The sequence below is a fragment of the Vulpes lagopus genome, chromosome 4 (assembly GCF_018345385.1).
Source record: "Vulpes lagopus strain Blue_001 chromosome 4, ASM1834538v1, whole genome shotgun sequence".
Lineage (NCBI taxonomy): Eukaryota > Metazoa > Chordata > Mammalia > Carnivora > Canidae > Vulpes > Vulpes lagopus.
Genome location: NC_054827.1, coordinates 132,589,373 through 132,661,461, shown reverse-complemented (window position 1 = coordinate 132,661,461; position 72,089 = coordinate 132,589,373). Strand labels below are relative to the sequence as shown.

At 40.6% G+C, this 72,089-nt stretch overlaps 1 protein-coding gene and 1 long non-coding RNA gene across 2 annotated transcripts; both read left to right on the top strand.

The window, feature by feature from the left end:
- Positions 1 to 19,727: 19,727 nt before the first annotated feature.
- LOC121489965 lies at positions 19,728 to 61,419 on the top strand. Its single transcript, XR_005987466.1, has 3 exons — positions 19,728 to 22,969; positions 26,064 to 26,149; positions 61,295 to 61,419. It is a non-coding gene; the product is annotated as an uncharacterized LOC121489965 (long non-coding RNA).
- A 480-nt stretch (positions 61,420 to 61,899) lies between these two features.
- Positions 61,900 to 64,085, top strand: RHOH (ras homolog family member H). Its single transcript, XM_041753460.1, has one exon. The coding sequence runs from the start codon at positions 62,098 to 62,100 to the stop codon at positions 62,671 to 62,673; it is 576 nt and encodes a 191-aa protein (XP_041609394.1). The 5' UTR covers positions 61,900 to 62,097; the 3' UTR covers positions 62,674 to 64,085.
- The last annotated feature ends 8,004 nt before the right edge of the window (positions 64,086 to 72,089 follow it).

Genomic DNA, 72,089 nt, shown 5'->3' with positions numbered 1-72,089 from the left:
CAGCCAGTGAGTTCACTAATACCCTAGAGTCACCTAGGGTCAGAGATCGGAGCCGTCTGAAACTGTGGTTGACGGTCTTCCTTTTAATCTTTTATAGATGGATTCTCTCGAATGGTGGCAGTAATTCAGGCTGGAGTATAATAATATATATTTGAGGATCTTATTACAACTTTACCACTAGAGGTCAGAAATTAGTCCATGAATACTTTACAAATTCACCAAGGGAGTGCCGGTAGTTAATGCTTTATGTATTTTTCATTTGGTTCATACTTCTGATGAGGTTCAGAGTACTAATCAGACACCTTTGAGATTTAAAGGAAACTTCTGCATCTTTTTATACCAAATTTTAATAACTGGATTACTTGGAGTCTTTAATCCGTCATCAATCATTAAACTTAAATTTAAATTAATTTAATTTAATTTTGCCTATTTACTGAATACACGTACCACACCAACATAAGTGTTCATTGTGGCAATATATTTAAAGGTTACAAATAAAACAGAAAATGAACTAGGTAGACTTCTAGTAAGTATACATGCATGAGCTCAGCAGATCTCACCCATTTTTGTTTTCTGTTGGAAATTTATATTTTTTCCAGCTGTATCTTTTTGGCCAGATGCTACCAAATGAGATAATTTCTTGTTTAATAGCTATATCAAGTTACGCATTAACTTAAATGATTGGGTTAATGTGTCATGAGCCATTTAAGACAGTGCAACTATATAAAGTATCCTCATTTTGTTCAATGACGTCTTTTCTACGTTGGTTCCTATTTGGTGTGTTGAAAAGTGATTGAAACAAGGGAATAAGTATTATAAAATATATATTTTACATGCTTACAGTTGAGAGATTTAAGTATTTTTGGAATTTGAGAATTCAGTTTTAATATTTCAATAAAGCAGATTGGCATATTTTATTTAGCGGTGCCAGCTTACTGATTTTATCAGTTATGTTGGCATTTGGGAAAGGCATTTAAATATTATGTTTAGCCTATCTTGCTGGGTTGTATATTTAAAGGACTGGGCTTCAACTTTGCTCCACCTGTCTTCTGCGCTTGGCAAAGCCATCCAAAGTGAAGTGCCAGGACATGCTATCATAAACATTGTTTGCTGTGGGGCTATCCCTGCTGCCGGGAACTAGACAGGAAAACAGGAGCCAAGCTCTAGGAGAAGGCTGCCAATCCCCTTGGAAAGATGAGAGTGCCATTTTGTACCTAACCTATCGCTGCTATGATTGGTGTCTCTACTACCTCGCTCCCAGGGATAATGCTTGGTGACAGTCCCTATGCAGTATGGCCCAGAGAAGCAGTTCAGGACTGTCTGATGACATTTAAGTTTACCTTTGGATTATCTGTTAGATGTGAGTGGGTATTAAGTGTTGGATCATATCCCCTCAAAATTCATATGTTAAAGACATAATCCCCAGTACCTCAGAATGTGATCTTATTTGGAGATAGGGTCTTTACGGAGGTAATCTGGTTAAAATTGGATCAAATGGGTGGGCTCTAACCCAATACACTGGTGTCCTTATCAAAAAGGCAAATTTGGACACAAGGATGGATATGCAGAGAGGGTAGACAATATGCAGAGACACGGGATGAAGATGGCTATCCACAAGAAGAGAGGGGCCTGGAACAGATCCCTCCCTCACAGCCTGTGGAAGGAACCAAACCTGTAGACATCTGATCTCAAGGCTTCCAGCCTCCAGAACTGAGACAATAAATTTCCGCTGTTTCCGCTGTTTAAACCACCCAGTCTATGGTACTTTCTTATAGCAGCCCTAACAAACCAATACAGTGGGCTTGAATCAATTCAACTCAGCTGTGTGTGTATAAGTCTGGGAGTGTCATTTCATGTACCCTTCCCCACAGCATGTATTTATCATATAACATCCCAATGTCCAGCACGTGGCCCAACCACAGTAGTAGTAATGTTTGTTGACTAAATGAGTGAATGATTATATTGACTCTATGATGTTCCAAAGCTAAGAACTTCTTTGTCTTTTTGCAAAAGCACCATCCAGTATTCCCTGTAGGTATCTACGAGAATATGTCCAGGTAACACTACCCCGATGCTGCCCATTTGCTCCCCTAATCTCCCCCTACCCCAGCACAAAGGAGGGACTTGACCTCTATCTAGTTCTACTTTCACCATCAGTAGAGGCTTCTCTTACAATCAGGCCACCTCCCCTCATCTCAGAGGGGCTGGTTTAGGAAAACTGTCTGTTTTCTCACCTCAGTAAATTGCTCAGATCCTGGATAGAAGCAAATTTACACCCAAAGTTGCAAAAGGCAATTGGCTGTACTATTCCCCTCTACTTTCTGGAAGGTACCCCACAATGACAAGGAGCCTTGTTTTTTATATAGTTGTATGAGGACTCAAATGTGACTTTTACCATGCTAGGTACTGTGGGGATACAGCCCCTGCCCTCAACCATTTCTGGAACAGCAGGAAAGACAACAGCATGCATGGTTGCTATGTTATGAGGCAGCATTTATGATAAATACTACATTAGAGGTATGGGGAAAAGGCTATCAGGAGACAGAAAGCAGCTTTATTTTGACTGGGACAGCCAGGAAAAGCTTCATGGAAGAGGAAGAACCTATGCAGGGTTTTGACAGAGGGAGTTGGAGGGAAACATGTTCTCTGAAAGTAGACCATGTATTTAAAGGCTCCAAATGGTGGTCAAGATATTCCCAACACCTTCCCTTATAAAGTGAGCCTGCAAGCTGGCTGATAATCAGTGAGCATACACCAGTGTGAGTGGACCTGTTAACCACAGTCATCCTGTGCTCTCATTGCAAGGAGTCTGGGACAGACTCTCATTAAATATTTTGAATATCACCAGTACTGATAAACTAATACTTCCTTGTCTCTGAGTTATCACTTTCTCCTTCCCTTCCCATCTTCCTTTTCGTATTTCTTTTTCTTTTTTCAGAACTGATCATAAGAAATAGAAGGTACAGATTTGAAGTTTTTACCTATAAACACTTCTTGATTTATGTGTGCATATAAAAGCAATAATGTTGGTGAGCAAAACACTGAAGGCACAAAAAAAGTGTATAAAAAGAAAAATTTAAAACTCTACATTGGGCAGCCTGGGTGGCTCAGCGGTTTAGCACTGCCTTCAGCTCAGGGCGTGATCCTGGAGGCCTGGGATCAAGTCCCACGTTGGGCTCCCTACATGGAGCCTGCTTCTCCCTCTGCCTGTGTCTCTGCCTCTCTCTCTGTGTGTCTCTCATGAATAAATAAAATTTTTTTAAAAAAATGAGTGTTTAAAAAAATAAAACTCTCCATTAATCTCATTCAAAACAAAAAATCTGCCAGCATTTTGGTGACTTTCCCCTCTTATCTTTTTGTTGCATCTATACATGAAACATTTAAATAGTTGAGATCATATTTTATACATATTTTTGTATCCTGAATTTTGCAATGAAAGTTAAACCATGCACTTTTTCTCATGTTATTAAAAGTATTAGTTGTCATAGTTATAAACATACTTCATAATGTGAATTACTATAATGTAATTTATTATCTTATTGTTGAACATTCATGCTGATCAATTTTCATCACTAATAATGTGGTGAACATCTGTCCTCATTTCTAATTATTTCCAAACTAGATTCCTAGATTCCTTTTCATCTTTTGTTATTTCCCCCTCTTCCTCTTTGATTGGATCATTGTTTATGATTCTAGGAGTGGAGAGTGTATAATTTTAACAAAAAAACCTCCCAAGATGATTTCGATAGACATACCCCTGTCTCCCCCAACTTTGGTTAAGAACTGCAGGATTAAGGCAATGAAGTCACTCTGTGGTGACTGGGAGAAAATATGAGGACAGGAACCATAATAAGGACTCATAATTGTGACATATCTTTTTTTCACTGAATTAACTTTCAATTATTTAAGCTCCCAGTGCTTGCATCTAAAATTCACAGTCAAAGCGGGTGTTACCAGTAGCCAGCCTTATTCTTCTGCCTTCTGGAATTCTCCAGTTTCCAATCTGAAAGGAGGAGAAGGCCTGGGCCAGTGCTTGGCTGAAGCTCAACTTTGAAAACAGAATTTGCATGGTATTTTGGACATGGGCTGATTGTGAAAGGAAAGAGTTAACTGGGTTCTTTGTGGGATTAGAGGTCATCTGCTATCAGCAGAAGGAAGAAGGGAGGGAAAGAGGTTGCTTTGCTTTGATTTTTAAGACTTCTTGCTCAACAAGAGCACAAACACAGTGTGAAGATATCCAATTTTTTAATATCAGACAAATTATCTCATTGTCTGTGATCAGAGCCCCCCCCATTTGTAGGGCGCAGGACTTTGGCTCTTTTGGTGGCTGCTCCCAGTTCTAATCTTCTACCATTTTCTCCACACTCACCTTTACTCCGTTTCACCATTTTCTCACACAGGTCTTTTTTGAGAGCACAGCTCTACTTTTATAAATCATTTGTAGTGTAGATGTTTACTGAGGTCACTCTGTCCTTTGAAATTCAAATAAAATTGCCATAACCAAAGGCTTTTATTACGAAACAAGAGTAACTGAGAAAAAAAGACTGAAGATTTCACTTGAGCAACCAGAAAAGAAACAACAGATTAAATCAAAGAAAGTAACAGGGGGATGAATTGCTTGCTCAGGAATGAGTACAATTCAAAAGCAGTCTTGAGGCGCTTGCGCAGCTCAGTCAGTTAAGTGATTGACTCTTTTATTTGTTTGTTTTTAAAGATTTTATTTATTTATTCATTAGAGACACAGAAAGAGAAGTAGAGACATAGGCAGAGGGAGAAGCAGATTCCCTGTGAGGAGCCTGATCCAGGACTCAATCCCAGGACCCAGAGACCACGATCTGAGCCAGAGGCAGACTCTGCTCAACCACTGAGCTACCCTGGTGCCCCATGACTGACTCTTGATTTCAGCTCAGGCCATGGTCTCAGGGACATGAGATGGAGCCCCATGCAGGGCTCTGTGCTGGGGGTGGAGTCTGCTTAAGATTCTCTTTCTCCCTCTTCCCCTCCCCATTGTCCTTGTAGCTGTGCATGCATAGGTGTGCTCTCTCTCTCTCCAGAAAAAAAAAAAAAAAAAAAAAAAAAAGCAGTCTTTACCTTTATGTTGCCTGTCTGTATCAATACAAATGAAATAGCTAAAATCAGAAATAAATAAGCAAATAAAAATATAGTAAAATCAAAAGCTATTCCTTATGATATATAAATACTATAGAGAAGATCCTTGCTGACTCATTAAGAAAAAGAAAAATAAATCATTCAGCTTTAGGCACAAAACAGGTACTCACAGATAGGGAAGAGATTCAAGAATTAAAAGATGAACTAGCAGTGTGTGGGCAGCATGTGCCTTTCTGGAAATTCCAGTGATTATTAACACAACACAGAATCATGGTTAAAATAAAAAATGAGCCATCTTGGCCTTCCAGCCGCAGTGCTACCAAGGACAATGATCAGGCTCTCTAAACACAAGGTAGTGCCTGAGACTTGCTAAATGAATAGGTTACATGTGTAGGAAGTGAGCTTGCCTTGAATGTGAAGGGCTCATTGGCCTCAGATAGGATGGGACAGGTTTATGCAACTGCTGTTTGAGAGCCCCTCCAGGGCAACACTCACAGGTAGAACATAATTCCTACTGTCTGTCCTTCTATTTCCTTATAGCTGGTTGAGTTTTGTGGCTGGTACTTCTGCTTGATTTGCTGTGTGGCGCCTTGCCCTTCTTATTTGCTGTCTTCAGTTTTCTGTCTACAGTTGCTGAGTTTCATTTTTCTGATAGAGGCAGGTGGCAGAAAGGTTAAGACCATTATAAGAATTGGATGCATTTCCTGGAGTGTTTATTTGTGGGCTGTTTCAGATATTAAAACAGTTTGGAAAACTACTGTCATTAAGACATGGCAAAATATTATTAGCTAATGTTTATGGAAACTTTCTGTGTTGCAAAGAGTGTTCTGAGCAGCGAGTAGATACTGACTCATTTAAGCCTCACAAGAGTCTTATGAGGAAACCAAGGCATTTAGAAGTTAGATAAATTTTCCCGAGGTTGTATAGTGTCATTAAGATTTGAACTCAGGCAGTTTGGTGCTAGAGACTGTACTCTTAATTATTACGTTATTGCCATGTAATTTTGATAGAATGATAAGTAATAAAGGAAAAAAATCTCGTTTACATTTTGGAGTGGCAAAATCTTTCTAGGTCACTTCTTATTTTATTTTTTAAAGATTTTATTTATTTATTCATGAGAGACACAGAGAGAGAGGGGGAGACATAGGCAAAGAGAGAAGCAGGCTCCTCCCAGGGAGCCCAATGCAGGACTCAATCCCAGGACCCCAGGATCATGACCTGAGCCAAAGGCAGATGCTCAACCACTGAGCTATCCAGGTGCCCCTTCTTCTTCTTCCTTTTTTTTTCCTTGCCCCTTCTAAGTCATTTCTAAAATTAAGATCTTGGGCATGGCAAAAGACACCACAGACAAAATTAAAAGACAAATGACAGACCAAGAGATACTTTTGTTAAATGTATATTGACCAATTATTGATATCTGTAACACAAAACAGTTTTTTTCTAAGTAAGTCTAAAAAACTAATTTAATAGAAAAAAATCAGGCACAAGATAGAAATATGCATTTCAGAGAAAAAATGTAAATGACCAGTAAATATGTGAAAAGATGTTAAATCACACTAATTAATTAGCATGAGACCACTTTACAGGTGACAAATAGTAAAATGTTTTATAACATCTAGTGTGGTGAGAGTACAGACAAACAGGCTCTCCTGTACATCACTGGTAGTCTTCTCTGGAATGTAATTTGGTAATAGCTACTCTAATAAGAAATATATCTACTCTGAAACCTTAAAAAGTCTCTTTCTGTCATTTATTCCAGGAATATTTCATTGCTAATGCACAATTACATTCAGGTGTGCAAAATACATTATTTTGTACAAGTATAGCGCTGTTTGCAATAACAAAAAAGGAAATTTACATCAATATGGACTAGTTAAATTCATTATGGAGTTTCCATATGATGGAATATTATGCTATTCTTAAAGGATGAGGTTAATATATTCGGAAAGATTCCCGGGCATATTGATTTGTTAAAACAAAACAAAAGTAAGTTGTAAAAGGGTATGTCTAGCATGACTATTTCTGGTATAAAGAAAAATGATATTCAAAACATACATATAAATAGCTTTAAAACATGCTAATATATGTACAATATTGGTTCTAAAAAATGGTTGCATTTTGGAAATACAGCATTTCTACCCACTTTTCTGGGGATTTAGGGAAGCTTTTGCTTATTATAAGCTCTGTTTTCAGCTTCCTCTGAATGTACAGCCTTTGGTGTTGCACTTATGCTGTTGTTTTATCTGCCTTGACCCCCCCCCCTTTTTTTTTTAAGATTTTATTTATTTATTCATGAGAGACAGAGAGAGAGAGAGAGAGGGAGAGACACAGGGAGAGGGTAGAAGCAGGCTCCATGCAGGGAGCCCAATGTGGGACTTGATCCTGGAACTCTGGAATTATCCCCTGAGCCAAAGGCGTCAGACACTCAACCACTGAGCCACCCAGGCATCCCTTTTTTTTCTTTAATTTTTCAAAAAAACTTGCTCATGCCAGGCTATTGTGTATATTAGATTTTTACTGAGAATATGGGAACATCAGGGAATTACATTGTAGCAGAGTATAGGAGGTGACTTAATATTTCATATTAGTCATTGTTATTCTTAAAACCTCTTTGGTCAAATCTTAGCTCCCATCTCCTCTCCAAATAGTCATTGGTGGTCCTGGCTTCTTACCACATTCCTAGCCCTCTCTCTTCTTCAGCCTTTCTGTTTTCCTTTGCATGCCTGCCCCAAACTCCTAACTTTCTGTTCATTTCTTCTGGATAGCAATTGAGTGATTCTGTTGTCATCCCTCTTCTAAAAGCATTTTGCTACTAGCTTATCTCATAAATTAATACCTCAGTTAGCATTTGGTTTAACTGTGTATGACCGAAAAGCCCAAAACAATAGTGGGATGTGCAAAATAGTTATCCATCTGTCTGTTCTGTGCAGATGAAACCCAGAGATAGGTGCTCCAGGGCTGGTGTGGCAGCCACACGATCATCAGGGACCCAGCTTCCTTCTGTCTAGTTTCTCTAAGCTCAACTCATGGCTTTCATCTCATGGTCCAAGTTGGTGTTCAAACTTGAGCATCTAAGAAGGAAAGGACAAAGATGAGAGAGTACCTCTTCCCACTAAGGACGTTCCTGGAGGTTGCCTGAAGGTTGCCCACACTGCTGTAGCCAGAACAAAGCCATTTGACCACATCTAGCTGAAAGGAAGGCTGGAATATACAGCCTTTATTCTGGGCTGGATAAATTATTTTCTATTACTGAGGAAAGGGATTTTGGAGAATGACCATCCATCTTGGCACAACTAGCAAGGCTTATCTTGTACACAAGGAAAGGCTTTTCAGGCAGAGGCAAGAACACAGAGGAAGCAGGAGTATTCGCTGTGGCTGGAACTGGACATGGGGTGGGAGGTGGGGCTAGAAGGGTAGGCAGGAGCCAGGTTAGGAAGGGCTTTCACAGAAAAACTAAGAAGTTTGAGTCTGCTAAAAGGGAGCCAACCATAGTCTTGTATTTGGTATTAATTCTTCCAGAGACTTATATTGACCATCTATACGAGTTGCTTTATTTAATTTTTTAAAAAAGATTATTAATTAATTAATTAATTTATTTATTTATGAGAGACAGAGAGAGAGAAAGAGAGAGAGAGGCAGAGACACAGGCAGAGGGAGAAACAGGCTCCATGCACAGAACCTGACACGGGACTCGATCCTGGGACTCTAGGATCACGCCCTGGGCTGAAGGCAGACGCTTTAACCGCTGAGCCACCCAAGGATCCCCTATTTAATATTTTTTAATGTAAAAATTATAACCCATGAAGTCCAATATTTAGAAAATAGAAGAATGGATAAAAACAATTTATTGTCAATCCTATTCCCCCTTCCCTCCCCCCACGAAGACAATTCCTGTTAATGCTTTGGGCTTGTTTTCTCACAGTCTTTGAAAACATTGTTGTAATCATAATGCATGTATAATCCCAAGTTGTTTTTCCTTTTCCTTTTATTTTCACTTACTCTTACACTGTGAGCATCTTCTCGTGTGGTCACACTGTCTCCCTAAATATTATTTTTAAATGACTGTATAATATCCCTGTAAAATAATCTAACCATCTCTTTTTATTTTTCAGCTTTATTGAGATATAGTTGACATATAAGATTGTGTATCCCTAACCTATTTCTGTATGACACTCCACACTGTTGGCCATTTAGATTGGGTATTGGCTAACATTTTTTTTATATTCTGTAAGATGTTGATAGTTTCAACTTCAAATTTTTGTTATGTGTTACTACATCATTAAAAGACATTCAAAGGCAAGTTTTAGAATAACAAACTGTGTCTTAGATAATGCAGGCAGATGATATTCACACATAATAAAAATGAAGAGGTGGTGAGTGGATCGACAGTGTACTGGTTCTGTGCCTCTTTAGTTTTCTTGGCTTTCCCTCTTGTCCTAAGATGGCTGCTGAAGCTCTCAGAGCAATGACAATACCAAAGCATGAAAGAAAGGCAGGTGCTTTCTGATTATGTCTCCCTGATCTCACTGGTGAGGAACATCGTTCCCAGGAACACTCAAAAAGATTTTTTTGAATATTTTATTGAGTAGGACTGGGTCACATGGCTACCCAGAGCTACAAGGGAACTGGGAAGCCAGGAACCAGAAGATTCTCTTTCACAGTTGGACATCACGGTTCATCCCCTGATTTGGGGCACTCTGCCCATCCTGAAATACAGGTTCTTTTAGCACGGAAAAGGAAATGGCTATTGGGTAAGTAGTCATCCAAATTAACAGCTAACATTGGGACATATTACAGAGACAAAGAAAACCATAGAAATGTTTTTTTAGGTCACATTCTCAAAACTAGCCCTGTATTGCTAAATGGGCTCTAATAGAGGGCGAAGTCCTCAAAACACGGTGCTATGATTTCTCATTACTTTTTTTTTTTTACATTGAAACCACAACTGCCTTTCTTTAAAATAAAAAATTTACAGCAAACCAAGAAACTGAAGTGAAACAAATTACATTATAGTATCACTAAAGAGAATAAACTGTATGTTTATAGTACTTTATTAACAACAGCTTACGGTTTTTTTTGGTTATAGAATTAATCCTAACTGTTAAAAATTTATAGAGTACAAAAGATGAAAGGAAAATAAGTGAAAAAATTATCTTCAATTTCACCAATTACTATTATTATTTGATCTAATTATTTTTGATTTTGTTAGACACATGAATACATTTTTTTCATATAAAATTAAGATTTTAGGGACATCTGGGTGGCTCAGTGGTTGAGCAATGCCTTGGCTCAGGGCGTGATCCTGGAGACCTGGGATCGAGTCCCACATCGGCTCCTTGCATGGAGCCTGCTTCTCCCTCAGCCTGTGTCTCTGCCTCTCTCTCTCTCTGTGTCTCTACTAAATAAATAAATAAAATCTTTTTAAAAAAATAAATAAAATTAGAATTTTTTTGTACAGATACTTCAGTTTTGTATTTTTAGTATTAATCTATGATTTTAAGGTAACAGATTTTCTTTTTTTTTTTTTTTAAGATTTTATTTATTTATTCATGAGAGATAGACAGAGAGAGAGAGAGAGGAAAGGAGGGGAGAGACACAGGCAGAGGGATAAGTAGGATCACGCCCTGGGCTGAAGGCGGTGCTAAACTGCTGAGCCTCCCGGCTGCCTGCCCCGCAACAGATTTTCTTGACTTTTTTGCATTTCTCTCTCCAATGTGTACCTTTTACTGTGTTAATGAATCAGTTGGGAAAAATACTTTGTTTTCTTGTAGGGAAATGCTGTAGAAGTTAGTTGATCTAGAGAGTCCTCTCACTCACTGGCTCTGTGGCCTTGTATAGAAGTTGCTTAACCTTTCTGAACTTCACTTTTCTTATTTATAAAATGAAGATTGCTGAGAATAATAATAATACTGGGTTTTGCTATTTTATAACAATCTTATGAGGATCAAATATGATAATATACATAAAAATATTTTGTAAATAGTAAATTAATCTGAAAGACAAAAATTCAAAGTTAAAAGGAAATTAGTAACTTAATGTTTTCCTTCCTTTTTTTTTTTTTTAAGATTTTATTTATTTATTCATGAGAGACACAGAGAGAGGCAGAGACACAGGCGGTGGGAGAAGCAGGCTCCATGCAAGGAACCCAATGTAGGACTCAATCCCGGGATTCCAGGATCATTCCCTGGGCAGAAGGCAGACACTCAACCCCTGAGCTACCCAGGCGTCCCTAATGTTTTCCTTCCAAAGCATTAGAAAAAACTTTTTAAAAAACTGCATTATTTTATATTTAGAAGATTAATTGAAAAGACAAGAATTACAGAGAACAAAAACAATCTTATTTCATACTTCAAATAATAAACATAGGAAAAAAAATACCATAGAAAGGTTTGCTCAAAATTATAAAAACCTTTTTTTTTTTTTTTTAAGATTTTATTTATTTATGCATGAGAGACACAGAGAGAGAGAGAGAGAGAGGCAGAGACACAGGCAGAGGGAGAAGCAGGCTCCATGCAGGGAGCCCAACGTGGGACTCGATCCCAGATCTCCAGAATCACGCCCTGGATTGAAGGCAGTGCTAAACCACTGAGCCATCAGGGCTGCCCATAAAAACCATTTTTAATGTTTTTTTTAGAAGATTTTATTTATTTATATGATATAGAGAGAGCACTAGCAGGGGTTGGGGCAGAGGGAGAGGGAAAAGCAGTCTCCCCACTGAGTATAGGGTCCCCCATGGGGCTCCATTCCAGAACCCTGAGATCACGACTTGAGCTGAAATCAGATGCTCAACTGACTGAGCCACCCGCTGCCCCCCCTCACCTTTTTTACTTTTATAATGATGTTTGATTCTTCTTCTTTTTTTGATTCTTCTTATAATAAAATCAATAAATATTCTTATGATAAAAAAATTTAAAAATATGTAGATAGGTTTTTAAAAAAGGAAAAAAGAAAACCCCTTACAATCCAATCATCCAGAAGAAAGTAGGTTAACATTTTGATGTAAACAATTTTGTTTTGAGGGCACCTGGGTGGCTTGGTTGGGCAACTGACTCTTGATTTTGGCTCCGGTGGTGATCTCAGGATCAGAAGACTGAGCCCAGAGTTGGGCTTTGCGCTTGGCAGGGAGTCTGCTTCTGTCCCTCTCTCTCTGCCCCTCCTTCCCATTTCTCTCTAAAACGAATAAATAAATCTTTTTTTTTAATTTGCTTTTGATAAGCATCTGAAAACTTAAAATCTTTACTTTGAAAATGTTTTAATAGAAGTTTTGCTTTTAAAAGGCTTACATGGTTAAAAAATAAAAATAAGTATTTATGATTAATCTTGAAATTTTATGTATAATTTTCAGTATCATTTAAACAGAAAGTGCTCATTAAGGAGAATTCACAGAAATAATTCCCTTTTCTCCTAAATGATTAAAAAACTGCACAGCTATAATGATTTAGGTAATAATACTAATAATTAGAACAAAGCAGATTTAGTTTGAAACCAAATGTTGCAATCGTTGACTGCACTTGTCACAAACATGTTTACCTTTAATAAAGCATAAAGCATTTCCCACTACCTCTTTCTTTTTGAGCTCAGGCACTGCATAAGTTTCCCGGAAACCTCACTTTTTTATTTCTGAGTAGTCCTTTATCTTTCCCTTGAGAAGATAAAGCTCCTAGATAGCTTAGGATATCTTTCTCAGCCATGATTTGCATTTTAAAGGAAATTTAAGACAGAACTTCTAAGAGGTTTAGTGCAAAAACCTCTGGAATCCCTTGTTTTTGGAGACCGCAAGGAAGTGGAATTTGCATCTGGTTGGAATCATCTAAATATGACCCTGTAGAATGAGTGATGAGGAAGATGACTTCGCAAGGTTCAGCTGTGGTTCAGTAATTGTCCTCTGAGAATCAACTGCTATAAAATCACTGGGTATTATGCAAAACACATTTCGGCTGAAGCAGTGACAAGGGTCTTTGGAGAAAACTTAGGTAGACTTGCCCAATGCAGACAAAAACAACAGCAACGATTTTTCTACATAAATGATAAATGCTTATTATAGAAAATTTGGGATATATAGAAAGGAAAAAGGAAAACATAAAAATCACTTGTGTCTTGTTATCCAGAGGTTGAGTCTAATTAACACTTGCATATGTGTATATAATAAGTTGAATTCAAATTCAAATTTTGTATTGTGCTCTTTTCATTGAACATCATATTGTGAGTACCTTCCCATTTCATTATATATATTTTTATTTATACTGACCTGAAATTGCTTCCTTCTTTAGACTGAGCCACTAGAAGCAAAGGAATTAAAGTAGTACCTTCCAGAAGAAAGTTGTTGAGTCTACTGCACACATCTGTCTCTCTTTCACTGTACCTATGACTATTTTTCCAGATAAGCAATGCTTACTGGCATCAAGTCTCAGCTGGATGACACGATGTTTTGTTTTTTTTTAATCTATGGACCTAATTGCACTTTTTAGATAAGTACAAACTTTCACGAAGATGTTTCGAGCTAGTTCTCTCTGTGAATATTGCATCAGTAATAAAGTGAATGGAATTCACAGTTTTTGCTTAGTTGGCTCAACGTTTATCATTTGAGCAGTGGGTATTTCTAAGACAAGAAGTTAATCAGTAAGGAAGAAGGAATACGTTAATCTGAATCTGGTCTCCCAAAGCTTGGGCCAAATAATTCCAGATTTGCTAACAGATCAAATATAGAATTTTTTACTGAAGTAAACACCAGCTTAAGGAATATGCTACTTTCTGGAGAGGTTAAAGAGGTCCCCAGTTGATCTTTTCAACCATTTTTAAAAAAGGATTCTTTATTCATTTCAGAGAGAGGGAGAGAAAGAGCATGAGAAGGGGGGAGGGGCAAAGAGAGAGGGAGAAGTAGACTCCCCACTGAGCAGGGAGCCCACCCTGGGACTCAATCCTAGGACCCTGGGATCATGACCTGAGCCAAAGGCAGATGTTTAACTGACTGAACCACCCAGGTGTCCATTTTTAGTGAGAGAATGGTATCTTAAAAAAAAAAACATGGGACTACATTCATTCAAAGCTAAAAATCTACATACAAACTGGGTCTTTGTGCAACTGCTATATGTAATTAAAACACCACTGGTCATCTTATTTTCAGCTCATAACAAACATATCCTGAATTCCTTGTGTTCATTACTTGTTCCTGTAAGATTCATTTTATTCATTGAAGAGAACCACCTGTTCAAATTATGAACTAACAAGCCCTATCAATTCTAGTTCGTGTGATTTTCAGAAGACAGAACCAAGTCTCTTTTATATATCAGTGCGTATCTGTAACCACTTCCAGAACTTTGTTCAGGAGTGCAGGTGAAGACATTTTTACACTTGTCCTTCACGTTGTCAGCACCACTATTTAGTAGCAGCTGAAATTTCTCTGGCCTGTTTGTAGAATGGTGACAGCTAATAAAAATAGCATCGAAAAATGAATGTGTCCAAACCTCATGCCTATACACAAAAAGCAGGAAATGAGAGGCATTCTTGGAAAAGACAAAAGAAGCAAAGAACCATTCTTTAAAAGCACAAGGAACATTGAGAGGGCAAAGGAAAATACTTCTGGTTTTTTTTGGATGAGAATAATGACAACTCTTGAAAAATCAATCTTTTTCAATAAGCCATGTAGAATCCAGGCAAACGGGCTGGCTACCAGCCTGGGGTAGCCATCTGATGTGAGAGACCTGACTAAGAACTAATATTTAAGTGATATAGATGTATCCTGTCATTACGGGTACTGAAGATACTGGCAAAATTCAACTGGCTATCATCGCAAAAGTGGTTTATGGAACCAGGTCATGCCATTTATTGCCTGGGCAATCTTGAACCAGATACTTAAGCTTTCTCTGCCTCCATTTCCTCCTCTGCAAATGGAGATAACCATGGTACCTACCTCATACTTGTTAGGATGATTAAGTAAAAAAAAAAAAAAAAAAAGCACATAAAGCATTTCACTGGAACATGTTAAATGCTCAGTAAATGGTAGGCCAAGTGTGACTGTTGTTCTTAAATTATTGTCATGAGTGGGTTAAAAGGAGCATGGGAGCAGAGAATAGTAAGCTGAAGGCCAATGCAGCTTTGTGGCACTGTCATGAAAAGTTCCCATCACCCTGAAACTTTCCACTAGGTATTTAGCTTTGGTCATATATCTTTCTAGATGTCAACAGTCCATCATGAAATGACTTGCAAGGATTCAGAGCAGAGTCAGAAAGGGCAGAAAGCTGAGAGAAGTAAGCACAGTGGAGGGCCGAGGCCAAGAGGTGAGCACCCACAAGATCCCCACTTCTAGTTGGGATGGACCTCCTCCCAAAGATGTGTAGTCGGCTCCTCCACCCCACTGCAGGCACACGAGGAAGCAGGGCTTCCAGCAACGAGCAGAAGGCAAATGCTCATTAAACCTGGGTATGGATGCTGATGTTAAGGACCATTGAACATTAAAATCACTATTGGGTATTTTAAAAAACAGACTTTACCTCCTTCCTCTTCTCTGTGAGGACTTTCCTGAATTTCGTATTTGGATATGCACCTCGTCCAAGCGTTCTATCCCTCTTTTCTGCTTTATTTTTCTTCCTAATAATTAGCACAGTGGAACATAGTCAATTACTAATTTATCATGTTCATTGACAGTCTCTCCAGTAGATGCAAATTCATGAAAGCAGGCTCTTTTATTTTTGTGGTTGTTCTTGTTCACTGCTGTCTCCTCAGGGCCTAGGATAGTGCTTGATAAATAGTGGAGCAAGTGTTCAATAAATATTTGTTGAATGAGAAAAGAAGGGACAAATTTCACTTAAGGAGTTTGTAGTACATGAACAGAGGACCTCAGAATGTCTGTCTGAAGATTCTGGGATTTTCTCATTATGCATAAGCATAAAGTACTGTTAAGAACTTGATTTTAAAACTTCTAGATCTTTAGGGTGCCTGGCTCAGTTGATAGAGCATGTGACTCTTGATCTCAGGGTGGTGAGCCCCTGGTGGGAGTTTGAGCCCCTGGTGGGAGTAGATTACATGTAAAAAATTCTAGATTCCTTTAAACTGTTGAGACAATAAACACATGACGTGAGAATCCTATGCATGATATGTAAGCTTGTATGACTTTATTCAACCAGAATTTGGGCACTGGTAAAGCTTCTCAAATGATGAAATTTAACACTTGTTATTCAAGGAGGAGATGGGGTGGAGGAGAAACACTCCAGAAGGCGAAAGTGCAAAACAGGTGTGGCTAATAATAGCCAGCATGTAATGAGCGTCTACTAAATTTCAAGGACTCAACAGCTTTTTAATAAAATCCTTCTAAGATAGATATTATTATACCTACTTTCCAGACGGGAAGATCAGGGCTTTATCCTTGCAATTAAATGGAGATGGGATTTGAATCTTGCTTTGTCTGAATTCAAATGTATACTTTCTCTGACATTTCAGGTTGCCCCGGGGTGCAGGTTTTAACTTGTTCCTTCCAGAACTGTGCGGGAGATCTGTTATTTTGAAGAGATGGCAAGTTAGCACTCATCGGTCTCTGCCTTATAACTGAAACATTTGCTCTGAGCATTTGCTCAGAGCAACCCCCGCTCTGAGCAGGTGTGCTGAGTTGCAGTTACCCTGTGATGTTTGTGCCCAAACTGAAGATCCCTATCAAGGCAACGAGTAAAATATGAATGTGAGAAGAAGTGGTGATGGCCTTCTTCTTCCTCTTTTTAAAACAAATCAGAATTTCGACATCAGAGTGAATGTTGTGCCCTTTGCATGGGTCCCCTGGGAGTTTAATGCACTTGACCCAAAGATGCTGCTCTTACATCATGTTTCAAGCTCGTCTTCTGGATTTTCTCTGAGCCCGAGGCACATTACTTTACATTTCTTCAATGATAGCAAGCCTTTGTCCTTTTCGGGTGGATGTGATTTGGGGAGACAGCCCTTTGGAGCTTCATCCAGTGAATAAGGTGGGTGACCAAGCCAGATTATATTTGGAGTTAAAAACACTTGTGAGCAGCGTGGAGTGATTCTGGTTTTCTTTTTGTAATTTACTAACCCGTGTCAGAAGGATATTGTACAAAGGTTCTCAGAGTGCTTTGACTCATGCCTGCAGTGTTGGGAAAGTGCCTCAACTGCCAAGCAACTGCTTGGAAGGGTAATGGTCATCTGACTACATCAGGCCTATGCTGACAGGTAAAGAAAGAAAAGTACCATAACTTTACAGCCACAGCTTGAATGACTACTTTGGGTGCTATCATCTTCTGCAACAAGAGCCTGCATCATTCTGAGTTATGGCTCTGCAATAAAAAGAACCAGGATGTAAATGTTTGCTAGATCCACATAGTTATACAGAGCAAACAAACTCGGTTAAAAATTGGCAGCTCAATCCCAAAAACCTTATATGCGTTAAACAAAAGCAGCGTGTTACATTACAACAGTCAAAGAGAAGATAAATGATGAGAACAGCGGGGGAAATGATGGTTCTGGCAATAAGAGGGGAGCTAGAAGATGCTTGAGATGATATTCTTATCTGGGGAGGGCGGCTGTTGTTTATAAGGAGTTAAGATGGGTGAAGGAGAAATTGTTCATGTGATTTCCAAGCTGGTGGCATTTTAAGATATCTTAATATTTAGAATTTTAAAGGGCATTTTACAGGAATGTATTTTGCTTCCATGTCTTTACATCAGAATTAAGCTCTTTCTCTTACAAAGGGCTAACATTTTACAATCCCCTTCGTGAAATCTCTCAATCAGAAGGAACGTGTGTTTTGGCTTAATACAGTTATCACACAATGGGGAGCTGGGTAAGAATAATCACAATATGACTAATGCCCTAGGTTTCAAAGCATTCAGATGAGGTTTTAATACATATTTTCCATCTCCAGAATCCAGTGCAATATTTTATCTTATTAGGTAGCATATCACAGGTGAGGGTCTGTGTAAACATTAAAAGCTACCCACTAAATCTAAATCATCTCAGTTAATAAGTTAATAGTAAGAAGAAGGGGGAGGCATCTTACTAATCCAGGGTAGAAATAGTTTAGTAAATGATTGGTGTTGCAAGGTTTCTGAGATTTTACTATTTGCTATGATTATCACTGTCATTAAGGGTTCTTTTTGGAATAAATGGCAAAGCGCCTTGGCAATGGGCAAGAATACCACTTAGCATGAGTCCAGGGTACGCAGATGGTTGTCTTATTATGTACATAAAAATCCTCAGTAAAAGAGGTCCTTGTTCTTAGGACACCGTTAAGGAGAAAACAGACTCTGCTTCTACCAAATCAGAGGGCGTTTCAAATGAAGGTATTTTGAGAAAGCAGATCCTGATCTTTACCGGATTGTGTTTGCCTGGGAATCTCAGACGAGGGGCACCCAGAAGACATAAAATGGGCTTGTGGCCCTCGGGGGCTCTGGCTGCCTCTCCCTCCCCACCGTGGCCCAGCTCCCTCCGTGGGGAGACAGCCGGGTGAAGCATCAGGACAGCTGGATGGGGTAAATCTCTGTTCCGTGTTTCATAGGCCAGAGTTTCTTCAACCAGCTGAGGACTCCTTGGCCATAAGACATATTTGAAAATGTTTACCACTTAGAGCTACTGCAAGGTTTCGATGAGAGAATATGTCTTCGTTCAGCAAATGGTTCTTGCATGACTGACGAGTCCATGCTTGAGATACACCAGGAAGCAAGGCCAGGCCCCTTGAGGGCCTTGGAAGTGGACTTTACAAGGCTTGTTTGGTGGGGGCTCTGGCAGTGGCAGCTTGGGTGGTGTAGCAGCTCATGGGAAGTAGGGTCCCACACTATGGCTTATAACAAGGGACAGTTCTCTACTAGGAACCCCATGTCCCTGGCTTACTTCCTGCCCACCACTCTGAATTCCCTAGGATCTCCCCTCACCTCGGTCCCAAGGCTGGATTATGTAGCATCAGAACAGACACCCCGAGAGGTTTGTGTGTGTGTGTGTGTCTGTGTGTGTGTGTCTGTGAGCATGTGGTATGTACACGTATTTTAAGTCATTTGCTTCCACCCCTCAATACTACCCTTGTCTATTAACAAAATGAGGGGGAGAAATCGAGAAAGAGAGAGAGAGAGAGATACGGAAACACAGAGAGAGATTGGGAGAGAACCAAAAAGAGAGATTTCCAGAAAGGGAAGAAACTTAGATTCCTCTCCCAACCCGCTCTCACCCCCAGCAAGAAAACCCCCTCTGGGATTAAACTGTATGTGGAGATGAGAGGTGTGGAAGAGGCTAAAGGAGAAACTTTGTCACATCAGGAGCAGGAGGAAGCACAAAGTCTACACAAGGACACCAGAAATGACAATTACCGTACACACAGGGAGCCAGGCCATCAGAGGAAGAGAGGTCAGGCAGGGAGCCCTGAGTCAAAGGGGAGTCTCGCAACCAGACACAGCAATGCCCTTCCCAGCACCATCCAGGAGGCAGTGGGAATGCTTGGACCGTCGGACACACCCCACCTAGCCTGACCCTGGGAGTTCGCGCGTTCCCTTTCGTGGAGAAAATGTATAAGGCCCGAGGCCTCTGCTTGTGGCACCTCTTGCTTTTTTTTTTTTTTTTTAAGATTTCATTTATGTATTTATTCATGAGACACACACACAGAGAGAGAGAGAGAGAGAGAGAGAGAGAGGCAGAGACATAGGCAGAAGCAGGCTCCATGCAGAGAGCCCGACATGGGACTTGATCCACCGTCTCCAGGATCATGCCCTGGGCTGAAGGCGGCACCAACCCTCTGAGCCACCGGGACTACCTGGCACCTCTGGCTTTGTGTCTCAAAGGGCAGAGTCTTGTCTCACCTTCTACAACAGGTGGAGAAGGGACTGTCCATGCAGGTGGCTGTCCCTGCCTGACTCCCTTGCTGTCTCAAGGGACGAGGGCACAGAAAACCCCTGGGTCTCTTGCTGGAAGTGTGACCAATTTTGAACTCTTTGCCACCCCCAGTCTTGTAGAAGGTTGAATGAAAAAACTCTTCTAGCCCCCATTTTCTAAAGAAAGTCTGAAATTGATCTTCATCTCTGCATTAAATTGGCGCCTCACCAGCGTGAGGGCCCGTGCACCCTGTATTAACCACCGCCTTCCCGCACACCCTCCCCTACTTGGCCCTGGGATTGCATTTCGTCAACTCTTTCGGGAGATGAAATCAGCCTACATGGAGAAACAGCGTAAGGGACCACCCTACAAAACTTGTTGCTGGCGGGGTTTAGTGTAAGGACAGTGTTTCATTTCAGCCTGGACGTCCTCTCTATGAGGATCTAGAGGCCAAATTTCCCTCTAGTCTCAGCATCCTGAGCAGCACAGTCATTTTATTGACGGAGAACTCGATTTTTTATGTGGTAGAATTTGACATTTTGTATGGTTGCTTGAAAGCTTAGAACCACATGGCATTTATTTTCTGCACCAACCTCACCTCTGGTTTTAGAATTTTTGTCTTCATTTCTCTTGGCGTCATCTTTTCATTTCTCATTTTTTTATTGGTTTTATTTTGCCAAGGTGTATGTATCTTTACAAGCTGCCCTAAATCTTTTGATGAACAAAACCAGAGGTGACTAAAGGATCCACAACCCCTATGTTCCACTTACCTAATGATATCATGACGGTGATCTGGCTTTCCACGGAGTTATAATAAGGCACTTGTCAGAGAGCTCAAGGATCTCGCCTGGCAAATTGAGTTCTTACTGCATGTTGGCAAATTAACACTAGGGTTCACGTAATAACCTCTTATGGGCTTAGTGAGTGTGTGTCCCTCTCTGAGAATGCTCACCTTGCACCATTTAGGCCGGCCACTGCCGCACTCTAGACATATTAGTCCTCCTCAACTCCCTGGAACATGGCAAACTCTTTCCTATCTCAAGGACTCTGCACATACAATTGCCTCTGCTTGGAAGCTCCTTCCTCCCACTCTCTCCAGGCCTCTCCTTCTCATTATTAGAGTAGTAGCGGCATGTTAGACTGATGGGGGCCAGGGGTGGGCGGCAGGAGGCATATTGACACCCAGGCTCCAACCCAGACAATTAAACTAGAATCTCTAGGGGTGGAGTCTAGGCACTGCTATTTTTTAAAAACTTCCCAGATGATTCTAATTTTTAGCTGGGGCCGAGAATCATGGTTGCAGGTCTCGGCTTAAATTTAAGTTAGCTTCTCAAAGAGGCCCTCCTGGACCGCTTGTAGGACATAGAGATTGTCTTGCTGTTTAGCTTAGCTTCTTCTCTGCTTCCTTTGTAGTAATCATTACAATTTGTAATTATTGCATTTATTTGAATGGTTTAGTTTGTCTAGCCTCCACCCCCACTCCCTGCCTTCTGCCCCACCCCCAGTAGTCCCCCCTCCAACTAGGACATAGGTGCTGTGAGGACAGCAAATATATCTGTTTTGGTCTCTGTGCTTTTTCTTCAGTGTACAGTGTCAGACGCATAACAGTTTCCTGAATTTACAATGACGAGGATAATCCTCAAATGATGCTACTGGTCTGCGGGGTCTCCTGGAAGTCAGTGAGGCTCCTCGGAATATTACAAGAGAATCTATGTCAATGCTCAGGGGCTATTTTAACTGGTAAACGGTTGCATACACTTTCCATTGACCTGACTCCTGTGTCCCAGGATTTTTCCAGTGAGATCTATAAATAAATCCTGATTCAGAGCACCTCCTTTGTGTGCATGTCCTTCTCCTTCCCTTGATCTTAACCATTCTGAGTGAGAGATGCCACCTTGCTGATCTCTGTGTTCTCACCTACTTTAGCACCCGGCACCGAATCCTACACACAGTACTGGCTCTACAGGTAGCTGTTGACTTGAATGGAGTTTGCTTTATCTTCACGGCACATAGATATTTTGACTAAGATTTTCACTAAGATTTCAAGGATTTGAGGCATGGGGCATTGTGAGCATATCATGAAAGTTAAATTTGTTGGTCTAGGCAACTTCACCATAATCTACATGCAGATGGTCTCTACACACCTGGATTGCACAAAAGAAAAAAAAAGTAAATTTGTGTTTGGAGGCAAATAATGAAACTGTGAGGAGTCTGAAAACAACTCAGTCATCTACCTCATAACACAGGTGCTGGTCCAAAAAAGGGTGAATTCCTGGTGGTGCTGCTTGAGCTCTCACTCTGGCTGAGTCAATTCTTTCTAAATTATTGTTTGATAGTTATTAATAAATCAAAGAAAAACAAACCATCCTCCTACTGTTTTCCCTCCATAGTTGGTATGGTCCCCAAGTTGATGTGTATGTTCTAAGGTGCTTTTTTTCCCTAAGTTGAAATTAACTAAGACCAGTTAGAGAGGTGGACACTTTTTTTTCCCCTTTTTTCTGCTTTCTTTCACTTCCTTAAGGAATCATCTGGATTTTTCATTCTTCCTTTCCTCAGTTTTACATTGGTGATTTGTTGGTGGGAAATGGAGGGGCCTCTTATTTCGGCAAGTTTTCATATTGTCATGGAGAGAAATGCACGTGCGAGTGCACAGACACTCACACACACACACACACACACACACACACACACACACACGGGTAAACCCACACAAATGAAATCCCCTCTTCAGAGAAGCCAGCTACAGGAAATTGACTTATGCACAGGAACTTGCTAATCTCGCTCGTCACATTCTGATGGTTTCTGCCACCTCAGTCACCGAGCACACTAGACTCAACCATCTTGGGTTGAATTCTCTTCCAGCTCACCTCTTATTTTTAGTTCTTCTAAAGTGTAACAGTTATATTCTTGGGGAGGAAGAAAAAGTTGATCCCAGAAGGAAATCATAACAGTAAAAGGGCTTGGACAGCTTTTGCGTTTACTTTACCTGCACTGAACAAATTGACATCCGGAGTCAGTCATTTTCGTGTCAGGAAACATCTTCGGCATTCTACAACAGGTAAGGCTTTGGCTTCTTTAAAAATACTTTCTTCTTTAAAAATATTTTGCTCCTTTAAAAATTTTCCTTCTTTAAAAATAAAGCTCTCCAGTGTATTTAGTTTTTACTCTGGGCTAAACACAGTAATTATCTTGTGCTACCTGTTGTAAAGTATGAAACCATATTAAGGAGGGAAGGGGACTTGCTCTGGTATCCAACTCTCCCCCCACCCCCGCCATGCTAACAAGATGCATATAGTTTTTTCAATGTTACAAGTTATAATAGTTGGCTTTTGTTTTTTCAGATATTCTCCTAGAGAATCCAAATGCTTGTGACTGACTGTAACTGAATTCAAATATTTGGGTAGTTTAAATATCACCCTATGCTTGAGAAGTAAATGTAAAGATCCTTTCAGTTATACAAATAAGAGTTTTAAAATTTTCTAAATCAGAAAAGAAACCAACCAAAATCCTGATGATGAGGATTTGGATCTGGGATTCCTAGTTCGTCTGTTTCACCTATGGACAATACTCAAATCCTCTTTCTACGAGTGGTATATGATGCATAAGGATTTATTTTTAAGTTAAATTAAGTTTTTGAGGGGATTTGATTCGGAGACATGCAGTGAGGTATCATCCATAGCCTGGGTTATATAGCTAAATAAAGCTAGAGAAACCACTAGTTTTAGGAGCTTTTCCTAAGTTAAAGTTGCCATTGAAATATTCAAACAAGCAACAAATAGTCAATAATCACTTATTGATTCCAAGCTACTGCTGTGGAGGATATAAAAGAAATATGAGGAATTCTCTACCCGAAGGAACTTAGAGTCTAGTAACTGTGGTGAGAAGTAAAATTTAGGAAGCAGTGCAAGATGAGAACTGAGTGAATACTGGGATGATGTGGGCTAAAGTTATAGGAGTTCCAAGAAGAGGATTTGAGGGTAAGCTAGAGTGGGCCTGGAAGACCTGGTCTTGGAAGGACATGAGATTTGAGCAGGTGGAGAAAGGGGAGATTAATTCAACAGGAGGACTGTATGGGTAAAGGCACAAAGGTGATATCGACGGGATGAGCAGTCCCGTTGAGGAGACTGCCCCCAAAAGAAGAAAGTTTATTTTTACACATTTTCAGGAAATAAGCTTGGAAAATTCAGATGTAGATGGGTTACAGAGGACTCTGAGAGGCTGCTGAGCAGAACAGATGTCTTTCAATAGCGTTCTGGTCTTTTTATGCCATCAGGTTCCTCTCCAGCTTTCACAGCTCGCACAGAATTTCAGGTGACAGGGAGCCCAGAGATCCTTGCCGCTTCATGTTGGGGCTACTTTATTCATCTCCACGTGTGTGATCTTCCACTTGCCTTCCCCCCACTGTCTTCCCTTACTACACCATTTATATGGAGAAAAGTTCGTGTGGCTGGGGGCTCCTGTGACCTCCATTTCTGGTTATTACATGTCAATCACCCAGTATTAAAGTGGCCTTCCTCTTGGGAGGATGAGTTGGTTGACAGAGCGAGTTTCTAGTCTTCAAAAGCCAGTCCAAAAATTCCACGAAATATGTGTTGTTTCCTTTGCATATCTGAATGAGATGTTATAGATTAGCTGGTACTTTTTAACCTGAACTGTGAAAACTTTGCATCCATCTAATAACAAAAATACAGTCTAGTGAACCAGAACCCAGACTTTGGAGCCAGATTACTTTGTGTTGAATCCGGTACTGTTGCTTCTGAGCTGTAGGAACCTCAGACACACATTCTTCAATCCTCAGATTAAAAGCAAGTATTTATAAAGTAGCTCTAATAACTGAAAATACCTATGTCAGAGTTGTTGTAAGGATAAAATTGAGATAAAAAATATGTAAAGCATTTAGCCTAGTGCCAGGTATAAAATAAACTGTCAAGAAATGCAGCTATTGTAATTGTTATTAAGGACTTGGTGGGGATACGAGAGTGAAGATGATATGGTCCCTGGTTGGGAACAAGATATCTGTAAAGGGACTCTTTTAATGCCAGTGTTCCTTTCAAAGGAAAATGGGGCTAATGGATGAAAGCTGGAAATTAATGTTTTTTGACCCCTAAGTATGGAATAAGCACATGGCTGGCTATTTTATAGTAATAATGTATATGAAAAAAGGAAAACAAGATGAGAAACTGATTTTTTAAGCCTTTCCATGTCTGGTTGTTGGACTTATAAAACAACTCTCTTAGTCACTGCTGTGTTAATTGTGAACATCTGGGCCTAAGATTGCTCCCTGAATGCTTTGGGTGGAATTTTATAGGCGTTTTTGGCATTAGGGGCAGAGGGTGGCTCTTCTTTGTCCAAATTTAATAATTTAAAATTAAATTATTTAATTTTATGGTATTTTAATTTTTGTGCTAGCAAGGCATAGCCAAAAATCTATTTCTATTCATTGACTATTTTGACAAAGAGTGCCCAAAGTGCTTATATGGGTTCTAGATGCTTGGGTTTTGGGTGACCCAGGATTGAAAAGCATCCTGCTTTCCTGTTTCACTCTCCAGACTAGAGATTTTTTTGGGATAGTAAGCATCCCATTAAAAAAATGCAAATATGGTCAATATGTTCATTATACAAGGGTTTCTAAATTATATGTACAGATTACCTTGGTCAAATAGTAATATTGTTTCCCTTCTAGAGCCCTACTAGTAACAGAAGGGAGGAAAGTTTGGGGCTTTGTGTATGCGAAGGAGTGAGCCCAGGTCTGGATGGGGTGCCAAAGTGGAGCATGATAGAAGGCAGCATGATGGTAGAGGGTGCTGGGCAGTACAACCAAGGAGGGTGTCCAAGAGGCAGGTGGATAGGTGCCAGAAACAAAGTCTCCTCCTATGTGGCTCTTTAGTCATTTAACTCAAGCAGCTGCTTGAAACTTCGAGCAACCTCTTGGTGCTTTGCATACGAACATGTACTATTCCCTGGATATGAACAGTTGTTCAGAGATGATTTGTTTTATTTGGTTCTGGACTGGAATCATAGGTCCGAAAGCTGGCTGGACATCAAAACCACTTGGGGGAGTTTTTAAAAACTAGTAATTCTCATGTATCGCATCACAGCCCTGGGATTTGGTCCAAGAATCCGTGATAATCAGTACAAACCCTTTCCCCCAGGTGACTTGGAGGCAGTTGTTCTATACGTGAGCATTTGAAAGTCATTTATCCAGAACTCTTTTATCAAGATGCCAAGCACCAAGATGGTAAGTTTAGTAAGTCCTGAAGTGAGGCAAAATGATCTCTTTGTTGTGATTAATATCAACATACAAAAGTATTTTCCTTTTTTTTTTTTTTTAAGATTTCATTTATTTACTCATGAGAGACACAGAGAGAGGGAGAGACATAGGCAGAGGGAGAAGCAGGCTTCCTGCAGGGAGCCTAATGCAGGACTCGATCCCAGGATCCCAGGATTACGCCCTGAACCAAAGGCAGATGTTCAACCACTGAGCCACCCAGGTGCCTCTTTGTTTTGAATTTATTTCTTAGGAGAATCCTAAGGGTGAGATGACTGAGTTAAAGGTGTGAGCATATTTAGAGTTTTCATTACCATATTTACATTTTAACACTCAAGCGGTAGGGCGCCACTTAAAAACTTCTGTTATATACATGTAGAGGCTGTTCACTATTACTCAGGGAAACCCAAAGAAAAGAATTTGCTCTCAAGCGAGAAAGTGCCAAATCACCCATTTCTCTTTTCCAGTAAAACAGAATACTAATGAATTACTTTTGGAAGAAAATTTCAAAACATTATAGAACACTCAATTGCTTCTTAGAGCGTAAGTTGGAGCCTTCTTATCTCTTTACTTAGTTTCTTGTAACACTGTAGTCAGCAGTGACCTCTTCCCCATTTCGTAGAAAAGAAAACCAAGGAAGAGAGTGGTTAAGTAACAGGCAGTATGGTTCTCATCATGTTTGCCAAGAGAACTACGTATAGTCAGCCACTCAGTCATTGTTTGAGTTAGTAAATAATTGAGTAGTTGTTGTAGGTGACCCCGTTAAAAAACCACTAGTGAATAAGTGCATGAAGAGAGTATTGTCCAAATTGGGGGAGGGTGAGTGGAATTAATTGGCTCAGATAGACCTCCTGCTCGCTCTCTCTCTCTCTCTTTTTTGTTTTTTTTGCATTATGCTTTATTCATTATATATTTGTATAACTTGCTAACTTGAAAGCATGGTTATTGTTTGTGACAACAGATGGGAATAGGAGGAATTTCAATGGTTTCAGTTAAAAAAAAAAAAGACCTGCTCTTGCAAGTGAAATATTTGTAATGGTGTGCGGAGCCTGCCTGTACTTATTTGCAAGAGCCAAATGTAATATTTCCAGAAATTTTGCAATTTTGTTAAACACAGTTGCCATTAAAAATTAAATTCTATAACTTACAGTTAAATAAGTTATGTTAAAAATAAAGGTAATAGGGATCCCTGGGTGGCGCAGCGGTTTGGCGCCTGCCTTTGGCCCAGGGCGCGATCCTGGAGACCCGGGATCGAATCCCACATCGGGCTCCCGGTGCATGGAGCCTGCTTCTCCCTCTGCCTGTGTTTCTGCCTCTCTCTATCTCTCTGTGACTATCATAAATAAATAAAGATTTAAAAAAAATGTTTTAAAAAAATAAAGGTAATAAATACTCAAAATTTATTACCTCCTAGTTCTTTACTACATTTTACTATTATTAATGTTCTTTTTTTTAAAAAAGATTTTATTTATTTATTCATGAGAGATGCAGAGAGAGAAAGAGAGAGAGAGAGAGAGAGGCAGAGATACAGGCAGAGGAAGAAGCAGGCTCCACGCAGGGAGCCGGACATGGGACTCCATCCGGGGTCTCCGGGATCACACCCTCGGCTGAAGGCGGCGCTAAACCTCCGAGCCACCAGGGCTGCCCTATTATAAATGTTCTTGAGCTTATTTCCATTTATCTGTTTGATAGAAACATTATATAATAGTGTGCTACTGAGCATCTCTTTCCAACTCGCATTCAAGTTTGTAGCTTGAAACTGGCCATTATAGGAATATTTACACCAAGGAAATTGGCAAACACTATAAATCAGGCTCCCTACACTTTTTTGAGGCCAGGCTATTAAACATTTTATCAGTATACCACTGAGGGGCTATGTAAAATACAAATATGGCAACTAGGCAATATGTGTTAAGAAGCGTTAAAATTTCATACATTTTGATCCCTTAATTCTATCCCTGGGAATTTATTCTAAATAAATAATTCAAAGAAGGAAAAAATAATATGCAGGAACATCGTCACTCATAACCAAACTAAGGAATAATGATTCTGGCAGCATTAACTCCACAGAATACTTTGTAGTCTTTAAAGGTAAGGATTTTATGATAGTTATTAAAATATATTTGGTATGGTGTTAAATTAGAAAAACAGGATTAAAATTTTCACTTATATTCTGATTTTGTTATGAATGAAGATTAAACATGAGTGGAAAACAATGCAAGCATTTAGTGTGTTAGTATGGCAAAATGATAGAATTTTGTTTTTATTTAATTTATTGGAGTAGTGGTGTGTGTGCATGTAAAAAATGTGGAGAGGGCCTGTAAATAAGTAATTGTAAGTAGTTTCAACATTTAATGGGAATGTGGACCAGATGAAGTTTGCCTTTAACATGCAGCTATGTACTATAACTCTCTGGGCAGGGTATTGTAAAGGGAGTTTTGACCCAGGCAATCTGGAGTGGTGGATGATAAAAGGGTTTCTTTCTTTCTTTTTTTAAAAAAGATTTATTTATTTATTGAGAGAGAGTGAGAGAGCCTGCAAGTGCACACACTCATGAGCAGGGAGAGGGGGAGGGTGTAGAGGAGGAGGGGCAGAGGGGTGGGGAGAGGAGGGGCGGGGGTAGGAAAGAGGTAGGGGAGGGGGAGAGGGAGAGGGAGACAGGCAGACTCCCTGAGTCTGAGAAGGGAGCCGGATATGGGCCTCCAACCCAGGACCCTGAGATCATGACCTGAGCTGCAATCAAGAGTAGGACACTTAACTGACTACGCCTCCCCAGGGACCCAATAAGGGGGTTTCTTTAGGGCAGCTCAGGAAAGAGGAAGTAGTGACTGGCTGAGTCCTGGAGACTTGCTAAGGTAGACTGCAGAGGCTGGGAAATAGTCCAGAGAAAATCAACTGGTAAAGCCCAGAGAGAGAAGAGAACATTTCTCAGGAAAAGACAGGGAAATGCTGACCTCAGAGTTGAGCAAGATGGAAAGGAAAGCAGTTCTATTTAGATCTGAAAACAAAAGGACTCAAGCTAGAGAGGAAATGATTCTTCTCAATCATGGATTCTCAAATTTTAGTGCATTTACAGGTCATCTGGATGGATGGGGGTCATGTTAACAAATAAATGCAGCTTTCTAGGTTCCACCTCTGTGGATTCTGATTCAGTGGGTCTGGGGATTGACAGGAATATTCATTTTTAACAAGTCTATCCACTCCATAAAGTTTTTTTTTAAATTTTATTTATTCATGAGAGACACAAGGAGCGAGGCAGAGACATAGGCGAGGGATAAGCAGGCTCCCTGCAGGGAGCCAGATGCGGAACTCGATTCCAGGCCCTGGGGGTTATGAACTGAGCCGAAGGCAGACAGACACTCAACCACTTAGCCACCCAGGCATCTCTCCATAAAGTTTCTGATACATATGATCCGCAGATTATACTTTGAGAACATTGTCAGATTGAAGATTGGATCGGCCAAGGGAATGTCTGTGTGTGTGTGTGTGTGTGTGTGTGTGTGTATGGGGTGAAGTTGTTACCTTGAGGCTTAGGATCTAAGGACTTCTGTTGTAAAGGGGTATGACAACCAAGAAGAGCCAGAAGGGATAAGTTATTGTATTGAATATGTAGAGGAGGCTGCACTTATACCACTCCTTAAATAAATATAGTTTGTACCACCAAATTCCCTTTCACAGTGAAATGACTTTAGTGAGGCATTTGGGCCAACTGGAAGTAGCTGTGAATGAGGGAACTACAAGGGGATAGCACAGAGAGCAATGGTCATAGGGAGGGTCTAGGATCCCACAAACATTCTATTTCAGACTACTGGGAAGTGGTAATTAAGAATAAATGTGAGTAGAGTAAGCAGTGCTATGTCCAGAAAGTATTTTGAGCCTCAGTTATGATAACATTACATTAAAGAAGGAAAGAAAGTCTAAGTTTTTGATGAAATGCAGTTCTTTATATATGGAATTTTAGCACTCAGAATAGTAATAACACTTAAACATATGCCATAACAACAACAACAGATCACAAAATAAGCTTAGTGACATTGCAGTAACAGGAGCCATTGTACTGAGATTATCTGCTTCACTTGGATTTAGAAGAATATTAATGATTGTAATAAGCTCTCAAATAGCCTTTAATACCATGGGTTCTTCCAACTTTATACTGAAGATGAATCTTTTACTTTAAAAAAAAGTTTCACATTTCCTATCATCAGGGTCACTAGTCTTTTGGGACATGGCATGACAAATCAAGAATAAATCACAATCCTTCTTAGCACTGTAGACACAACTCAGAATCTGTGGGATGTGTAAGGGTGCACTTCCCCACTCTCCTATTCTCCACTTAAAAGAGTTTTGCATGGGCTAATTGGCTTATACTTCAGCATAGTGTTTCCTAATAACTTCAACACACTTCTTGAGAAAAATTTCATACAGGAATGCAGGAACACGCACACTTGCCATATAACTTTAGGGGACTTGGGGGGCCTCGAAAGCCCATCCAGGCTTTCCACTTGTACAGAGTCCTCACATTAAGAACTCCTGCCTCAGAGGTTTCAATACAAAAAAGTTCTGATTATTGCTGATGCTGGATTCAGCTGCCAAAGAGAAATACTGACTTTCCAGTTGATGGTTAAAATGAAGACAAGATGGTAGATGTATGTGTAGTTTTATATTACTGGACCCTTAACTTGAGTAAATATGTGGATGTGGAGGTGGAGTTGGTTTTCAGAGTATATACGACTCATGTTCTAAGTCCTTAATTTTGAATTCTCTTATGTGAAGCCAGAGTTAGTTCCCATTTGGGAAAGCACCCTCTCAAGTTCTACTTTAATGTCTGATTTGTGATCATATAGTTCCTTTTGAAAATACAGGCAGGTTGTAAATATTGACACGGCCAACTCCAGGGTATAGTGACTGGTGTGGGGCCAACTGATGCCCCTTGGTGAATACTGGATACCTAGTCAGGCTGCTTTTTGGGGTGAAAAGCAGCAGCTGGTGTGTAATGTGCTTGGTTCTGAGTGCAAAACATAGGTTTTCCTATCTGAAGCTGATCATCTGTTTGGACCCTGATAGCTTTGGAGAGAAGTCCTTTTCCTTTGTAGCCTTAAACCACAGAAGCCCAGTTAGCCATCCTTTGTTAGTGGGTACCTGACTTGCAATTTGGGGAACTAGTGTTTTTGGTAGGAAGATCATGTCTTTGTTAATCTCCTGTCTGCTTGGACTATGATAGGGGTTTAGGCAGGGTCTGGAGATTTACTGGAAAACTAACTGCTTGAATTAGCCAATTCTGTTGAAAGTTGATAAGAACGTATTATTGTGTCATGTTAGTAGAGAGGGCAGATACAGGGTGGGGAGTGAAAATGCTCCCCATCTTCAACCCTCCGGAGAAAAAATATGTGTAATTGGCTGCATGAATTGTGAAATCTGAGTCAGGCTTCTCTTGGTCTTGTGTAGCATAAGGATTCGAGGTAGAAAAAGAAAATCTATGACAAATAAATTCAAGTAATTAGTGCAGGTCAACTTCTACAACCAGTTTAAGTGTTGGTACCCATGACAGGGTCTCCTACCAATTTCAATTCAGTGTATTCAATGCAGTTGATTTATTTTAATTTTAATTTAATATGTTCAGTGCATTTTAATAATAATACTACATCATAGAATACTCAATTACAGCCCAGGGAACAGAAATAGCTCATGTACGCCAAAGGTCAATAGCAAACGTCCCACCCCTCCTGTCTCCTAGAGATTGTCCTCCTTGGAGCGTCCTCACACCTAGCCACCTAATTGCCAATGCAAGGAATTGACTGGCATGAATTTCTACCTAAAGACCTTTCTTTCTTTGAGTTGATCCTTTGGAACAGGACCCCTACTTTTCCTTTGCTTTCCCCACTGCCATTCCAGCTGATGCCTTTTGAACCTCTCCGAACACACAAATCTCAACCTGAACCTTCTCAGTTGCCACAAAATTTTTTTCCTGTCTTTTTCCAACTGAAAATGATCTCAACCATGATTGATAAGTATAAGAATGCCTGTGATTATGCCTTCTAACAGGAAAAAGGAAAGCAATATATTTCAATTCAGACTTAAATGGTGTAAAATTACTGCCATCAACTACAAAAACCCTTAAAATATTTAGAAATCCCCTTTGGTGTACTTTCTTTGGCTAAAACCTGATTTTCCTTAAGTCCCAATATCTTTGGGCAGTGACTTGCTGAAATTTGTATCAGTGGTCTCTCTCTTTCTCTCTCTTCCTCTGGTTGTGATAAGGGAGTAGAAGAGGGTGTTGGACGTACATACAGGAAATAGGAGGGGAAAAGGCAGAAAAATCTTACATGTTGACAGTATCACAATTTCCTATGTCTGCTGAAATAATATTGTCACTATATTCCTATACTTAGAATATCTGGTAATATAAGAGAGATATCTATAATAACATGGATTTAAAAATATAGTAGTAATACATGTTCAATGTAGCCAATGTAGTGTGTAACTTTTAATTTAAATATAGGTGTTTAGGGATGCCTGGGTGGCTCAGCGGTTGGGTGCCTGCCTTCAGCCCAGGGCGTGATCCTGAAGACCTGGGATTGAGTCCCGCATCGGGCTCCTTGCAAGGAGCCTGCTTCTCCCTCTGCCTGTGTCTCTGCCTCTCTCTCTCTCTCAGTCTGAGTCTCTCATGAATAAATAAATAAATAAATCTTAAAAAAAATAAATATAGGTGTTTATATTTTATTTGTAAGCATTTAATTATGTTTTTACATATAAAATATGCCCTCATGCTAGTACTTTCCCTCCAAAATGTGCAGAATATACAGAAAGAAGCCCAAAGTCAGCATTGCTTCCTAATGGAAGAGGAATACAGCTGATGGTTAAATGGATTACTTGAACGAATGAAAGGCCAGAAACTATGGTATCTTTGACCAGTCCTATAGCTACCTTCTCTTCATCCTCTCTGTCTCAGGAAAAGCAACTTCTAAATGTGGACAGTGGCAATGTTTCTCTTCAATTCTAGAGCCATAAGAACACTTGAGAGTTTTCTGTATGGCAGCAAAGTTCTATGTAAAACCTGGATCAGAAGTTCAAAACCCAAACCAATAGTTTTGGATTTCCCCAAGGGCTACCCATTTGACATGTCATCCAGGAAAGACCCAACATATAGATAATATGGAAGGAAAAATAAAAGTTTCTCTTCCAACAGAGGCTAGACACTTGTGGTTTTCAGTGTAAAAACTAGATTGTGCAACTGTACTCATGAGAAAAAATCACCAACACTTTCAGCTTTAGCTGATGTTCAATTTTGTTTTCGACCTTGGACCAGCCACGCTTATGAAGTTATATTACTTTAAAGCTTCCTCTGGTTAGCTGGGCCATTCTCTAGAGGCTGTAATGATCATAATTTAAAAATCTTCCTGCATTCCTTCATGCTACTTGGAATTTAAATGTTAGTGCTCCTTCCATTGTATATTTGGTTACGACTGGTTTTATTTCTCAACAGGTATGTAGCCTCATTATTTTATCTGTCGATTGTAATGACTTTTCTTTCTTTTGCCAATTTTGAGAGTGCTTAACAATTCTTAGATTGTTAACAAATGAATTACTGGGGTATAATGCAGGATAAATAAAAAAATCAGTTGCCTTCACAGTCTTTTAAAGTTTGATCAGGAACCTTTAAATTATTATCAAGTTTTTCCTTTTTTCTATAAAATATTGGCCAAAGGACTATTTATAAACAGTATCATCAGCCAGTTAGGGAAAAAGAGTCAAATGATCCTTTTTTCTCACTACTTAGTAGGCTCTGTTCTAAATCGTTATTTTGGCTTATTTTAGATGGCTGAAGAAAGGCCTCTTTTCAAAAAATTGCAAGGAACTGGGCAGTAGGAATGAGGAACCTTAAAATGTTTATAGCCTTTGACTCCTTCTAAGAGTTATTCATAAGAAAACAGTATTTCATTACAATAGGAAAGCTTTTCAACACAAAATTTTTTTTATAATAGAGAAACCTAAAAATCACCTAAAACGTGCAACAGAAAGGATGATTAAATAAATTATATTTAAGCCTACTAAATATTTATTAAAATATTTTTTGAGGGATGCTTAATGATAAGAAAAAACCTAGGGTATAAAATCATGTATTTTTGCTTAAAGAGACCTATATTTATTTTTTATACATAAATTCAGAATGTGAAAATAAACCAATATATTAAAAATTATCATCTAGTGTGTGGTAAGACTACATATAATTTTAAAATGTTTTTGATTTTTCTTGTATTTTCTGTAATTAACATGTATTATTTACATAATAAAAAGCCCCAAGCTCCTTAGTAAAATATAGTCAATTTATGGCGTTATGCTAATAATGAAACTAGTAAAATGATTTTGATATGAGAGTTATTTTGACATTTTGAGGGCTTTGGGAACCCTAAACCTATAATTAAGTTTTATCTTTTAAGATTTAGAGGATCTTTAGATTTAGAGGGATCTCAAGTCTCTTATATTTTAAAACTTGATAAGCCATAGAAAAATCACTTTTAATGGGAGATGTTGGAGTTATTAAATAGGTTTGTGAGTGGTTCATGTTTTTAAAATAAGAGAGAATTAGCTTCAGCTATAATAAAAATTTAAGCAAAGTATAAAACATGCAATTGATGAATACAGATGACTATTTAAAAATTTTTATATGAAAATATTCCCAAAGGTATTCTTTAAGAGGCACATTTTTCTGATGCATCTGAATATTTAATTTAAAAATAATTGACTTTAAAAAATTTTGAAAGGCATGCCTACTAGGCAAATCATAAATGTATTCATTCTGGTATAATGTAAGAAAATTACCTTGTAGCCTTTCATGGCCATTTTTCTACACAATAATATATCCAAAGGTTTATTTGTCTTAATGCCAAACATTATTTGGAACCTATTTAAATTATTTCAAAGTTGATTAGTTTAGCAAAGAAAAGAATTTTCCTTTTAAACGTGAGTGAAATTTTTAATGTTTGATTTGTGTAATATTCTTGGTTACATTTTTTGTTTATTTTTGTGTGTGATTGTCTCTAGCTTTGGTGTAACAATTAACTCATGATCCTGTCAGGACAGCTATTGTTCGTGAGACATAACTTACAGATTAGTAATGATTTCAGCTGCAAGTTATACAATACTTGGCTAACAGTAACTTAAGAAAAAAAAATCCCAATTAATTTCTCCCATATAACAAGAAATCTGGATGTCTCCCTCTTTCTGTCATGGGCTCAATGGCTCAGTGGCTTAGTGATACTGTCTCTGCAGTTCTCTTGCCTTTCCTCATGGTTGCAAGATGGCTGCTGCAGCCTTGAGCCCTATGTATTCATCATCCATTGAGAGTGAGCCTGTGAGTGTTGGGCTGGATGGAGATGGAGGGAGGCTAAGTTGGCAGGGGCTCTCTCTTTTTCTAGGAAAGCCAAAAGCTCCCCACATACCTCTCAAACAGGTAGCAGCTTCAGTGTTGCTGCCAGAACTGGGTTACATGTTTGAGGCAGGTGGAGAAGTAGGAAATAGAATCATTATAATTGCCTTAGACCATGCATTCAGAATGGAGAGGGAGGGACAGGGATAGGGTGGGGCTGGGGTCAGGGTGGGATAGGCTGGTGCTAATGGTAAGGTAGAAAACAGAGTTTTTTGGTGGGGAGAAGAGGCATAAAAAATCTTACTTTTTAAATGTATAAAGATGCACAAATATAAGCAGATATACATATAATTCATAACCAGACATCTACATGGTATTAGAATTTCATGAGTGTAGTGCTTAGGAAAAAAGTGTCTAAAAATGTCCTTGGGGTGATCATGGAAAAAAGGAAAAAAGGCTGAAGGGTGTCTGGGAGGCTCAGTCGGCTAAGTGTCTGCCTCCGGCTCCGGTCATGATCTGGAGGTCCTGGGATCGAGTCCTGCATTGGGCTCCCTGCTCAGAGGGCAGCTTGCCTCTCCCTCTCTCTGCCCCTCCATCTTACTTGTGCTCTCTCTCTCTCTCAAATAAGTAAATAAAATCTTTTTTTTTTTTAAAGGTTGAGAAATCCTGGTCTAAACCAAGCACGATCCATTCTTGAGGCTTTGCACATAGTCTTACAAACAAAATTGGATTCTATTACTAATAACAAAGGGAAGCATAGATATTGAATAGAAAACTAACAATCCCTATCACGGACGATGTCATAAATTAAATTAATGAACAACTTCCATGATCTTGTCATTGGCGGTCTTCTCTCATTTGAGCTATGCATTTCTTAAGGAACTGTGTCGTATTCGTCTTCGTGTATTAGTAGACAAGGCCCTCCATACATATATTTTGTACATTGAATGGAAACTAACAGCTGTTTTATAGCTGGACCAGTTACCCCCAAACATTAATTCCAGCTTGTCTCCCTACCCCAAAAGCCTCCAGCAGCTTTCCAGTTGCTTACAGGCATGAGGTCCACCTTGTCCTTCTTGCTTCCTACCACTTCCTCAGCTATTATCTGGGGTCTCCTCGCACTGATCTGCCTGGCCCCTAAACACATCTTTGGTCTCCTGTTATCTGTGCTTTCGCCCATGCAGTCCCCTCTCTTGTTAACCATCAAACTCCTTTCCCGCTGGGACTCTATTCCGAGTCCCTTCCTCTGGGAGTCCTGAGGTGATTCCACTTGCCTGCAAGGCCTCTTCCTTCCTCTCTAACTTTTTTAAGCCCTTCCCTTCACAACCTCGTTTAGGTTCTGCTTCCTTCCCAAATTCTTGACAGGACCCCTCAGCCCCCATGCTTCTCCCCCCTCTTTATTTTTTTAAAAGATTTTATTTACTTATTTGAGAGAGAGAGAGAGAAAGAGTAAGCATGAGAGAGAAGGAGCGGGCATGAGGGGCGCAGAGAGAGAAGCAGACTCCTCCTGGATGCAGGACTCGATCCTGGGACTCCAGGATCATGACCTGAGCCAAAGGCAGATGCTTAACTGACTGAGCCACTCAGGCCTCCCTCTCCCTCCTCTTTAAATCCTACTGTGTTTCTGGTCTGTGTCATTCTTGAGTGTGCCTTATTAAATAGTTCAGTGTACGTAATGTCTTGTTGCCCGACTCAAGCATCTGTATCTTGTCTCCACAATAGGCTGAATTCCAAGAGAGCGAGGAAACTCCTACAATATCCAGTGTAGTGCTGCGCATCAAGGAAACAATTAGTAAAACTTGGTTAAATAGTAGATATTATTGATAAATGTTAATCAATAAAATGAGAGGGGATAAGTACTTGGCGATTGTTTTCTCCAATTCTAAAATCCACTGTTTTTTTTGTGTGTGTTTTAACATAAACATACCCAGAATCATTGGATCCATTCGCAACAGAAAGATCTAAAGGCATTACTTAGGAGCTAGAAGCTGTCACTTGCTCTGTTCTGCCTTCTAGGTCCTGATGCTCTTTGCACGAGAGAACTGGAGGCGTGGAAATGTGGTGGAAAGCTCAGGGCTTTGAAGCTAATCAGAGACAAGTTATTAATTTCTCTGGACCTCAGTCATCCTATCTGTGAAATGGGGATAGTATGATTTGCCATGTGGGACTGTTGTGAGGGTAAAATGAGGTCATAGATGAATGTGTCTGCTTCAGGATCTGGTACTTGTAGGCACTGAATAAATGGTGCTGTGGATGGTTTGGCTTGTCGGCCTGATGTTTTGCAAGCAATATGTTTTTGTTTACTGAATTCCCCTCTCAATATTCCCTTGAAAAGAGGAGGTAACTTAGGTGTGCTTTTTCAAAAGATATTTCTATCTGAGGAATTGGAATAAGAGTAGAACCCACATTTCATAGCATTTTGAGCTGGAATGAAATCCTCTTGTTTTATGGATAATGAAAGAAACACTTTAAGACAGCGAGCAGCTTGCTTCTCCTTATGAGGCCAGTGGCACAGATGAAATTGAACCCAGATATCCTGACCCATGTTTTAGAGCTTTTTCTACTTGTTGAGGATTGCCCATCTGGCAGATAAAAAAACAACAACCCAGAATGCCAGTTTTTGATTTTGAATTTCAGACAAATAACTTTTTTAAAAAAAGATTTTATTTATTTATTCATGAGAGACACACACAGAGAGAGGCAGAGACACAGGTAGAGGGAGAAGCAGGCTTCATGTAGGGAGCCCGACGTGGGACTCAATCCCAGGTCTCCAGGATCAGGCCCTGGACCGAAGGTGGCGCTAAACCGCTGAGCCACCAGGGCTGCCCAACAAATAACTTTTTAAGTTATATTCCATCACCATCAGTTAAAGTTTAAAAAAACCACACGTTTGGAGAACAAATGAGAAAAGAATTGATGTGCAGGGGATATCTGATATATAATTATGCTAATTGGCAAGATGTTTTAATAGGCATCGAGGCTTTTTCACAAAGGAAAAATGGCACTTTGGGCAAGTGAGAGTGTTGATTTTTTTTTTTTACAAAGTTCCTTTATTATAAAAATTCAAATTTACCTAAAATTAGTTCCCATGCCCATCATCCAAATTCAGCAATTGTCAAGATATTGCCATATTTGTTTCATCCTCTTACCCCTTTGCTGACATAGTTTAAAGAAATCTCAGACATCATGTCACTTTATCCACCTATGTTATACATCTATAAAATCAAGAATATTTTCTTACATGACCATGCTGTCATTATCCTACCTAACAAAATTAGCAGTGATCTTTTGACAGTTTCCCATACTTAATCTATAATCATATTTCACTGACTGTCTCAAAAACATCTTCTTAGAATTGGCTTATTTTATCCAGTATCCAAACAGAGTCCATCCATTATATAGGTGTTATGTTTCTTAAGTATCTTTTTAAAAAAATATTTTATTTATTTATTCATGAGAGGCTCAGCAAGGGAAAGGCAGAGACACAGGCAGAGGGAGAAGTAGGCTCCATGCAGGGAGCCTGATGTGGGACTCGATCCTGGGACTCCAGGATCACGCCCTGGGCTGAAGGCAGGTGCTCAACTGCTGAGCCACCCAGGCATTGTAAGTATCTTTGATATTCATTATTTTTAGAGATGAAAATGAACCAATGGAGAAAGACACTGGTTGCTGTGTTCAGGTAATTTTATTAGGCTAATAGGAAGTTGTTACATTGCTCTTATGTAGATGGCAAAACTGAAAGGGGGTTTTGCAAACAGGGATGTCATAAATGATTGTTCCTAAGGTGATCAGTGACGATAGTTCTATTGCTATGTTTAGAATAAATGAAAAAGAAAGAAAAGGGAGAGAGATTTTGTTTTGTTTTATCTTTTGGACTGATTGGTTTTTGTGTGCTGAGGCTGATTCACCAATAATATGGGGATAATAACATAATAGTCCTTACTTCCCAGACTGTGAAGGTCAAATGAAAAGCTAGGAAGCTGTGCTTAGCTGTGAAGCAGCGTTTCCTCAATCTGTTTGTTCTGCATCATCTAGTGCTTTACAAATAGTTTCTCTGGTTCTTCCCAGACCTACTGAATGAGAATGTACCCAGGAGGGGCCCAGGAAAACATATAAAACCCTTAGGGTAATTGTGATGATGATTAAATATGGGACCACTGACTTTACCCTCCTTGCACCTTGATTGCTTTATTGTGATACTTCTCAAGGCTAATGAATGGTACTTCACAGTGCTGTGGGTGGATAACAAATGCAGTGAATAAACACCAAATGCTTCCTGAACACCTTAGTTATGATCAGTGTTATGAGTCCGGGTGATCCATATCCATATGTTGGACACTGTACTTTAGGATGGATTAGAATTCTTCAGCTTACATTGTTCCCTGTGTAACATCTAGTATGGTGCCCAGCACATAGTTGGAGGGCAGTACGTATCAGAGAAATTAATACATAATGATATTATTGAGAATTTGGATCAGTGACAATTCAAATTATCCATCCACAGGCAACACAAGGAACTGGTAGGCCACCGGTTGCTATCCTAACTTAGGAGGGGTCCAGACTTAGATGGGAATGGCTTAGAGAATGGGATTAATGCCCAATAATATATATCTTCCAATGTCTCACCTCTCTTTATATAAGGTTTTTGTATTTTTTAAAACTTCCTCCTCTTTCAATCAAAATGGGCTTTGAGGAAATAATGAGACTGGAAGCACATGTATATAAATTTGGCAATGGTAACAAGGCCTTTACCTTACAAAGAGACTCAACATTTGAAGAAAGCACCAAACCTCTAGAGGCATCTAGGAGGCTCAGTTGGTTAAGCATCTGACTCCTGATTTTGGCTCAAGTCATGATCTCAGGGTCATGGGATCAAGCTCCACACTGGGCTCCCTGCTCAGTGGGCAGTCTGCTTGAGATAGTCTCTTTCCCTCTACCTCTCTCCCCATGTGCACACACACTCTCTCTCTAAAATATAAACAAACAAACTTAAAAAAAAAAAAGCACCAAGCCTCTAGAGAAAGGGCTACTACAATGATGGGAGAGATGTTCAGCAGTAAGGGAACTTCTCATCACCCCTGATATTACTCCATGTAGGTGGGTATCTTCTGGTCAGACTGGTCCCTGAAGGGGACATGCTGGATGGCTCCTGTGCCAGTGGACTGGAAAGGCTGAGAGTCAAGACCTTCTTGCAGGAGATTCTTATCAGTAGGGATGACAGTTGCTACTGCTAGATTGGGAAGCTACCTCCTTCACCATCTTCCTCCTTTTCTATTTTCCTGTGGGAAAGATTCCCCAGAACTGGGCATCTTGATTCTCCCAGATGAAGAATTGTGCTGTGGGGATCTTCTCAGATGTTTCTGAACTATAGTTCTTCAAAATGAGGAGTCCAGAATACTCAGTTCTGTGCATGCACAGCAGTGACACTGGAATTCAGGCAGGAGAATATCATTAGAGAGAAGATAACAGACTTTTCAAGTGGTAGAAAAGGGGAGCCCTCTATCTCATACACCCCATGATGCAAAAAAGGCAGGTACATAGTTCATCCACTGATAGTTAACTCAATGGCAGTGAAATTTCTTGGGACCTCATTTTAGCAAAACAGCAAGTATGAGTCTCATTCTTTTAGTTCCTGATCATAGACACACACACACACACACACACACACACACACACACACACATGCACGCACATCTTGAGACAGGCTAGTAAAACTTCATGGGAAATGGAACACTGAAGAGTTCCCTGGGAGGTTTCAAAATTTAATTTCATTAGGTAAGCACCTTTAGGATGATAAAGTGGAAGGAAGGAAATGGAGGTCTTCATGGTATTTCTGAGTGTTATAAGATTTTACCTAATGTGTAAGAGAAGAGGTGGTTGGAGAAGGACGGAATGAGGTTAGGAGGTTATCCTCTGGTGCATTTCAGTTCACTTTGGGACCATGTATTTAAGAGGGTTGGCTAATGGTGATGTTCAGAGTGGTTCCTTTCTGAGTCCTACTATTGTCTCTTGCAAGTAATTTGAGGTGGGTTTGCACCAGTAAGACAAGACTAGAGTAGCCTAGTACATGAAGGTGAGTAGAGAATCATTACCTAGGAGTTGAATTTAAATGAAAAGATATTAATCAGAAAGAAAATGACTGGTCATCCATGGAAACATAACAAGTCTGAGAATTGTATTTGGGCAGTTCCCATACATGCACTGCCAATAGAGAGAGAATCTTGGCTAATGGACTTCCTGTATTTTGATCCCATTCCCAAGACAGAGGGAGGAAGTGCAACTTAAGTTAAGCCTGTTCTTGACCATGCTGGTCCTCATTGATAAAGGAAAGAAATTCCCATAAATCCTAACAGTGGTACCCATCTCTATGACACAAGAAACTTCTTTTCTTAGGATCTTAGTTTCCTTAGGAATTTTTCTAGCATGCCCAGCAGATTGGTCCAGGCATGGTTCAAGTCCCTGGATTATCTTGCATTTGTTTGTTTTAACTTGAGTGGCATCTGAAAGAGCTTGGTTATGAGGCATTCCAGGCTGAGTAAGAAAAGGACTTAGAGACCCAGAGACACTTGCTTATCTGACAAATAAGGTGACTGGGCGGGGAAGGGGATCTCAGACTTTTCAGAGTCATTTCATTAGTCTAAGGCTGATCCTGACCCAGGATGCAGGCCTCCTGTGCCACACTTTCTTAAAAAAGAAATCTTATCCAAGGATACTAGCAAATGCTACTTCTACCCAGGAAGGAACTGTAGGACACATTTGTATTTTCTTTCACAAACGATTATGAGCTATTTTTGCCCTTTTATTTTTTTGGCTTGGGTAGAACAGCAATATATGTTTATGAAGGAAATTTGGAAACTATAGATAAGCACAAAAAAAGAAAAAAATTATGATTGTATAAGAACATTACCAACATCTTGATATAGTTACTTACTCCTCATTCTGTTTTTATTGAAAAATCAGGGTCATTTGCACATAGTGTTTTGAACTTGCTTTTTTTTTTTGTAACAGTGTTGTCATACACTATTTTCTATGTTGTTAAGTATTTTTCTAAAATAATAAACTATTCAATGATAAGAAAGTGTGCTTTATTCCTCTTTGAAAAGTTATCCTGTGTGGCAAGTTGTCTTATATTTAAAGACTAGAGACAAATGAGGGCAAAAATGAATAGAAATGGCAAGTCAGTTCCACAGGGAGTGTATTTTCTGAAAGTCCCTGCTGCTAGAAACAGATTTAGGATTATGCTTTTGGTTCCAAGCATGTTGATGACAGCTGTGTGAAGTTATAAGAGTAGGGATTAAGGTATTGAACTCTAGGTCAGAGCTGTGGATAATGTAGAAAGAGCTCCAAGTCCCTTGCCAGAGCAGATGTTTTTCTAGCATCTCCCTCCCTGCTAGGACCTGTGCTAGTTGCTCCTCCACGGACATCTGGTTCTCAACTTTTGGTTGTTTTAAGTTTGTGGAGGATGCTTTTATAAGGCTTGAGAACTTTTGTCCTCAGTGTGGGCATTTAGGAGGCAGAGTGATATGTTTTTGTTTTTGTTTTGTTCAGAAAAGCCCTGAGGATAACTCAGAGAACTGTGGGAGTTTGTGGGGCTTCCATGATACTCACCTTTGGGCCCTTGGCCACCTTGGCCACCAAGTTGCTCTGCTGTAGAGGTCTGTAAAAGGGCTGGATGTTTTCTCCAATCACTCTCTGAAAACTCCCTAAGGCACACAGTATTTGTAAGTTCTCTCCTTCACTGATTAGGTCAATTAACTCTAAATTGAATAGGGACATGTTTTCAGGAAAAGAGGCCCAAATTTTGTTTGTATTTTGTGGAAACCCAATACATTTGCTGCTGAACACAGTCCTGAAATCAGAGGCCTGAGGCCCTTATGCTTAGCTTGATTGATGTGTCCTCGCTGAGGCCTTTTTTAACATAACATCCTCTGAGCCAAGGTTCCGGGCTGGAAAAGGAAGGACAAGCAAGGCAAGGCAAAAAGGGAAATCCTGGGAGCTGGAAAAGATCATCATGGCAGGAATTTTGGGCTATGCCCCTTTGCCTTCCTCTCTGTTAACCTCTGCTCACAAAGTAGTGTGTGTTATCAGTGCTTTCATAGAAACATGATATAACCCTGGAGAGGCCTATTAGAGCTCGGTGCCTAATTTTACAGATGGAGCAGCTGAAGTCTGGGGAAGCTAACTGCGGTGAGCGAGGTCACATGGTCAGTGGTAGAGCCAGAATTCAAGCCTGACTCACAGTCCAGGGCTCTGTCCACTGCAAGCTGCCTCTACATACAATACAGTGAGAAGAAGTCTAAAGTACCACACTGATTCCCCATTTGTATTTAGTATTATGTTTTCAGATTTATCCCTGAGGAGAGACTACATAGTCCTCTACTAAAAGAATTTAGAATCAGGCAACTCAAAATCTATTGATAGGGAAAAAGTTTCATGATATATTATTGAGAAAAGTAGTGGGGAGTGCAGTTGTAGGCTGTAGTTTGCATATTGAAAAAAGAATGTGCGTGTACAGGATAATTACACATATGCATTCATACGTGTAGGCAGGTGAATGTAATGTAATAGTTTTGGAAAAACGTGTGAGATACTTAATACACTGGTTGCCTCTGGGAAAATGGCCTGGAACCATAGAGGGTAGGTGGAAGACAGAGACATATTTTTCACTCTGGTACTCTTCATTTTTTAAAAAAGATATTTATTTATTTATTTGTTTGAGAAAGAGAGAGATTGAGAGAGTGTGTGAGCAGAGGAAGAGGAAGGAGCAGAGGGAGAGGGGCGAGCACTCTGTACTGAGCATGGGGTCTGACGCTGGGCTTGATCTCACGACCCTGAGGTCATGACCTGAGCTGAAATCAAAAGTCAGACTCACCTGACTGGGCCCCCCAGGGGTCCCACTCTTGTACTCTTTGGATTTTACTATAGGCATATATTAACTATTTTAAAAAGTAAATATAAACACATTAAAGGTGATATGTGAGGGGCTCTTGGGTGGCTCATTTGTCAAGCTGCTGCCTTTGGCTCAGGTCATGATCCCAAGGGTCCTGGGGTCAGCCCAGCTTCGGTCTCTGTTCAGCAGGGAGTCAGCATCTCTCTCTGCTCCTCCCCCACTCATGCTCTCGCTCTGTCTCTCTCTCTCTCTCTCTCTCAAATAAATAAATAAATAAATAAATAAATAAATAAATAAAATCTTTAAAAGAGAAATAAATATGATATTTGAGCTCAAATAAGGGAGAAAACCAATGCTTCCTGGGTTTCTGGAAGGTCTCCTAGAGACGTGGCGTTTGAGCTAGGCTCTGAGTCAGTTAGAACTTCACCAGGAAAAGTCAGAGCAGGAAAAGACCATATTTCAGGAGATAACAGCACGATGCTTAAGGGTATCAAGGCAGGGAAGGCAGGGCGAGCTTGGGGGAGGCTACATGGTCTGGAGAAATTGTCAGCAACAGCCAGGGGACATGGGGACAGTGAAGAGGAGAAAGGTAACGAGACAGGTGACCGGGTGGATGTAATTTTATATTTAACAGGGAGTAAATTGGCCCCAGTGTTCCTTTTCCACCTCACCTCCTACCTTGCTTCAGCCACAAAAGCCAGCTCTAGGTTCCAAACGCACAGGCCTTTCCCACGTGTGTCCCTGGGCCCCGGCCACTTCCTCTGTGTGGTTGCGGCCTTCCAGTCCCATTTTCTTTGCCTCCTCCAGGACCATTTCAAATGTCACCTCTCTCCAATCCCTCTACCCCCACCACCCAGAGGCTGTCAGAGCTCTGTCCTCACTGTTCTCTTGGCATTTTGAATTTACCTTTATTATAGCGCTTGTCCATTTAAATTTTAATTTTTCTGTGGGGTAAAGCTGAGCATGAGGTCATTTGTATGCAGAATGTTGCTTCTTTCCTCTCTAATTTAGATTTCATTCTCTAAGGTCCCAGCTCTACGGGACCTTATTATGATGAAGCATAGTCATAGCATGCTGCCTTCGCGTGGCTATCACATTACCTCTCTCCGGGAAGTCATTTCTCCTCTAGAGAACAAGGGGAAAAAAAAGTGAGGGTCAGAGACATTATTAACTAAGAAAAAAGTGGTTTTTTTTTTTGGTTTTGTTTTGTTTTAGACCTCTAGGCCTCGTCTAAACTATATTAACATTTTCTTTATTATCTTTGTCCCCAATAGGCTTTTTTAAAATAGCCTTCTATTAAAGGCAGATATCCTGTGACTTTTTTTTTCAGACTTCTGTGAATTTGAAACTTTAATTTGGAATGTTAATAGAACATTATCTATGCATAAGCGATAAATTAAGCAGTTAAAAAAGAATTTTGCTCTGGAGTATCCTGACAAGTTTCAGGTCATGATAGGCTTGTTTCTCCCAGTGTCTGTAAGTCCTAGATCAGAACTTGAGCATCTAGGGAGATATTTCATCCTATCATTATGTATTATGTCTGCAATAGAAGCCATATGAAAGTACATACATCTATATTCCAAAAGGGGGTTTAAAAAACTTAGGAAAAGCTGTACAAACTTGTGTTCTTGGGTTATACCTCTTTGTTCCTCTTGCCTTTAGACAATTGAAGGAAGATTTGTGTAAGAGGAGCTGAGAATTCATGGTGAGCCAAGATTTGCTCACTGTTACACAGATACCTTGTCTCTGCCTGGGCCAATGACCTTCTGAGCCTTCTGAGCATTCTGGGCATTCAGGGGCACCAGAACAAGCTTGTACATTTATTTTTCTGCATAAGGGGAACCCTTTACCAAATTGTCCAACTGCTTATTTTTTTCAGTTACTAATATATCATGGGCATCCTTCTCGGGCAATTCATATAGGCTGACCTAATTCTTTTCACGCTATATTGGATTGTGCTACATGGATCTGACAAAATGAATTTAACTACTGCCTTTTCATAGACTGTTAAATTATTCCCGGTTCTTTTCTTGCTGTTATGAATAATTCAGCAATGCAAATTCTTACACATGTGCCTTGACCACATGTATAGGTACAGTGGGATAATGCATTTAAAGAATTGGAATTGCCAGGTTAAAAAGTATGTGCATTTAAATTTTTGATAACTAGTGGCAGGGCATACCAAAGGTAGAGTGGTTGAAGGGGTCTACCCCGGTCCGGGTAATAAGGAGGCGCATCATCTTTAGGGAATTTAGAAACAGCAATAAAAGCAATGTAAGTCTGATTTTTATTATCACGATGTGCTGGCAGTGATAAAGTCAGAGTAAGCTCTTAGTATGTGTAGAGATTTGATTAGAGTTCACTTCAGAGGCAGACTGTGATTCTCCTCCTTATGGCACTATGTATAAAGAATGATCACACAATGATTATAGAGCCTATGAAACAGCACTTGATTTACTTCAGTTGTGCCATTCTGTGTGACCTCGTGGAGTTTTGTGTTTAAATTGAAAGCAGTGCAGCAGAGCACAAACTGCAAAGTATAATATTTTTTGACAAACAAATGCAAGTTTTAGTTTATACAGGAAACATTTTACTGCATTTGAATAATTTAAAAATTGAAATATGTTTTTCTTTGAATTTTTACATGTTTCAAAGGTAAAGAATGGATCAAGAAAATAATCATTGTTCCTAACTTTTACACGTTACTACTGAAACTAATCTTGTCATGTAGACGAGGGAGGTTAAAAAGTGCTCAGCTCCAGGTGTCACATACACTAAGTACGCGCTGGATTCTGCTAAGTTGCCCTCTACAAAGATGTCACTCTTTGGCAGGTTTCCCAATGGTGAGAGTGCTTGCTCAAGGGAAAAAACTTCCAAATTTTAGAGATCAAGAATGTAGTAAGAAAGAAGTCACTTACCAGCTGCAAATTGTCTTTCCAGCCATTCCTCCTTCTCTCCTGCCTTCATTTTAGGATTGTGTCTTAGTCTGTTTAGGCTGCTCTAACAAAAGACCACAGTATTTTATTTCTCACAGTTTGTGGAGGCTGGAGAGTGTAAGATCCTGGTGGTAGCAGGTTTGATGTCTGGTGAGGCCCTGTTTCCTAGTTCATAGACAGTACCTCCTCACTGTGTCCTCATGTGGTGGAAGGGGTGAGGGAGCTCTTTGGGGTCTCTTTTATAAGGGAATTAATCCCATTCATGAGGGCCCTGTGCTCATGACCTATCACCCCCAAACCATTGCCCTGGGGGCGAGATTTCAATACATGAATTTTAGGGGGACACAAATATTTAGACCACAGCTGATTGCTTTATTTCATCAAAGTTGCAAAGGTAAATAGGCTCCCCCGAAATGAGAGGCAGTGGGAGGTAGACACAGTATTGTGAATGGGCTCAGAGTCCAGATTGCTGGGTTCCAACCCCTATGGCCCTCATTAGTAGCTTGTCATCTTGGGAAATTTATTTTTCTGTGCCTTGGTTTCCCCAGCTGTAAAATGTGACAAAAATGGTACTGACCATATAGTATCGTGTAAAGATTGATGGGCTCATTTTTATAAAGCACATCAAACAGTGTCTGGCTTTGGTAAGTACCATAATGAGTGTTTATTGGTATCCTTCTCTATACCCCACAAAGCACGGGAGATAGATTTATTTTAATTGCCTTAAAAAGCCTCCGAGCTATGCATCATTATCCACCTTTTGTTCTGGTTATGTGATTGGCCCAAGGTTATATTGCTATCAGCAATAAGGATGAGAATTTGAGACCCTGACTCCTCAATCTCACCTCTTTGCAAACAATCAAAAATTGGCAATTTCTTCTATTGAACCTGAAACTAAATCACCTCACTTCGTTCTGTGCTGTTGGTTAAATATCCAGAACAAAATACCCTGACTTCTTTTATAGTCTGAGCATTTGTAAGGTAAGGGCTTATCCTAATTCTAGAGAATGTCAAAAATCTTAGTGATGGCCCCTAACGAGAGATCATCTATCTTGAAGGAAGTTAATGAGAAAGGGAACATCTGTTTGAAAAGTATTTTTATATTAAAACTGGGAGCTATCTTTTGAGTAAAAGGCCACCAGTTAGGAACATCTATCTATGAGCTATCTATATGCATCTACATTTAAAATATTAAGTAAATTAAGTATGGCATGTAAAATGTAGACATCATACATATTTGAAAACCTCCTGGGTGGATGGAAAGAGTGCTGACTCAGCTGATCCCATTTCTGGGCCTTGGCTTCCTCATAGGGGAAATGAGTGGGTTGAACTAGATGACCTTTCAGGGCATCAAATTGTGCTAAATTTCTTTACCTATCAGGGTACAAGCTATATTTTGTTTAGTGGTTGCTCAATGGCGGGGGAGTACCAGGAATTTGGGGGAATTCCCAGAATACATGGGCAAAAAACATATTTTTAAAAGTTTGCAACATATTTATTTAACATAAAAGGATTAATATCTTAATCTAAAGAGATTTTAGGAAATCATGAAGAAATAATGCTAGAGAAGTTGATAAAACAGATGATGTACAGAAGAAAGAATAACTGGTCACTAAACAGATGAGAGAATTTTAATTTTTACTAGTCATAAGTGAAATGCAAATGAGAACAAATCAAATTGGCAAATGCTATACCCAGAGATAGTTGGTAGTGTGATATAAAGTGAATACTCTCATACACTGCTTATGGAGTATAAATTGGTTTAGTTTTACATCTCTTTTGTTCTAGTAATTACACTCATATCTATTTACCCTAAAGAAATAATTGTATGTTTATACAGATTTATTTTTAGAATATTCACCCACTGTTATTACAGTAAACAACAGAAACAATGTAAATGTCCAACAATTGATTAAATAAATAATGCTACGTTCATGTAATGAAACATTATGTAGTCATTAAAACTATGTTTGAAGAATCTTGATGATACAGGACACATTTATAATGTAGATATTAAGTAAAAAAAGAAGATACCAAACTACATATGAAGTATGATATTAGTTTCAGAAAAAAAATGCACTGAAAAAATGAAACAGGAAAAGGTACACTAATATCTTACAGCTTTTGGTTCTAGGTGGCAGTTGTTTTTCTCCTTTAGGTCTTTTAGAACACTCAGTATTTTGAAATGTTCTAGAATGTGTATGTACTACTTTTATCATCTGAAAAAAAGGATATATAAAAATGATCCAGAGAAAATGAGAAGAGAAATTGGCTAGCATAAGGAGGCCACCTCCAGTCTGATTGGATCAGCAAAGAAAAAGGGAACTGCTTGGGGCACCAGGGTGTTTCAGTCATTGAGTGTCCAACTCTTGATTTCAACTCAGGTCATGATCTGGGGTGGTGGGACTCAGCCCTGCGTAGGCTCCCAGCTCAGTGAGAGTCTGCTTCCCCTCTCCCTCTGCTGCTTCCCCAACTTGTGTGCATCTCTCTTTCTCTCTCTAAAATAAATAAATAAGTCTTAAAAAAAAAAAAAGGGAACTGCTGTTTGCCACCCATGGCTTGGGTATATGTGTTGAGTGATGATGGTGGTAGTGCTGGCATTGGGGGGCTAGGGAAACCCTGGAATATGATGGTTTTCTTCATCATAGATGGTGCTTTAGAGCTGGAAGCTGGACTTGGTGGAGGTCTACGCAGACGTCAGGCAGATACTATATTTTCACAGTAAATAAACATCATCAGGTAGAGAGCTACTTTAGGTCAGAGAGGAAAACATAAAACCCTAAAGCAGAAACTTCCCGTTGCAGACAAAAAAGACCCCCAGGGCAGAATTTCTCCTTCACTCTCAGTTACTTTGATTTGGGTATGGTTTTGTGTGGGTAATACATTTTCACTCTTGAGTTTCTTTCTCTCTTTCTTTCTTTCTTTCTTTCTTTCTTTCTTTCTTTCTTTCTCTCAAGTTATTTTCATTATGACTTCTTTGTTCTTTTGCAAAAAGCTAATGCTGCAGAATTGGGGCAGAGAGGGCTAAGAGAAGTCAATGAGTATAATTATACCTGGTAGGAAGTTAAGTGTTCAGATAATCTCAAAGTAACTTCAAGAGTATCCTTTGACTACAGTATTTTCTAGAAGTTTCCCTTACTTTCCGGAGATTAATGATGATGTCTTGTTGAGATGCAGGTAGGACTTGTACTTGAAGCTCATGTTTCTTTCTTTCTTTTTTTTTACAATGTGGCTGGGAATCCTAACCCAGAGCCATGGCTTTTCCTGCTCCAGATCCATCCTGATGGGAGATAGGCTCCAAGCCTTTATGCATCTACTCTTATTTTACTTGTTATTTGATACACCAGCATTCTTTCAAATACTTGAAAAAGTCATGGTAGTATGAACTATACTTACTTGTTGGTAATACTTTTTTGCACCTTCTGTATAATTAAGATGAGAATAAAACTACAGCTTGCACAAAGTGCTATAGAAAACAAAAGGTCCCACCTTTTAAAACCTTTATCATAAAAAATTTTGAAAGTACATAAAAGTAGAGAGAACAGACTAATATACCCCCATGTAACTGTCATTCAACAGTTCTTGACATCTTCCCACTTTTATTTTCTCCATCATCCTTATTACTTCTTGTTGTTGTCTTTTCTGGAATAATCTAAAATCCCAGGCAACATATTCAATTCACTTGTCAGATAGGACTTTAAAAATGTGTGACCACAATATGATTATCGCCTAAGAAAATTAGCAATACTTCCTTAATGTCATCTAATACCCACGCCATATTCAAACTCCTTTGAATATCTAAAAAACTGAAAAAAGGACTTAAAAAGCTCTATGAGCAAGAAGAGAGATGAATTTGAGACCTGTGTGGGAGGAGGCCGAGTTACTCAGTTTTGCTTGTCTTCTCTCCAAAAAGGAACCAGAAGCCAGAGAGAATGCTTCTAGGAATTTTAAACAATTTTAGCTCTCTAGATCTAGAAAAGTTCTGTCTTTGGACACTGTTGGGGACTCATAGAAATTCTCTATAGCTTAAAGGGAACTCAGATTAGCCTTTCTTTCCCTTCCAAGCCAAATTTAAAAAACAAAACAACATACATAGGGGTCTCTGGGTGGCTCAGTCGGTTGAGCATGTGATTTTTTTTAACACTATTTTTTTTTTTTAATTGGAGTTCGATTTGCCAACATATAGCATAACATCCAGTGCTCATCCCGTCAAGTACCCCCCTCAGTGCCCATCACCCAGTCTCCCCATCCTCCTGCCCACCTCCCTTTCCACTACCCCTTGTTCGTTTCCCAGAGCATGTGATTTTGACTCAGGTCATGATCTCAGGGTTGTGAGATCAAGCCCCACGTTAGGCTCCGTGCTCAGTGGGGGTCTGCTTGAGATTCCTTCTTCCTTTTCCTCTGCCCCTCTACCTCCTCAGGTTTTCCTCTCTCAATAAATAAATCTTTAAAACAACAACAACAGCACATACAAAGCACTTCAAAACACAGGTATACTGTAGAAATATTTTGAAATGCACATAAATAAGGAGAAGAAAATGAGAATCGCCTCCAATGCAAGGACGGTAGACAATCCACTTTCCCATTGGTATATAGTGCTCTGGGCTTTTTCATACCTGTGCAATCATACTGTACATACCATTTTCCAACCTGCTTTTACCCCTGCACATGTATTCTTACAACTAGTTCTCTTTTAACTTAAATAGTACCTATTTAGCTTAGGGAGATTTTGCCCTGGTCAGTTAACATACTTGTCACTGCTATTTTAAAGGGTATTGCTTGGGCTGCCTGGTGGCTCAGCGGTTTAGTGCTGCCTTCAGCCCAGGGCCTGATCCTGGAGACCCGGGATAGAGTCCCGCATCAGGTTCCCTGCATAGAGCCTGCTTCTCCCTCTGTGTCTTTGCCTCTCTCTCTCTCTCTCTCTGTGTCTCTCATGAATAATAATTTTAGGTCTCTAGACCTAAAAAAGTCCTGTCTTTGGACACTGTTGAAGACTCATAGAAATTCTCTATAGCCTGAAGGGAACTCAGATTAGCCTTTCTTTCCCTTCCAAACCAAATTTAAAAACAAAACAACACACACAGGGGCTTCTGGGTGGCTCAGTCGGTTGAGCATGTGATTTTTTTTTAACATTGTAAATAAGTTTTTTTTTTTTTAAAAAAGGGTATTGCTCAGAGGAATAAACTAATTTTTCCAAGAACCACCTGTTCTTACGTAATTTTCTCCCCATTATAAACAAAGCAGACAAGAACACTGTGTGTAAAGTCGATGGAAGAATAAGAACTATCTTTCTGCCACCACTTCTTCCCTTCCCACTCATTCACATTGTGATGTGGCCACAGGCCCCTTGGCTCTCTGGGAATCTCTCTGGGAATCTCTCTGGCTCATCAGTAGGCACCCCAATCTGAAATACAAAATTCTTCCTGGTCTCCCAGACTGGTCTTTCCTTCAGCGTTTCCTGTTTGCCAGTGGCTTCCTCCCGCCCCCCTTCCTCCCCCAGCCCCCAGGCCTGGGCCTCAGAATCTTCTCCCTGAAGGCCTGGGTGTTAGTTCTGCTGCAGGGATGTTGCTGGGCTCCTCTCCTACACTCTAGCCCTACAGCGTGCACTCTAGAGAAAGCCCTCCTCATTCCCAGCTCCGTATTACAGGAGCCCCCAAATGTGCCCCTCTGATCTCTGGCCCGAGGAACCCCTCCTCACATCCTCAGGAACGGGCTTCTGGAGCCCTGCTTGGTCTCTCTTCCTGGGAGCCCCGCTGAGCTGCTGGCCGACCTCCTTCGGCCTCCTTCCGTGTCCCTGAGTTTTTTTCTCTCACTGGTCCTCTTTCTCTTTCTCTTTCATCTCTGCGCATCTCAACTCAATTGTTTTAAGGGTCATGTTCTAATACCCTGGTCTGTACAAAGACTTTCTTGATTCCTGCCCGTGGCAAGTGGCACTTTTTTCCTTTGTTAGCGTTTTGTTTGTTCCTTCTTCACTCTTGCGGTTTATGGCTGGTATTGCCTTTAGACTCTAAATTTCCTGAGGGCAGGGACTGTGTCTCATTTAACTTGGAATCTGCTGCATGGTAGGGCACGATGCCTGATACATAATAGGCGCTCAGAAAGTCTAATGAATAGGTACTTGTTTAAGTTAAAAGAGAAGGGGTTGGCAAGACTATATGTGAGGCCTTGGGGATTTTAGTTGGCTGCAGAGCTCGAAGTATATACTGTTGATGCTGATAGGCCTGAAGCAATTTTGGATTATGTGAAAATGAATGCAGATTCATTTCCCATCATTCCCTCTGCTGCCTCTTCTCTCTCCCTAGCTAGCAACCCACAGTCCAGCCTCCTGGAACTACTCTTCAGTTCCCCAAACCAAACTTGTACTTTCATGCTGCTGGACCTTTGCACATGCTTCCCTCCCTTTCCATGCCCTTTATTCTTCTTTGTTTGTCAAAATCTTATTCATCCTACACCTCCAATGTCACTTTTTGAATGTAGGGTTTCCTGATTACCATTCCTTTCTCCCACCTCCAGAGAATTAATTACTTCCTCTTCCAGGTTTTATAGTACTGGTTTATGTCAACATCATCAAGCAGTTACTATTTGAGCATGTCTATTTTGCTCCAGGCACTTTTTCAGACTCATGACATTTACCAGTTTCTAATAATTTTACATCAACCCTTCTAGGGGAATAATAATAACGGGAGATATACTTCTGTAAGACTCACTCTGTGGCATGTACCATTTTATGTACTTCACATTCACTAACCCATTTAATTCCATACAACAACCTTTGTAAGGGAGATGTTATCGACATATAGTTGCTTATTTACAGTTGAAGAAACTAAGACTTAGAGGGGTTAAGTACCTTTCATAGATCACATAGCCAGTACTTAGTGGAGCTGGGTGGCAGTATGATTCTGGAATCCATATCTTAATCATTATGCTGTATTGCCTCTACCGACAAAGGAACTGAAGCTCAGAGAGGTTAAGTAATTTGCTCAAGACCACCCAGTAAGTGTCAGAGGTTGGAGCCAAGCCCAAGCTTGTCTGACCCCAGAGTCCATGCTTCCTTTTCTTACTCTGAACTGCGTCTCTTTGTAGCAGGGTTGTCAAACTTTTTCTGTAAAGGACCAAATGGTAAATATTTTAGGTTTGGTGAGTCATAATGTCTCTGTTGTGAGATTGTATTGGAGCAAGAAAGCAGCTATAGATAATACTAAATGAAAGGCCATGACTGTGTTCCAATAAAATATTATTAATGGACACTGGAATTTGATTTTCATATAATTTTCACATGTCATGAAATAATCTTTTGACTTTTTTCAATCATTAAAAAATATAAAAACCTTTTTTGATTCATGGGCCATACAAAAAACACATGGTGAGTTTGGCCTGTGGGCAAGCAGTAGTTTGATAATTTTGTTTTACAGCAACATTACATCATAGAATGGTTAGATATCATGTATTGGCCTTTGCTTTCTCTTTCCTTGAACAGTTCAGCTTGGCCCTCAAACATACGTGCCCAACTGAGAAAATGTAAGTCCTTTGGAAATGAAATTCATATTCTTCAGGAAGAAGTTCAGAGATCATGTGGCCATCTATGAGCATGCCCTGAGCAGACTTCACCCCTAACTCCAAGCAGTTTTTCATAATGTGCCTTCTATTACTTTGGGGAAAGCTGTAGTAGCTACCTTTTCCCAGCCACCTTAGTTCTGAGATGAGGTTTTGGTGTTCCTTAATGGTGCTCTGGGCCTTGTTCATTACCTGGATCAAGCTGGGAACTCTAGTCCAGTTGTGACAATCTGATTATTGTGCTCTCCCCAGAGTGGAAGGGACCAGTCTGGGCAGGGTGGCTGGAACAGAGGAGAGGAAGGGTGCCCTGCTTCCTGCTTGGCCTGTGGGTCAGAGGAGCAGGGCTCTTGGCTTAGAGGTTTCAAGGCTCAGAGCACTGAGATAATGGGAAGTTTCAGTGCTTGGTGGTGCTTCATTTTAACTCAATTATGGTAGGATGAAATAGAGTTTAGAATTAGGAATGTAAATATTGCTTAGACACCTGACTTTGGAGAACATATATTAAAAGTTGCAAACCAGCATCTCGCAAGCAAAGTTTCAGAACAAAACCCGTTTGAAACAGAGATCGTCTTTGTATAAAAATAAACTGAGGGGTAACTGGGTGATGAATATTAAGGAGGGCACTTGATGTAATGAGCACTGAGTATTACATACAACTGATAAATCACTAAATTCTACCCTTGAAACTAATAATACAGTATATATCAACTAAATTGAATTTTAATAGAAAATAAAAAGAAATTAACTGAGGGGCACCTAGCTGGTTCAGTCATTGGAGCATGTGATTCTTGATCTCCGAGGGGCGGAGGGGGGGGTGCATTTGAACCCCACATTGGGTATAGAGATTACTTAAAAATAAAATCTTTAAAAAAAATTTCCCTCTTTGATTCTGAAGGGGAATTCAATCATTATTTGTAGCTATTAGAAACATGCTAAGGGGAATTATTAAAGTAGGGTTGAAAATTAGTGAAACGAACTCATGTAAGATGAAACTCAAGATAAATTACTACTTGAAAAGTTGGCTGCAAAGGCAGTGATCTCACTTTTAAAAATACTTTTTTTCCGAAGTTTGATCCACATACAGAGAAGTGAGCACATCGTAGGTCTGTATCTGGGTGAATTTTCACAAACTGAACACACTTGTGCAACTAGCTTCCCGATCAAAGAACAGCACACTTCTTGTAACATACCAAGAACTGGTTTGTTTGTAGGAGAAGAATAGGGATCTGGTTGGAAGAGGTGGCTAAAGAAAGTATCTTGAAACTGGGTTTGCACTGGAAGCATAGTTGTATTTGAGATGCTCGGGCTCAGGCTGGTGGGGACTGCAGGCTGAGGGTGACACGTGGAGCTGCCACAGCTTTGGGTGGGACTCTCATGAGGGTTCACTCTGCCTCTGCCATTTGCTTGCCGTATGATGGTAGGCAAGATTCTCAACCTCCCCGAAGTGTCTACAGTTCTGAAACAGTAATCTCTATGCAGACAGCAACTCTTTTGTTCACTAGTACTCTCTGAGGGCTTGTTATGGTGCCTGCCACACAGGAAGCCCTAAACAAATGTTTTTAAAAATGAATAAAACAACTAATGAATAATACAAAGTACTTGGTACAGTCCCTGGAAGATGCTGAATAATGTAAATGAAAGTTACAAAACAACCATTGACCCAGTAATAACATATTTGTGAATATATCCCCCAAGAAATCATCCCACGCAAAAGTAACTTGCATCTATGTATATGTGCATAGATATATTTTATATGTAAAATAGCACGGTTGCTAATTATGGTGCAATGCTGGGGAAGTGACTCGGAGACCCCGCTGACCAGGGAGTATGGCTGGGCAATTATGAACTGTTGAAGCGATGGGAAGCTATCTAGCTAAAACCTGGCAAATGTGTAGACTATGTTGAAAATCAACATTTAAAAGAAAATCTGAGAAAATTTTGAGAAGACATCTATGTGTATATTTATTAGAGAATGAAATGGAGTAAGAATTTGGAGTAATAACATTTAGAGACGATTACACTTTTTTTTTTTATTAAGTTGCTTCAGAGTTTTTGGACTGGCCCACTCACCCCCACGCGCCCAGCCAAGGGAAAGGAAATGAAGCACCCAATCCTGTTGCCAGGTGGGGAGCTCTCTGTGGGCTCAGCCATCTGGAGCAAGGCCTGCTCTTGCTGTGATGTCCTTGCTAGACTGTAGGGGGGTCACTGATGGAAGTTCTGGCGGGAGAGGAATCGCCGAAGAGCATGATGCTTTCTTAATCATCTAAGTGTGTTCAATTTGTGGTCGAATCAATTTCCTTAATGAATGAATTGGCTGCCACTAGTGCAGGTCCTTTGCCCAAAGCTCTTTTGAGGAGGATGACTTTTAGATGTATTCCCTGTAATTGAGAGGCCACCCTTGGTTCATATTTTTCAAAAAATGTAGCTTGAGGATTCCATCAGCATTTCAACATAAGCTGCCTCAATCAAAGGCCAGATAACCCAGAACTTGCAATAATAAGTTAATAATGGTCATAATTTCCCCTTAGTTTTATATTGTGCTCTACAGTTCTGAAGAGGCTGTGTGTGTCTCCCAATAAATGAAAGGGTATTTCTGAATGTACAGTTGTGTAAAAGTCCAAGCACAAATTGTTGCTGTGTTATTATCATTTCCACCTGATTTTTATCAGCCCCCTGCAAAGAAGGGAAGGCAGATCTTATTCCAGTTTTGCAGAGGAGGGATAAGCACAAGATGGCCAACTACTTTATCAGGGTGCAATGATGGTCACATGAGGGGTCTGCGAGGACATATTATGACAACACAGAGAGGACTTCTGATCTAGCAGTGGGTCAGGTCATCAGAGAACATTTTCCAGAAAGGTGTGGGAGTTGGGGGGATGAGTGAGGGCAAATAGAGAAGCACAGAGTATGTCCAAAGAAGGATCACTAGGAAGAACGGGTGTCTGTTAGTTGGGACAAGAATCAAGGCCAGAGTGAATCCGAGATTTCCTGCTGGATAACCCTCAGCTTTCCAGGAGATGACGTGGATTAGGGCACCTTGTCCCTATGCCCTCCCTCTCGTCTGCCTTTGTCCTTTTGAGGCGGTAGACAGAAGCTCCCTCCTTTCATGGTTGGTTGCCTTTGGGAAATGAAGCCTAGTCCCCACGTTCCCTCCTGTGTGAACCATCCGGGACCCTTGAAGGGGTTCCTTTCTGTGAAAATTATGAAAAAGAAGAGAAAGGGAGACAGAAATCAAGTCACTGTGACCTGAAAGCTTCTGAGATTGAAGGTTCGTTTGGTTCCAGTGTGACTTAAGTCTTCCCAGGGTCACTTGGTGGCATCACTCATGATGCTGTTTGAATTCACTCTCAGTAACTCTTCTGCGTGAAGAGAGAGAATTGGGGCACCCCTGCCGGTTAGCCACTTGTGTAGCACCACTGAAAAACCGCACCTATTTTTCACCTCCAGGCCCTTGTAGGGAGAATTTCTCATTTTAGAGGAAATTCCACTGAAAGCACGTCCACTCCTCTTCCATGCTGATGGTGGGACCCACAGAGGCTCTTTTGCAGGACATACCAGCTGGAGATGATCTGTCATGTTTATATAGGGTTGTGCTCCAACCTGGATGGAGGCCCTCCCCTTCCCTCTCCCAGCTCCATATTTAGCCATCTGCTCAAGGCCACATGTGTCACCAAGGTTTATCGTCTGCCTTTACTGCTACAGAACGATACAGAGGTTAATGTTCTTGTATTCACTGAGGCAGGTCATGAAGCTTTCTCCTTTGGCCTCAGCTTTAATGGAACCACAGAGAAAGCTAATCTTGTCTAACTGATTTATAGTTTGGGAAACTGAGGCTCTGAGGGCTGATTTGATGTGCCTCTGTCTGGCTGGGAATGAAAGGCACTGACTCTTGGAAACTTGGTAGGTGGCAAAGCTCACATGGGAATTTCTTTGTTCACATCATATTTTTGTTTTCATGTGGCAAGAAATCCCCCTTTTCTTGGTCATCATGACTTGCTATAAGATATACAGGGCAGTCTTTGGCAGAGAAACCTCTATCGTGCTACTTCTAATTCCCCACTTATAATTAATCATTGTTTAGCACTGTATTTAGTAATTATTATTTGACAATGATATTAACAATAGGGACTATTTGCTGTATGTTTGCTATGTGTTGACTATGTACATACAGTATGTTATATTATGCACTATGCTAGGGATTTTTATACTTAATGCTCTCAGGAACCAGGTGATGTGGATATTATTACATCGATTTATAGAGGAGGAAATGGAGAGTTAGGGAGGTTAAGAAACTCTGCTAAAACTCTGTTGCATAGGTGGTTGGTTGGGAGCCAGGATTCAATTCCAGATCCATCCAACTTTAAAGCTGGTGTTCTTAACAATTTTGCCTCATTGACTTCTTATTGCAGGTACTTACTCCGGAAATTTGGCTTTTAGTCCATCAATCTATTAGAAAGATTTTATTTAATAACCAAAAGCCTGACACATGAATATTTTTTCCTAGTTCCAGTCCTGCTCCATTGGCATTAAAATAAAACTAAAAAATGTCTTAAAAGGTCTTGGTTTTGGACCATGTAATGGGGGGGGGGGAGGTCACAAACGCATATATTTAAGTCATCTGTTGGTCTAAACAGCTAAAGTCTGAGACCTGACAAAGCCCCCCAAGGAGATCATGCTCAAAGGTCTGGTGACAAAGAGGTAGGTATCCAGGACCATGATGCATGCGAGTGACCCATTGTGAGTCTTTAGATAGAGTCTAGCTGAACAGTTGACATCCCAGCCCCTGTGCCATGGACATTCAATATTTGGCATTTTATTTTTTTTACTTTTATTTTTTTTAGAGAGAGAGCACACACAAATGTGAGATTGGTGGGTGGAGGGGCAGAGGGAGAGGGAGAAAGAAAGAATCTCAGGCTCCCCAGTGAGCAGGGAGTCCCACATGGGGCTTGACCTCAGGACCCTGAGACCACGACCTGAACCCAAACCAAGAGTCTGATGCTTAACTCATTGAGCCTCCCAGGTCCCCCAATATTTGGCATTTTAAATAAATAGTAGTGGGAATACATAACATGATGGTTCCCTATTGGCCCCATGTGCCAGGTTCTGTGCTAAGACAGAGTCTCCACATGCTGAATATTTACAATAATTGCATAAAGAGGTACTTTTCTAATTCTCATTTTTATGAAGAAACCATGGCTCTAAGAGACTAGGTAACGTGGTCAAAGTCACCAGCTCATGTACCGTTAAAAAATGAATATGTGAAAATCATGCAAATTATGTATTTGATTAACTCATTTGCAAAGACTATTATGTCTAATTAAACAAACAGAGACTATAGGTTAATAAGAATAAAGACTTCTTGGAAGGGAATGGCAAGATTTAGAAGAGTGATTTTTTAAAAATTATGTTTTGAGGGGTGCCTGGATGGCTCAGTCAGTTAAGTGGCAAGCTCTTGGTTTCAGCTCAGGTCATGATCTCAGGTCCTGAGATTGAGCCCCACACAGGACTCCCTGTTCACTGGGGAGTCTGCTTGAGAATTCTCTCTCTTCCTCTCCCTCTGCCCCTTCCTCCCTTCTCTAAAATAAATAAATAAATAATTTTTAAAATTATGTTTTGAGGCAAACCTATACATTGCTTTACATGTGACAGGTCAGAAATACTGCCAGTGGGGGAGGTTATAAGCCCAGATTGTATTAATAACCTTTACTCTGAATTTTGGTCTAAAAGACCTTTCCTTTGTCTAAGGCTGGGCTGGCCTGCTATGACGTCCCTCTGCAGACAGGACACTGTCTCCAAGGCTGAGCTCATCGTCTGGAGCTCTCACACCTGTGGTGAATGAGAATGTATTTGACCCTTCCACAAAATTCAGATGCTGTCATATTTATGCAGCCCAGTTTAAATGACCCGCACTGAATGGGGTTGCTTTTAAGCAAGGTATTTTGTATCACCAGGGCCTAGCAGAGTTCCTTATACGTAGGTGGCTGTTTCGAAATGTTGGGAAAAAAGAACTAATTCAATCCACACAACATCTCTGAGAAGGGGTTCCTCAGTTTATCACATTCTTGCAGATGTGTATACTGAGCTCGGAGATGAAGTCATGTGCTTCAGTTTACGTATTCATATCGGTTATGGAGCTCGATGTCAGATACAGACAGTGCCAAGGACAGTGTCACTTCTATTGCCTCTGTAGCCGATTTTTGGCAAAACCTCAAGAGAAAAACCACAGCAAATTTTTAGAGTTCTGGTGATTTCTTTTTCTTTTCTCTGACCTCAGCACGAATTCCCACATAAACCAAGGACTGGCTGATTAATCAATAAATGAAGGGAAGTGCTTCTTTTGTCACTCATTACACTTCTTTTTCTTTCAGTTCCCAAAGTGGCTGGGATCCATTAGAAACTGAAGCTACCGTCTACAGCCTTCCCCACTTGGGGCAGAAGCCGGTAGAGAGAGCTGTTCCTGTTCGAGACGGTGCTGTTGGAAAGTGAGCATTCACACATCAGGTTGCTATTGAGGTTTTTTTCATGTTGATATCAGAGCAGTTGCTGGTGTTTTTATCACTAAGCTGATTTAGAGATAAAACCAGCTTCTGCTTCTTGACTGGGTGGAGTTGTGGGCGTCTGTGATGGGGGAATGTGGACAGTGGGTTGGCTACACGGAGGTGAGCCATGTGTTTAATCAGCGTGTCAATGAGGAAGCCCCCGTCTTTAAAAAGGGAAAGGGGAGCCCTGGGTGGCTCAGTTAGCTGAGCATCTGACTCTTAATTTCGGCTCAGGTCATGATCTCAGGGTCGTGGGATCGAACCCTGAGTCAGGCTCTGCGCTGAGCATGGTTCCTATTTGGGATTCACTCTCTTCCTCTGCTTCGCCTTAGAGCCCCCACTTGCATGAGCGAGCACGATCGCTCTCTCAAAAAAAAAAAAAAAAAAAAAAAAAAAGAAAGAAAGTCTCAATTTTCTCTCTTTCTCTTGCAGTTGAAGACCAGCCTTGGGAGGTTTTCAATGTAGCTCGTGCTCACCTTCAGATGGACGGAAAGAGTTGCTGTCTGAAGTCCTGAGAACACCACCCAGTCTGGGTTTCATCCCCTGTGTTAAATGGCATTTGCTTCAGCAGCCCACTGAGGGCTCTTTTACTTGGGATTCTGAACTTGTAACTGGGAATCCAGGCTGGGAAGATGCTGAGTTCCATCAAGTGTGTGTTGGTGGGAGATTCTGCTGTGGGGAAAACCTCTCTGCTGGTGCGCTTCACTTCAGAAACCTTTCCTGAGGCCTACAAGCCCACGGTGTATGAGAACACGGGTGTAGACGTCTTCATGGATGGCATCCAGATCAGCCTGGGCCTCTGGGACACAGCCGGTAATGATGCCTTCAGAAGCATCCGCCCCCTGTCCTACCAGCAGGCCGACGTGGTGCTGATGTGCTACTCTGTGGCCAACCATAATTCTTTCCTCAACCTGAAGAATAAGTGGATTGCTGAAATCAGGAGCAACTTGCCCTGCACCCCGGTGCTGGTGGTGGCTACCCAGACTGACCAGCGGGAGGTGGGGCCCCACAGGGCCTCCTGCATCAATGCCATAGAAGGAAAAAAACTGGCCCAGGAAGTGAGAGCAAAGGGCTATCTGGAGTGCTCAGCCCTCAGCAACCGGGGGGTTCAGCAGGTGTTTGAGTGTGCCGTCCGAACTGCCGTCAACCAAGCCAGGAGACGCAACAGAAGGAGGTTTTTCTCCATCAACGAGTGCAAGATTTTCTAACCTCCCAGAGACTTCGCCCACGCTCGTTTACTCCCTGCAAAGACGAATAGGGACAGAGAGAGCAGGCGAGCCAGCAGGGACTCATGCTCTTCCTAGGTACGTCCTGCACAGCACCTCCCTTAGGATACAGTTGGTGATGAGACTTGGCTGCTGGCTGTTTTCATGAAATACACTCTACAAATGAGCCGCTTGCCCAGTCCGATTAGAAGGTTCTGTAATGAAGATTTCCGTCTTTGATTAAAAAAGCAAAATAGTCACTGTAATTTTGTTTTTTGTTTTTTGTGTTAGTCACTGTAATTTTGGATGATGAAGTGAGGTTTTCAAAGCAGTCCATATTTAAAGACACATTTTATTTAAGTAATAACAAAATGTATAGCTCTTGTATAGAGTTAGTTTTTACTTTTGGAAAGTCTTTCCCTACATGCTCCCAAACACAAACTACTGGTTGAATGAAATAGTCCTTTGGCTCATAGTGTTTTCCCCCGAACTAGTGATTTCGTTGAGACCACCTGCCTCCTAGATATTACTAGGTCATCAAATTTTAAAATGACCATAGCTTGATCCTTGCAATTAATTTTCCATTCACCTGTTATTCAGAGTTGTATGTACAACACAGTTCAATAACATAAGATTCTTTAATGCTGCCTAATTAAAAATTAAAATTTTAAACAGCCGGCACTAGATTTCCCTGTAATTATATTTTTAAAGGCATTTCTTATTTATGAAACTATCTTTTACCCAAAGACGTCCAAGTGTGCACTAAGCATTCCTCCTTCATTCACCAAAATAGACGGAAGGAAAACCTTCCAGGTAGGGAATCAGACTGCTCCAATGGAACAGAAGTGAGGAAGTCTCACTTTCATTTCAGGAACTGGTGCACTTTGCCTGCTTCTTCCAACACCATGGCTCCTAGCTGGTTGTAGGTCTTCTGAAGAAGAGCAGGCTCCAATTTCTATATGACAGTAATTTAGCAAATTTGCTATTTGAGTGCTAAACTGAGCTGGCATGGCAACATGATTTATTAATGTTAGGATCCAATCCAAGTAATTGAGAAGATGTCTACCTACATATGTGTAAGGGGGAAAAAGATAGGGACTTACAATTTTCATTATTTCATGAATATGAAACACCTGAGTGAAAAAAAAACCCCACAAATTCCAAGCATAGGAAACAAGCAAACTGTATAGCAATTGTTCAGATAATGAAAAGTTATCAGGAGAAATATTGAATACAGAAGGACATACCTCCTCCCCCCCCAACCCCATTCTATCCAATAGCTTAAAATCAACAGTATTGCTCAGCTGTTAAAATTGAGATAGAGGACTATGTAACTGGAGGGAGAAATTGTCAAGGTGGCCGCCCAGGTATATCATTTGCTCACCTAATTGAATAAAACTTAGACCTACTCTGAACCACATTTGTTGAAGTACATCATTGTTTTAGCACAACATGGCCATTGTATACAGATTGTAAGAGAGTTGGCATGAATGACTGTGAATAACTTATGTTAACATAATTAACCTGATTTTTTAGTTTCCTGATATGCTCAGTCCTTTATGCTATAATCAGTGTAAAAATCAGATTTTTGCTCATCCCCAGATTCCTTTCTCCTTCTCCTCTTCTCTCATTCACATCCAGGAAAAGGCCTGGTACCTGGATCTTACTCTCTGGGGGCTGGCGTTCCCTTAATTCCCTGGGACTGACATATCTGCCATCACCCAGACGTCTCCAGCCCTCTGGTCTGGTGGCTTGTCCTCACCTCTATGTCACCCGTGTGCCTGGCTTAAGAGCACCTGCATCCAACTCTCTTCACTGCACGTCCAGAGGGCTGGGGGGCTTGAAAGCTAACAGGCAAGAGAGGTGAAGACAGATCATCTGTTCTGATTTCCCTGTTGATCTTGATCCTCTCCTCCAACATAATGAACAGTCTTAAATCATTCATGTAGGTTCTCCTTCAGGGCTGGTCTTTAGGGTGGAGGGGTATTTAACATGTTAGCAGGAATGAATTTCTACTTACTAATATTGGCTATCTGTAGGCTTTTCGTTCGTTTTTGTTGAAGGAAGGTGGAAGAGGGGGTTGTCTGAAAATGGGAGGGCCCAGGACCTGATTCTAAGTTGAGGGAAGAGGAAGGAGGTGATTCCACAGTGGAAGGGGAGGAAGACAGGAAAGCCAGAGAGGGCTCAGTCAAATGGCTTTGCCTTCACCTGGGCAGGCACACATGTACGTGCTCTGCCTGTTGGCTGGAACCAAGCTTCAAGACTCCCTCTGGGTGTCCTCACAGGTGAGACTAGGAATCCATGTATAAGTCCTCCTCAGGGACCTGGCTGAAGTTTAGGCCAACTGGTGTCTGTCTCACTTGCTGGACTGTGGGTTCTCAAAGGCAGAGGCACCTCCTATGCATCTTAGTGTCCCCAGGGCCAGGCCCATGGAAGGAACCATAGCTAAACAAAGTAGTGTTGGATTGACTTGGAAAGAGAGCTAGGATTTGGGCTGCTATGCTGTGAGGTGGCTATGAGGAGGAAGCAGGCGCTTGCCAGCCTAGCGAGGTGGGAAGTGAAGTCATCATGTTCGAGTCCACACGGTGTATGTTCTACATGAGTGTGTATATATTTTGTCTGCCTAGATTCAGGCATATGTTTCTTGCACTTCAAAACTCACTGTACCATGTTGTAGACTATTATGTGTGGATTCTTAACTGTTCCAAGTGGCAACATTAAATATGCTCATTTACATTAAAGACTTGATTTGAGTGCTTGAGTAATTCATCCTATTCAGTGTTACTTTATATTGACTGCCTAAATGGGGCAGCAGATGGGCACCTGGGTGGCTCAGTAGGTTGAGCATCTGACTCTTGATTTTGACTTAGGTCATGATCTTGGGGTCATGAGATTGAGCCCAGCACTGGGGAGCTTGTCTAAGATTCTCTTTCAGTCCTCTCTGTGGCCTCCTCCCCCGCCCCCCACTGCCACCCTCTCACACTCTCTCTCTCTAAAGATAAGTAAATGGGGCAGTAGAATCGAGTGTGATGAAATTAGGCTGAGCAATAAGAAAGCCAAAAGCATCCTAATGGTTCAAGTTAATTGAGTGCTTCAGGTGTGCCAGGCACTATCTAAGCACTTGAGTGTGCATAATCTTATCAGATGGTGTATAGGTGGCCACACTAATAAATACCATCTTACACGAGGAAACTGAGGCTTGGCATGTTGATGTGACAAATCTAAGGCCAGAGAGCAGATGAGTGACAACACCAGGGGCCTTGAGCAGATCTGTATGACTACAAAGCTCTGCTCAAAACTGCTATGCCCCATTTCCTCCCAGAACAGCCCAATTGTATGTATGGCTTTGCCACATCCGATCTCATGCAGCCTTGTAGACCCCACCCCTGCCAGTCAGGTGGCTTATATCTTAAAAATATTTTTTAATAAAATATTCCAATCTGATCTCAGTCCTCCCTTTTTATTTTCATTTCTGGTAATGAAAACAGGATCCTCCTTATTAACAGAGCATCATCATTTGCAAAAAGCCCCTGCTCTAACCCTTGGCTTATAAGTACAATTTCATAGGTTGATTGTGAAACGGCAGAGATGAAATATATTATATGATGCTATAAAAGGTTGGAAACAATTCTCTTTTTCTTATTTCACTTTTCCATCTCTCAGGTTTCACATATTTCCTGTGAATGAGGGAGTGACAGGGGAGAGAAGAGCCTGGTTCTTTCCTTTTAAGGCTTTGGTAGTGAGGAAGGGCATTTATCGAGTATGCGATCTGGAGAATTATGATAGGCAGAGGGGACAGGCCATGTGTGAGTGCTCATCCTGAATGCCAAGAAGGCAATCCTATGAGTTGAGTTGGATCAGAACAGCTCAAGGGTGGGCCTTATTTTTGCTCAGATTGTATCTGTTCTGTTAAACCAAAATATAATCATTGGCTAAGATCTTGAGCAGTTTTTTTTTTTTACCAGAAAAGATAAAATGAACCCTAGAATTTACTTGTGATATAACTTCATTAAGATTACTTGATTCAACCTGAAGTCCACATCAACTTTTTTGATAGATTCTAAAATATATTCTGACACTGAACGTAATGCTTAATGGCAAGTAAAGAGCCATCAGGAGGGAGTAAGATGCCAGATGATTATGGTTTATCTTGAAGTCAGAAGATCTGGGTCATGTGTGTCTTTCAGTCTCAGTCTCCCTGTCTTAAAAAAGGTACTTATGCCTGGGTTACTCTAAGAATTAGTACAGTAATGATTGTGGAAGTGCTTTATGTTTGTAAACTGTTGTTGAACTGGTGGTGTCATTATGTTTTGGGGGGGATTCTTATGTAGAAAGAAAGAGTATGTTGATTAATCTGAAAAAGCAAAAGAAGAGTTCAAGAATTGTGTGTCTTCTGATGACATATTTATATTTAAGAAGCTCTATTACCCATAATATATAATCACCCCCCCACTATGAATCAATAAGAAAAAACAGCCTAATCTAAAAATGGATATTTCTCAGAAGAGGAGATATGCATGGCCTGACCAATAAACAATAGAAAAAGTGCTCAATTAACATGAGTAGCCGGGGAAATGAATATAAAATCCACATTGAAATATCATTTTCATACCACTATATTGGCAATTAATTAAAAAGTATCACTACCAAGTCTTGGCAAGGATGTGAAACAACTGGAAATCTTACATGATGTTCTTGGGAGTGCCAATTAGTATAACATTTGGCAACACTTAGTAGTGCTGTGTAGCCTATATCCTTGACGTAGAAATTCCATTCCCTAAAAATATACTTGCATAGATTTCCTGGGAAGCATGTATGAGAACGTTCTTACCGTCATTGTAGGTAATAACAAAAACTAGAAAAAACTCAATGTCATCAACCAAAAGTGACTAACTTTAGTATATCACACGCAGAATACTATACAACAATAGAAGTGAATTAATTATAGCTGCATATATCAATACTGGTGAATGTAAACAATGTTGAAAAATCAAGTAGCAAAATAATATATACAATATGATTCCGCTTAATGAAATTCAAATGCAAGCAAAACTTAACAATATAATATTTAAAGTAATAAAAAAAAAACCTTTTAAAGCATGGGAATGATTAACACAGCGTTGAAATAAGTGGTTACCTTTTTCTGGGCAGGGAAGGGAATATGCCTGAGCAGGGTCACCCAGGGGTGTCACAAACATTAGTAATGTCTCATTTCTTAGGTTTGAGAAGTAGGTACATGAGTGATCATTTAATTTTTTCTGTTATTTAGTCTTCAAAAATATTCTTATGTGTTTTATACACTCTATGGTGTGCCTGATACCATTCATAATTTTAAAATATTTTTAAAAGTTCAGATTCTACAGTAAAATTTGGATTTGAATTCCAAAGCTGGAATTTAACAAATCTGAATTTAAATTCCAAAGCTAGATTTGAATTCCAGCCCTGCTACTCACCACCTTTGCAGCCTCATGTAAGTTAACTAACCTGTTTGTACATCAGTTTCCTCCTCTGTAAAATGGAGACAACATTACAGGGCAGGGAGGATTAAAGGAATTTGTATAGGTAAAAGCTGTACAATGTCTGGCACATAGTAAATGTTCAGTAAGTGGCAGCTTTGTCGTTTATCTCTCACATTACCTACCTCAGAGCTGGGAGGACCCTTCTGTTTTGTGAATGAAGACACTAAGATCTTGGGACTTAGATCAACACTTGCCCAAAGCTCCGCAAGTTGGTAGCAAACCTAGAATGCCTCACTCTTCCTACCAACCTTTTGGGTACTCTTTTCTCTAAGCATCATGAGTAGAGAGATTTTCTTTCCCTTGTTCACTTTTCATAAATCTGCTTTTCAATCCAGGTTTCCAGTACTTTATAATTTGCCGTATTGTTTCTTAACACAGAGCAGGTGCCTCTAGTGTCTTACAGAGGGATCAACAGAAGCTCAGTTCCCTGAAAGGAAACAGATCTCTGTTCATTTATTTATTCATTCAGCATTGACTAAACTCCTTAGCTTCTCTATGGGGGGCGGGATTCAGAGAAATTTGGAGACTTTATAAGAGGTAATGACCGAGCACATCCCCATCATTGGATTTACCATGTTGTTTCATAATTATGTGTTCTTTCCCCCATCGGACCATGACCTTAGCACCACTACTGGAAATAGCCAAAGTTCCTGCTTTTGTGGAGTTTAGTAGCCAGTTGGGTAGGGATAGGTATGTCTGTGTAGTTAATTAGTATGTAAGCAAAGCAGATAAATGTGGATGGGTGATCAGTGCTATAAAGAAAATGAATTAGGAACAGGGAGAGAGAATATTCGGTAGTTTATTGTTTTGAGAAGCCTGGATGGCATAGATATACCACATCATTTAAAAATAAACGACTCCTTGGGACGCCTGGTTGATCCGAGGCGGGGTCCTGGGATCGAGTCTCACGTCGGGATCCCTGCATGGAACCTGCTTCTCCCTCTGCCTATGTCTGCCTCTCTCTCGGTGTCTCTCATGAATAAATAAATAAAATCTTTAAAATAAGTAAAAATAAAAACAAACCACTCTTGCATCACCTGGGTGGCTCACTGAGTTAAGCATCTGCCTTCGCTGTCTCAGGTAGTGACTGCTGGGTTCTGGGATCGAGTTCTGACCCATGCCAGGTTCCCTGCTCAGTGGGGAGTCTGCTTCTCCTTCTCCCTCCCCCCATCCAGCCCAGCCCCCTTGCTCCTGCTGTCTCATAAATAAATAAATAAATAAATAAACAAACAAAATCTTTAAAAATTTTAAATACACACACACACAAAAACCCCAACCACTCCTCTGAAGAAGCCAGCAGGCTTAACTTTTTCTTTCTTGTCCCCGAGAGAGGGACACACGTGCTTTTCGCAACCATCAGCGTTCTGTCCCCAGTTCCCTTCACAAGTGCCAGTCCTCGCTGGGGGTTCCAGCCCACCCGCCAGAGGGGTTAGCACAGTTCCCAGGCCTGGCCAACAGGCTGGCACAGACGGTGACAAAACTTACAGAAGCAGGGGAGTGCTGGGGCCTCCACAAGCAAGCCGTTTCCCCCGGATTCTGAAAACAAGGAAGGAAATGACTAGAACGCAGAGTCTAGATAGGACTCGAAGTAGCGCCCAGAGCCTCCTGCTGGGCCCCAGGAGCGGTTCGAAGAATCCACGGGCAAGGTCGCAGCGCCCGGGAGCCCGCCTGCCGACCCGAGGCCCGGCTGGCCCTTCCGGAGAGAGCACAGGGAGGTGCTTTTTTTAAAAAAAGCTTCAGAAAGTCCCCAGTAATCACCGCAGATGCACTTCTCAAATACATGTCCTCTCTCTCCTCCTCTTCCTCTTCAGCATTTTCTCTCTGCAGCCAGGTACCCGCCCCCCCATCCCTGATTGCTCCAGGGTCTGGAATGGGGCCATGGCCATGGGAGAGCTGGGCTCCATCCCTTGAGTGGGCCCTTCCTCACTCTCATCATCTCACATACTCATTCCGACAGCTCTTTCGCAATGTCCGAGGGCTTTCCAGTGTCTTACTGTAATAATTGCCAGTATTTACTCAGCACTCCGGACGTTATCAAGCACTTCATGGACATCGTCTCACATGACCTCACAACAATGCTATGGGGTTTTTATTGGGCTCATTTTGCCGGTGAGGAAGGCTAATGCCTCATCCACACACACTTAACTGGTGCTTGGCAGAACTGGGATTGTGCGTAGATCTTGTGGCACAAACTTCCCTCTTTCCCCTCTGTTGGGCTTCCAGCTGAGGCTCAAGAGGACCCTACCCTGCGAAGCAGAAGTGAGAGAGACGGGGCCCAGGAGTGCGAGGTGACCCATCTGGGCTGCACACCTACTTGCTGACCAGAATCAAGGTCTCCATCTCCAAGCCCTTGCTGCCCTTGTTACCCTCCTTACCGCCAGAACATATTTTTAAAAAAATTGGTTCCACTACTGCGTGGTTGTCTACTAAACACTCATTATGTGTGCTAGACATAGATTATATCTCTGTTTGACAAATGGGAAGGTCTGAAAGAAGGAAATTATCTGTTAATCCAGGCCCCAAACCATATCTGCTTTAATTCTCTGGATATTGCATGCAAACACATTAAATATTTTCCCTCCTTCTGTTAGTATATGCTTCCACTGAGAGTCTGCTATTTAAATCAACATGGCTGCAACATTTTCTGCTTCTCTATTATTTTTATTATGTCATTACTATTGTTATGCTATATAGTATTACTATTTATGTAATAGTTTTTAAAGATTTTTCAAATTTTTATTTATTCATGAGAGAGGCAGAGACATAGGCAGAAGGAGAAGCAGACTCCTTGCAGGGAGCCTGATGTGAGACTCGATCCCAGGACCCCAGGATCATGACCTGATCCAAAAGCAGACGCCCAACCACTAACCTACCCAGGCATCCCATGCTCTCTCTCTTTAAAATAAATAAATACAATCTTAAAAAAATATAAAAACCTCTCCATGCCTCCTTATCTGTATATGAGATAATAAATAAATTTTATTTATTTATTTATTCATAGGAGACACACAGAGAGAGGCAGAGACATGGGCAGAGGGAGAAGCAGGCTCCCTGTGAGGAGCCCAATGCGGAACTCGATCCCAGGACCCCGGGATGATGACCTGTGCCAAAGGCAGATGCTCAACCACTGAGCCACCCAGCCACCCCTATTTATGTAATGTTTGTACTATATTATGTTATGTGTTATTATTATTCTTATGTTACCAGACTCACACTTTTGGAGTTAGAACGGATGTCAGGAAGGATTGAGCTCAACTTCATCACTTTACAGATAAGGAGACCGAGTCTTCTAGTTGCCCAAGGACACGCAGCTGGTTGTAGGAAAGCTACTACACTAGGACTTGAGTACTCGGCTCTGGGTGCTCCTCCCTCTTCTCTCAGGCCTCTGACCTTTCAGTCTCTACCTCTGAGCTATGGACTCTGTGTCTATCTGTTTCAGGCTGGAGTGATGGACATTTAGAGGTTTACCCTTTACTTAAAATGTCAGGGGCATTGGCAGGTGATTAAAAAGAAAAAGAAAATGTCAGAGACAGAGGCCCCCACATGAAACCAGAAACAGTAGAGAAGCAGGAAGACACAGGACACAACAGCCAGACGCGGCTCTGCGTTGCCCGTTACTAACAAGCTCAACAGCCAGAGCTATGGGCCTGGAACAACTCATGGTCAGGACTTGAAGAATACTGGGGGGACCTGAAGGATCTGTCCCAACTGCCCCCGCCTCAAATGCTCAGCAGGGATATCTGCAAGCCAGCCTGGTTGGGGCAGGTTAAAGGAATCATAAAGGAAATAAAGTCTTTACATAGATCTCTCTGTATATCTGTTCCCCCATCATACAAATGTATGCTTACTGTTGAAAAGTTTAGAAAGAAACAGCAAAGCAAAAAGACAATAATAAAAATC

What these genes read in the sequence shown, in the direction of transcription:
- RHOH (XM_041753460.1), top strand. Translation starts at nt 62,098, where the DNA reads ATGCTGAGTTCCATCAAGTGTGTGTTGGTGGGAGATTCTGCTGTGGGG.